At 45.7% G+C, this 71469-nt stretch overlaps 1 protein-coding gene across 1 annotated transcript; it reads left to right on the forward strand.

The window, feature by feature from the left end:
• Positions 1–18665: 18665 nt before the first annotated feature.
• ATP1A1 (ATPase Na+/K+ transporting subunit alpha 1) lies at positions 18666–45059 on the forward strand. The gene is made up of 23 exons (XM_033051992.1): positions 18666–18928; positions 26370–26474; positions 27680–27739; positions 28718–28921; positions 30182–30295; positions 30711–30845; positions 30999–31116; positions 31597–31865; positions 32868–33066; positions 34459–34568; positions 35943–36077; positions 36616–36808; positions 37069–37244; positions 37770–37906; positions 39209–39359; positions 39870–40038; positions 40644–40798; positions 41152–41275; positions 42056–42201; positions 42317–42447; positions 43024–43125; positions 44214–44305; positions 44723–45059. The coding sequence occupies exons 1-23, from the start codon at positions 18917–18919 to the stop codon at positions 44749–44751; spliced, it is 3066 nt and encodes a 1021-aa protein (XP_032907883.1). The 5' UTR covers positions 18666–18916; the 3' UTR covers positions 44752–45059.
• The last annotated feature ends 26410 nt before the right edge of the window (positions 45060–71469 follow it).

Below are 71469 nucleotides of genomic sequence, written 5' to 3' on the forward strand. Positions count from 1 at the left end.
CAGAACAAGTTGGGTGACCACCGTGTGACTGATCACCACCCTGCCATGGGGAAACAAACATTCAGGGCTGGAGCTGGACAAAGTGGGCACTGTTTGCACCAAATGAAGGGGGTGTTACTTTTGAGGGTCTCTGGCCTGGTCCCAAAACTGTTCCAGTGGTGCCAGGTGACATTGATTGCTAACTAAGCGCATCAGTGCTACCAGGCACCTGTGTGAAGCTGTGTTTGCTGCGAAAGAGCCTCTGTGTGACCTCGCATCTTTTCCCATTTGCCAGGAAACATATGGAACCAGCTCCTATTGACAGGCCCTCCGCCATGCTTCCATCTGCTGGCCTTTCTTTTCCAAGCATGTCTGTGAGCTCCTTTCTCCCCTTCCAGCTTTTACCTTGGGACCTCCATTTTTTCCTTCTGTTCAGCTCCAGATTTTCCATCCTACCTTCTACTGCAATCCACCATGTCCCCTGCCTCCTTCCAGCCTTGTCCTTCCTTCTATCACCCTTCCTCTTCTGTTTTTCCCAGGTGAGAGGCTGCTCAAGCTGTCCACCTGCTGACCAAGGGAGAGGAACAGGAATTAAGGAGAGACACAATATGGTCCATGGGCAGCAGGACCTGATGCAGCAGAGCTTCTTTAGCCCCCAGCATTGATGGAGAGGACTGTCAAAGTTATTGTTGTGTTGCCATGGCAAAGGTAGGAGTAAGGAGGCAGGGGATGGGATGGGGGGGAATGGATTTGAAACTTCAACTGCCCCTTTGTGTTTTCACCTCCTCCAGTTTATCTGTGCCCTTTGGAATTTATGATCCTCCACCCTGCCAAGAGCTGTTGTGTTTCAAGCCACAGAGTGCCTTCCAGCAGGTGAAAGACCAGCTAGCCTGCTCTTTAACAACCTTGAAGGGCCTAATGAGCAAAGCCAAATTTTCTCCCAGCAACAGTTTTAGGAAGACTGATTATCTCTCTTTTACAAGTGGGAAGACAGTGTCAATCCATTCTAAATCCCCGTGGTGGAGCTGAGCAATGGATACAGCCCATGATTTATATGCTATTCTAAGGCTGCTAACAATCTCTTTTCCTTTCTCCCTCCCCATGCTCACTGGACATTTGCCCACCTTAGGAAGAATAAGGAGACTGACCCTTGTCATTTGAAGAGGCAGAGAACAGATAAAGCAGAGGAGAACGGGAGCAAATGTAGAAGTCAGACAGAAAACTCCCATCTCAGCAGCAGGAGTTGCCATTTAGGTATTGCTTTTCATTTACCCCAGATGAGGGACTTTAGGAGTCTCTGCTTTATCTGTTTCTTGCCTCATTGCTTTGGTGTGTCGTGAAGGGGAAAGGGGGCAAGATGAAAGTGTGACAGGCAATTGGACAACCACAGCTCCCAGAGCAGCTCTGCCAGTGATGGATTGAGCTGTGAATTATACAAAGAGTAGCCCCTCAGTAAAGCCCCAGTGCTAGCAAGCATGAGAGGCAGCCCTTCACTCCATCACACTCTGTCAGGTCACTGTTCAGGGTCCACCTTTCCCTCTCCTCCAGCAAGTTCACAGTGGGATGTACCCCAGGTCAGCCCTGGCAGCAGACTCCTTCTGAGCACCTGTGGCTTCTTCTGATTAAAGGATCCACAGCTAAGAGGCACTGGGAATTAGAGATAAGCTCCAGCACTGGGAGCGCTTCTGACAGCCCTGTAGCATGGCTGGAGAGACAGATGAATGCAGAGATGTGGATTTCACAAGCCCTGATCAAGGCTTGAGGCACACCGAGCTCTGGAAGACGGAGTTGAGCCCTGAGCACCTGGGGATGTGGCAGGCTGGCCAGAAGTCCTGTGAGGAAGGTGCTGATGCAGAAACCTGCCCACTGAGTGAACTACTAAGTGCCCCAGCTCCTGCAGCAGGTGCACAGTTGCAAGGTATCACATGTTTCTTTGCCAGCTCAGCCAGGGGTGGAAGGACACACACCTCAGTCAAGCAGGATGCCTGGCAGGTATTGCTTTCTCCAAACATCACCAGCCCAATCTGCTTTGCCTGCACACGTGGGGTGGCTTTCACCACATTGATACAAAACGCAGCTGCACCAGTGCTGCTGTGTGCATCCTGATAGCCTTTGCTTCCACAGGTTACCCCAGGCACCCTGCAACACTCCCTTTCTGTATGCAGCCTGAGGGCCCATCAATCCACCCCTCCTCTGCCTGAGTATGTCCTGTACCTTCAGGCTGGAGTAGGAAGCTACAAGACTGTTAACACCCTCCTCCCTGTCCCAAGAGATAAATGTACAGATGCATTCCAGCCAAGCAAAGCCTTCTGGCAGTTGAGATCCACACTGGCTGCTTGACAGGAGTGGCCTCCTGTGTATCCAGATGTGCGAGACTTCCTCGTGGATGCTAAACTTCAGAGGTCAAGCTGCTGCCTGTGAGATTCAGCTCTTGCTGTCATTTTCTTACACATGCCCCTCAGGTACTCAGTTACTATGACAGGGACACATAATATGGAAACTTATTTAATTGGCATTTATTTTTGTATTTATAATTATAAAACATGAAAGGCCTGTTCTTCATAATCTCTGATACACCAGTGCTGACATCCTCTCAGTGGGATTTGCAACAGGATAGGCTAGTGGACTGTATGTTTATTGGATCAATTTCAGCTTGCCTTCTTCATGGCTCTGCCACAGCACCTCTGGTTACCACAGGTAGATGGGCTGAAACCCAGAGCAGTAAGGCACACCATACCTTCTGCTCTCCCTGCTGGTGGGACAGGGATGCCACCTGGAAAGGCTCCTCCACCTCTGCTGTCATAGAGAAGTCATGCAGGCCTTGGTGCTGAGACCTGCAACTCAATCTGTAGACATGACCTTCCCAAGTTTCTAATTCTTGTGCATTATTTATGTCTTCCTCAGGAATTAATGTGGGTCAGGCTCTGATTATGGGCCCAGGTGTGCATTTCAAGTGTAAGTTTTCCAGAGTTCAGAGATGGCTAAAGGCAGGATTTTGACTCAGTCTTTTTCAAAAAAAGACTCCATGAAGTAATGACCCAGTGACAAGTATTCTCTTTGATTTTGTTTCTATTCCCTCACTAGGGAAATTGTTCACTTAGGGTCACAGCAAGTTATATACAGGGGCCAGGATTCAGACTTATGTTTGCACTATATCAGGATAAAGGCTTGGAGAGATGAGCAAAAATTTTAAGAGAAAGCAGCAAGCTGGGCAGAGGGTTCAGAAAACATGACGTCTGAAGAAGATGTGGTGGACTTGGTCATGTTGTCCTCTAGGCACAACTGTAAAAGTTGTGAGGCATTATTCTCCATGTCTATGGATGCAAGGCTGGCCTGACTTGATTTACAATAAAGGTCATTTATGGTAAGCATAGAGGCAATATTTTCAAGTTTTTCAGGATTAGTAGTCTTCCAGTAAGTACCTTCAGACAGTGCTGCTGGGCTACCACCCATCAGTCTTTAAAAACCTGTCTTGACATCTGGGGAGGGTGAGGTATCCTGGATCCTGTCTCAGAGCAACAGGAGGCTTAGATCACCATGAGCTAATCGGTGAGGCAATTGGGCATGGCCCATGGCCTTTTTGGAAGAAGGCTTTTAGGAATGCATTCAATCAGCATCCCCTTCATTCAGTTAGATGGGGCTAGGTGACAAGACCCAGAGATCTCACGGCTAAAGAAGGAAAGGAGAAAGTGTGAAGGACACCTTGTATAGGAGTACATGGTGCAGTGGGGAACTACAGTTTTCCACTTAGGATATAGCTGGATTTTCCTAGGCTCGTGATGAATCCTCATCAAGTAGTACATAGCGTTTGAGACTTAAGTATGGCTAGAAGCAGGGCAGTGCCTGTGAAGGAAAGTTTACAGCTTGACCTCCTTCACATTTAGGACTAAATCCTGCCCTTTGGATCAAACTTTTCTTTCTCTTGCAGACTTTGGGTAGAAATCTAGTCTTGCAATCCGACTGGTGTAAAGGTCTAGTAAGTGTGAGTAACATTGCAGCTACACAGCGCTAAGCAGAAAAATTAGATGCATACTTGGATTACGTTTTTTTATAACACTACAATGTTCCTTCGAGGCATTCCCTTTTATAGAGGCAAACCCAATTCATACTCATTAACTCAGATAGACTGACAGCAAGGAGCTCGGCTTCCCTGTCCCAACCACATCAGACAAACAAAAAATAATCCTGCATTAACAGAGACACAAGCGCTGTGTGCCAACAGGAACCACAGGTGTAACCTGCATCCACTTGCATGGTTGATTTTCAATCCCATCCTTCCCTGACCATTACATTCACTAATGGCATTACATCTGCAAGAGACATTTTGTAATCTACTGCCCTGTTCCTGAGCAGAGAAATGAGGCTCCACATGGCATAACAAGAGAGTGGAAATTTAAAGAGTTAACAGCACAAAATTGAATATCAATCATGGCCAGGTCCCTCTGCAGTCCTGAAGACCTTCAGATGAAAAAAGGGAGCTGACATGTTTTAATTGTATTCTAGATTGCCACACCTGCCTCATGGCACCCTGCCTGGTGGCACCCTCCCCATATCTGATCACACACCCTTTCTTGGCCTGTGATTTTTTTTTTTTCCTTGCCATATTATAGGCTGATTTCAGGATTGCTAAATGTCCACAGAGCATGAAGGCACCTGTGTTTTGCTGTCAAGGACTCTTGGAAGTACTGCTAGAATCTAGCTGACCCCCCACTGCTGCCTGTGTTGGCAATATTAACAAAAAGTTATTTCCAAAACTGAAGTGAAGAGCCAACTCCCTGATTGGAAGAGCAATAAAAAAAACTCCTACCCATACAATTGCTTCTTTTCTTCCCCCCTCACCTCCTTCTTCTCAGGGGGTTATGCCCTTTCATCACCATGTCTGTTCTCTGTCTCCTGGGAGAGGTAAAAACCCCAGCATGACAAATCCCTCTTTCTTAGGATGGAAGCTGTCCCAAAAGCTTCAGCACACTGGTGAAATCCTATACCTCAGAGAACCACCCACCTCACTCATGCTAAAACCATTTCTTGAAAGATCACATAAAACAATTTGTTACGCAACTCTCAGAACACCAAATAACCCCCTTATTTATAGTATATACACTTGCAGCAATAAACCTCCCTTTTGAACTGCATTGGTCAATATGGATTTAAAAGGCTTTTCCTATTTCACTCAACATCTCAATTTATTGCTTAAGTGTTCAGTGCTTTGGCTGGTGAGGAGCTGGTTGCATGACTTCCCTTAGGACTGTGTGACTAGGTTTGCAAAAAAACTTCTCTAATGTAGTTCTCCTGGAGATGGTACTGCTCCAATTTTTTTAATGCCAGCTTCTTGCTCTGTATATTCAGCCTCCATCAGGAAGCCTATGTTTTGAGTTTGGAAGTTGTCCTAGGTTACAATGTAAAGATGTGTCCAAAAGTATGTATTCTATCGCCATCTGTTGAGACCAGGTGGGGCAGTGATCCTTATCTCCATGGCAGATATTCTACTAATGGGCCATCCATTGAAGCCAGGTGGGCATTGTTCTTTATCTTTTCACAACCCGTCCTTCCTCTAGGAAGTTATCTTCTGCTAATGGCCCATTGAGTCCCACTGTATGACTCATGACTTCATCCCATTGGGAGATGCTCCAGCCAGGGGGGAAGAGCCAAGCCTTTCACACTAAGGTAGCCTTTTCTCCATCTGGATTTCAGAGGAAAACCGGACTTCTCCACATCATCACCGGACCTTCAGAGGGAAACTGCACCCTTCTAGAGGACCACTGCTTCAACTGAACCCCATCTGTCACTGCAAGGGGACTGTAGCCACCATTTAATGGGACTGCTACCAACACCCTGACTGATGGGGTGTCAGGTTGTATTCTGAAACTGTCAGTGTTTGGGGTTTGTCCTTTGTAGTACTATATTTCTATTTTAATTTTCCTAGTAAAGAACTGTTATTCCTAATTCCCATATCTTTGCCTGAGAGCCCCTTGATTTCAAAATTCTAATAATTTGGAGGGAGGGGGTTTACATTCTCCATTCTAAAGAGAGGTTCCTACCTTTCTTAGCAGACACCTGTCCTCCAAACTAGGACATTCACCCAGGGGGAGGAGCCAAACATTTCCTACCTAGATAAAAACTGAGATTTGGAACACCAAGGTAGCCCTAATCCACTGGTTTCCAGAGGACAAAAGCCACCACACCCTTCTATGGGATCACTACTTCAACAAGACCACTTCATCTGGACTGCTACCACCACCCTAAATAGTGGGGTGTCAGGTTGTATTCTGACTTTGTCAGTGGTTTTCTTTTGTACTATTGCATGTATTTTATTTTTTCCTATTAAATTATATTTCTGACTTGGAGTGTCTTACTGGTTTTGCTTTCAAACCAGCACAGAAGTATACCTGAAAAATGTTACCCCAAAAGTTAAGGAAGAGGATAAAGGCTATTTCTTCAAGTTGCTAAGCAAGATTAAAGAAGTATCTAACAATTGAAAGTCCCTTCTACAATAGGTCCAGCCTATAAAGGCCAGCAGCTCCCTCCCTGACAGCCAAGAGAGCCAGACAAGCTCAAACTGGGTGACAGATGCTGGGTAGATGCAGTGCCCAAGCCATCACAGTCCTGCCAGTCAGCAGCAACCTGAGCTCCTCCAAGGACCACCACAACTACTCAGTTCGGAGTAGACTAAGCCACAAGGGGAACCCTCTGCCCCATTCTCCAGTCCTGCTGACCAGTGTGGAGGTTTTGGCTTCACCATCAGCCAGCTTCATGGAATCACAGGATATGCTGAGTTGGAAGGGACCCACAAGGATCATGGAGTCTAGCTCCTGGCCCTGCACAAGATCAATCCCCAAGAGTCACACCCTATGCCCAAGAGCATTGTCCAAACATTTCTTCAACTCTGTCAGGTTTGGTGATATAACCACTTCTCTAGAGAGCCTGTTCCAGTGCTCAACCACACTCCGGGTGAAAAACATTTTCCAAATATCCAACCTAAACATCCCCTGACTCAGCTTCAGGCCATTCCCTCGGGCCCTGTCACTGGTCACCACAGAGAAGAGATCAGTGCTCTTTTACTGTAGTGACCAAAGTTGCACACAATATTCCAGGTCAGCCCTTTGTTATTTCAGCTAGAGAACAGCCGACACCCTCTAGATCTTCCCCAGATCTTTCCATCTTTTTATTGCTGTTGACTTCTGCAGGCCAAGGAAATACTTTCTTTTATGCCTTGGTACAACACTTGGCAAATGATTTGCATACTTTTATGGGCTGTGCAAGCCCTTGCCTGGAGATGCAGGAAAATAAGATTGCCTGGGTGTGACATGCATTAGCTCTTCAGAACATACCTCGGGGGAGGCTGTCTGGTGAGCTAGGCAGTACCCTCGGAGAGGTTTGTGAGCACACTGTAAGGGTAATAAGCTTCAAAGAATGAAGGTAAGGCTGGCAGTGTTTATTACTGTTGTCTTCCTACTTATTGGGGCATAAATAAGAGACAGGAAGCTCCCTCTGCTTATGTAGGAGCTGGAGGCTTTCTCATCTGTCCATTGGGATAGACTGGAGATTAGTCAGCCTGTTTTCTTCACCACCTCTTTGCAATATATATCTCTATTTCCATGTATTTACTTCAGTGATATCTTAGTCTTAAAACTTACAGGTGTAAGTATTCCAGAAGAGCTATCCAAGCAAACCTTCCTTGTGAGAGTACTGGTCTTGCTGTCACAAGAGACTTCTCTTGGTCTAATTGATTTCAATAAGTGAAACAAAAATGTTTACATATTGGCAAAAAGCCTTTTAAGTGGATTCAACTGCATTGCACTAAGGTTCTTGTATTATGGAAATTTTGACTTATCTGCCAAAGGATAAAGCGGATCCTTAACAATATTATTATTATGCCGCAAAAAGCCTGTCACAGACATGCCTTAAAATTAATTTCCCCAGATATTCACTGAACACATAATTATCTTCTCCCACTAAAGATTTCCAATTTAAGTGGAAACCAGGCTTGAAACAAGATAATGCACCCAGCAGTCCATCTGATCATTTATATATGTACAAGAAAAAAATCTGAACTCTGACACAGAATAAATTCCTCAGGTTTTTTAGAAGTGAGAAAATTCAGCTTTGAAAATGTTGGTTTGGTTGGGGGTTTGGGTTGTTTGGTTGGGTTTTTTTCTTTTATCTGCAAGAGAGGAATCCACTGGATTTGAGCACTAGATCAGAAGATCTTGAGACTTAAGGGTGGATCTCAGTTATCCAGCCTAGTTCTATCACTAACCATTAATGGGCTTTTTGCATCGTTTCTGGAGGACATGCCCATGCAGACAATAGTATGTGCTGGCAAGCCAAGGTCTAAATGTATCTAAATACCACATAATCATTTAAAAAAACACAGCAGGGGATGGGGAACTGGGCTGCTGTACTGCATGTACTTGGCAGATACCTGTGCACGTGTAGAGCAGTGTCATGGGGGAGCACAGCACGTCCTCCTGCGACATGCTAATCCTCAGAGCTGCTCCCCCGCTCTGCCGTCTCCACTGTAATTGCCTCTTCTGTTAGATGTTAGCGCTATGGCCTTAGGGAATGCTGCTTTTTCAGCAGCCTGTGGGGAAAAAAACAAAGCAGACATCAAGAGAGCGCCTGGAGCAAAGCGCAGGGATAGACATCTCGCACTTCATCAGGGGAAAACCCAAGCTCCAAGTCAGCAGATTTACAGCAATTTCAGGTGCTGTTAACACAACGTTAAGGTCCTGGCACACATATGTGTCTGTCATGGAAGTAAATCTGCACTTGCCCAAAAGCAGCCAGTGCCAGAAGGACATAGAAAAGAAGCATCAGCATTCTGGTAAAGAGCTGATGATATCCCACTAAACAGAGGCTGGACTTTCAGGTTTGCCTGGAACTGTGTGATCCTAATCAGAATATGGGCAGATCTTTCCCATGAAGTTTCCAAAGAGCTGAGCCAAGACAAGTTTTTGTGCAATTCACTGCTTCTAACTTTAGCTTACTGAAAAGTTTAGGTCTTTGAAGAGGGCCATAGTTAGTGGGGAAACATGGGGTCTTACAAAGTGATGTCTCACTCGAGGATCAGTGGTGGACATCAATAGAATGAGTTGCTCTTTGGAGAGGTGCTCTGGAGTGAGTTTGAAAATAGCCCACATTCAACCCTGGCCCCTTTGTGCTGTGTTTCTCTCTCCCTCCTGCACTACGTAGACAATGACATGATGAGGCTTTTAGTGTGGCATTACAACTGGAGAGTCAGCTTGCCAGCTGAGTAAATCCAGGAGTGGCAAATGCAGTGCACCAGAGCAGCTAAGAGAGCACAAGTGAGCTCTCAGAAAGGTGCACCAAATGCACTTCTTACTCATGGCAAATAGGTAGCACCCTGTCCTCAGCCTTGAGCAGACACGGGAACGGATGCATTATAATCCACATGATCTTCCCTGGCAATAATTTGTTCCCATGTGCGTGGTATGTGCCTCTATCAGCTGCCAGCTTGTACTTTTGCTAATTTGATCAAACATAGGACCAATTTTTCCTGATCTGAGTGTAATCCCTGAGACAGAGCTATCAGTGCCTCTGGTCTATGTGCAACTCTTATCTAGGGCAGCCAGAAGAGTGTGACAGCTGCATGATAGTCTGCTTGGTACAATGGGTGGTCCCAGGAAGAAAGGACTTGCCACCCTGTTCCCCTCAGATGCATAGAGGGACCTCCGAGGTGCCTTGATGGGGCAGGCAAGTGCCTGGAGCAGCCTGAAAATTATAACTCACTAGCAAGCATATCAGGCTACATCCTACAAGTGGCCTTGTAGCCATCTCAGCACAGGGCTGTAAATCTCCTTGGCCTACAAAGCCCCTCAAGGCCAGTGAGGGTGGAGGAAGCAATGGAGCAGCATCCTCCCCAGAGCTAGACCTTGGCAACTGCCTCTGGCCTGCCAACACAGACTATGTGACCTGCACGCCCAGAGGAGATAACACAGGTCCTTCTCTGGTTTTAGCCTGAGCCATCACTATTCTGCAGGAACTTTTGGAAAAGTGATGAGCTCCCTACTGCTCTGCTCTGCAGTTGGGCCATGGCTGAGCTCAGCACATGGCCACGAAAGGGTGCTGAGCTGGCAGTGTTCAGCGATGGTCCCAGGAGGGTGTCATACACCAGTGCCCATGTTCCATTCAAATCCTCTTTTTGCAACACACACTGAAGCTGATTAAAGTGTGAGAGCCTCTGTGTCCTTTGGTCTTTACACAGAGTAAAGCAACAATAGAGACAACACTTGCTAGGACTTTGCTCTAATTTTTACAGATCTAGTGAACTTCATCCACAGTACAGGTGAAACTGCAGGAGGCTACTTTTTAAGGTCTCTTGTTTGGATTCTGAACATGTAGACACAAAATTTTTTAAATGACACATTAGTAAAAGCCAGTGACCTTGTCAACTATGCATGTCATTTGAGTTTTCTGTCTCACTTAGCAATTGTCTTCTTCTAATTAATTTTCTTACTTTTTCCATGGGGTAATATTAAATTGTGTTGATAAGCAGCAATTTACTTTTGCCCCAGAACAGTGATTAGTACAAACAGGGAGGTTTTAAAAACGTTGAGGAGAAAGATTTTCTGCAAACAGGACTTGTTACAGAATTAAATTGCTACAGAATTAAAATTCTGTTGCATATAAGAAAGACTTGAAGCAAAAATCTGTAGCTGGTCAGTGTTTTGCTTGCTCATGCCGATTTGAGTTTCTCTGGGCAGTAAGTACTGGGACTATAACACATGCTTGGGCTACAGCCCATCTTCACAGAAAATTTTGCTGCTGAATATACACTTCTTAATAAGGGTAACTGCTCACATCAAGACTATAATGATACTAATGCACTCATGCCATGGACTGCAACCTACTGTTCTGGCAGTTCTCTTGTTTATTTTCCCACTGCAAGAGCTGGAATGAAATGTATTTGTTGGTGAAGCTTATTTTTGCTGGCTTTCCGTCTCAGGCAGTGGAAGATTTCATGGAGCTACCTTGTCCATTTCAAAACCTTTTTCAAATCATCCTTTTCCCCAAGTTACATTGTCCTGAAATAGCCCTGCATTTAAACATCAATCATGCAAATGTGCTTTGTGTTTTCCAGGGTAAAAAACTCTCTCCGCAAACACAGTGTAGGAGAACTACTCTGAACAAGCACCTTCTAACCAACTTGGCTGGCTCTGGCTGGTGTAGGTGACATTCTTGCTGTTTCCTACATTCTTGTGCGTCTCAGCTAAGATGACAACCAATTTATCTGCACATAAATTCCAGGAGCACTTCTGAGTGCCAGGGATTAGAGTCATACTCAGAATGTCCCAAACTCAGACTGGTGTGAGACTTGCATGTTTTACAGCCCCTTCCCTAACTCTGTCTGCAGGACCCCAGGGGGATACTACTTGAGGCTCTGCCTCTATTCCTCAGGAAGACAAGAACATTTCCTTAGCAATTCCAGGTAGGCAAGGACGCTTTTGCTAACAGTGAAAGATTTGGCCATTATAAGAACTATAGCTGACTACCAGCAAACCTGGGGATTCCTGTCTCCCACACTGTGGTGGTAATACCAGTCTATGACAATGCTGCCTTGTGCAGGCAGTGCGGTTTGTGTGGATCTGGTGTAAGAGCACATCTCCAAATAAAGGACTCCACGGGAAAAAAAAAAAAGGGTGATGCTTTGTGCATGTTTACTTTGAGCGGGACTGGTTCTCAAACCTGTTTCAGTGTTTGTCCATAGCACTTGAGCCCACATAGCTGCTAGGAGAGATGGGAAGTACCAGGGCAGCAAAAGGAAAGGCCAAGGGATCGTGGTGGCGAGACAAAGATTTTGCCCTACAAATGCTGATGGATGTTTTGGGGACATCCAGGCAGTCTCAGACTCCTGAACAATGAGATTGCCCTCCCTCTTTCTTATTGAGGCATGTACCTGAGGGATACACCTTTTATCACTTTGGTTTCTTCTTACTACATGGTGCTTTCTAGAGAATTACACTTCAGGCACTACTAAAATATCTGCTCTGTGGTTGCCTTATTACAATACTTTGCAAAAATTTTAATGGGGCCTGGATTCTTATAAAAGTGTACCTGTATAATGACTGACTCAATTTCAGAGTCAAACTTTTCTCACAGCCTGGGGCTGTACAGAAGAACTTCCCTGATTTGGGGAAAGAAAATCCCTGCAACAAATCAGTGTTCAACAAGCAGTGCCTTCCCAAAGCTCAAGCACTGTCATGACAGTTTGATAACCAGCTGAAAAATGTGTCTGGTGAAAGCCCAGAGTGAGAGTCTGGGCCTTAAAAACAGGGTCCTAATCCATAAGGAATTACGGTGTTCAACACTTGTCCAGAGAGTCCATAGAGTGAGGTAAGGTTGCACCATGTTCTCTCTCCTTCCTTGAATAAAAAGTGCCTGCTGTAATGAGAGGCAAGTCCCTGATTCAGCAAAGCACTTAAGTGTTTTGATGAACTGGGGCCAAACTGAACATCTTGTGCAGAACCCAGTCGTCTAATGAACAATATCAAATATTTTATTCATGGATGCAGACTTAAATGAAAATTAAAGACATCTAAGGCCTTAGGTTCCCAAACTCATATTGTTAATTTTTTTATTATCTTAAAGTAATCATTTTTACAGGAAAAGAAGCAGCCACCTCCAGAAAATCCACCCCTGTTATGCTGGGAAGAATATTCTCAGTTCTCCCCCAGCACCCTGTCAATTTGATGGCTTATGTAGCTTGCTTAGAAACTTGTCACATTCAGGCTATTTCAGATCAACAAATTCCAGTCAGTATCCTCTCTTTTCCTACCAGGAACACTGAGCTTTAGTACCATTATTGGCTGCAAAAGGTACAGGCATGTGAGGCACAGCCTCCAGTAGGCTAGATCAGGTATTAGAAAGGTCTTCATATTGTGCCATCACCCTTACTTGGCCATCAGTCCCCAGACAAGGCAATGAGCTCCATGATGACATCAGCCACTGAGGCTGCAGCCAGCAAGGGTCCCTGTCAGGCTGCTCTCCTCACTCCAAACCTCGGGCTGTCCTGTTGAAAGGGTCTCTCCAACTCAGAGAGCACCAGCCTTGGAAAATGAAGCATTATGGCAGGTGAACACAAACCTCAGTCTATGAAAGCTTTCACTGAGCAGTGTTTCAACTGAAATGCTGGATGGAGCAGCATGCTGTGGCTGAAGGCTGCACTACAGGCAGGTGGAGAGAGCAGAGCTTGGACTTTGGCACATCCTGACTTCAGGGTGTTTCTCCTTAGAAACATAATCTTTTTCTAATGAAAATTTTCAGTTGAACATTATCTATGCCTTTCATATATTTGAAAATATTTCCATAGATAGTAAAATGCCAAAGAGAGCTGTTTCTAGTACAGCAACACATGCTTTATTTTTTCTCCTTGTCCACCCTACAGCAACAATCTTCAACACCCTTTTACTTATCAAAACACCCACTTGTCCTCTCAGTTAGGCAAAAAACAGGCAAAGTACAGATTTTTTTTAAAAATCTGGCATTTTTCACAAGCTTATCTATACTTAGATGCAACCACCTCCCCACCATGGAATACAGGCAGATGCAAATGGGAAGAAAATAAGAAAAAAAAAAATTAAAAAGAGTAGACATGCGGACATTTTTGGCTAAAACTTATGCTCTCTTAGATCTATTCCCATACAGCTACTAGTGCTCAAATTATTTCCAAAGCAGGCATAAGTTACAGTAAATTCACAAATACAAGCCGCACGGAGTATAAGCCGCATATCCGGTGTGTTGGCAACATTGATGTCTTTGTCAATAAATAAGCCGCACCCAGAAAATCAGCCGCACTTTAGTTCGCCTCGAACTTTCACAAAGTCGTCATTTAGTAACACAATCGCGGGATCGCTGGGGCTTACTGGCTTACTGCCGACCTCGGAAACATTGTTTCCAAGTGAAAAAAGACATGCCCTTTATTTACAAGCCGAAAAAGACAGGAACAATAGTGTGGTATTTTGCGAGCATTCCCAATGGATCCGCGTTGCCTTTAAACAGCCGCTCAGCCGCGCAGGCAGGCAGCTGAGCTCTGAGCGGAGCCACATCTCCGTGCTGGCACAGGAGCGGCCGCTCTACCCGTCGCAGCCCTGCAGGGCGAGCGGCCGCTCTAGCCCTCTCAGCCCCGCGGGGTGAGTGGCCGTTCTACCCCTCTCCCTGCGGGCTGAGCGGCTCCCCCAGCCCTCTCCCTGCGAGCCGATCGCCCGCTTCATCCCTCTCCCTGCGGGGCGAGAGGCTCCCCCAGCCCTCTCCCTGCGAGCCCAGCCAGCCCCGCAGCCGCACAAGACTGAAAACACTTTAAAAAGTAGAGAGAAATATCACACACTTTTATCGAACTGCCGAGGTAACTCGCCGAGGTAACTCACCCCGATAACAACCCCCGCCCCTCAGTAACGCCGCCATCCACAGGCAGGCAATAAGCTGTTCTCTGATTGGTTCATCGTTGGAACACCGGGAAACCATGGATTTCAAACTGTTTCGGCTTGGGACTGGACTGGTATGATACTAGGTAAGGGCAGATATCACATTTTTGTTCATAAATTAGCCGCACCCAAATATTAGCCGCACTTCCGGGTTTCCACCAAAATTTTTGTCTAATTGATGTGGCTTGTATTCGTGAAATTACTGTACATGGCACTCAGTTTATCTGCTCTGGAATGGCAAAGTGCACACACAGATATACACTGTGGTTCCAGGGAGTCTAGGGATTTCAAAGGTGCTTTATCTCCCAGATAACTCACTGGCAAAGAAGGGTGAATAAATAACAGTGTTGGTAACTAAACTGGAATGATAGGATATGAGTATGGGCTATAAAAAGAAGTCACTTAAATTCATGTTACAGATTTGTTCAGAGCAAGATATTAATCCTTTATTTTCTTTTTTTGATTTGTAGATTCCTAAGCATTTTTCCTGGAGAAGCACAAATCCTTGAAGTGTGTATTTCAGTCTACTAGAAATGGCTTTTTATCCTGTGCTTTTTTTCCTTTTTTTCCTGTGCTTTCACAGCATCATCCCCCTTCAGGTAGTCTTTGGGGATCTGTAAACCAGAAGTAAAACCCCATCTCCTAGGAACCACACTCCCCTAAATCCCACACATTGATCTGCATGACTCTTGAAAGCCTCTTTCCACCTCTTCTCTGGGAAAACACAAGAGATTCACAGTTTCTAAGTTGTAGGGCTGAGGCACTTTGAGCTTAGTACAGAGAAAGGCTAAGCAGCCAGAGTTCCCACTTACAGAAGTGCCAAGTGCACAGGAATTTTGTACAGGCATAGCACTGAGGCACTTGAAATGACGGGAATGGGAATGCTGTGTATTTGTGCCCTTTGCCTCTGCAGTCCGTGACACCATCTCTGTTAAAGGAAGGTGAATCTATTTATATGCAGTGGTAGAGGCTGGAGCCCTCATTTTCACGGAGCATTTGAGGAGCCTTTGTCATGTTTTTGCAAGACTATTTGAATAACTTGGAAGGCTTCAGAAAAATACTAAATATTGTAAAAAACGCAAAATGTTTGTATCCCTCAGCCGGAGGAGGGAAAAAACATGTTGGAAGCTTAGCCAAGCCTGACGGGGTATAGTGGATCTTGATCTTTGCCTTACCCCATAGTTAGATATTGTTTCCCCCACCCCCCTTTTAATGGAGTCACTGCCTTATCTCTTAAAGTGATCTCATTAAAGGCAGGGGACAAGATAGCAGAGGCTATGAGGCCTGTAATTACAGATGGAAGATTGATAGAAATACTGTTTCATACACCTTGTCTTCTCCGTTTCCCCTTTGAAGAGGGGTGGTCTTCAAAAAAGCATGAACCCCTTTTGACCAGTTCTCTGAATCACACTGACAGAGAACTCGTGGAGGAGATGTCACAGAAGGAAAAACAGATGAGAGATGGCATTTTTTCCTATTCTGGGGACTATATACTTCTGGGATCCTAGTTTTCCCAGCAAATGCAGCCCTAGGCTGCAACAGTTGTAAAGGCATAAAGAATATTTGCTTCTCTGTGTCAAGCTACATGTAGTCTACTACTGGAAACAGGAATACATTTGAGTAGCAGGAGCAAAGGGCTTTCAGACCCTTGGACTCTTGACTGGAACCTGCTAAAGCTTTTCTGCATGCCTCACTGTGACTGTTCTCCCATCTGAAAATGGCCATTATAAAACTCCCTGCTGTAGAACAATCCATGGTTCTCAAAGTACAAGGTGTGGCAGGAGGACCTTGTGACGTCCACAGCAGCAGGCATTCACATAATGCCCTGCACTACTTTGCTAAGGTTCATCCTTTCCCTTTCAATGCATCCCATGCTACGTACCCTTAGAATTTGACTGCTGTGCAGCAGCCCACAACCACACCATTGCTGCTGTCTGAGGGGAAAACAATGTACGGTTGCAGATCTGCAAAGTAACGGTTCAAGATTACTCCTGGGATGACCTGGAGTGGGACTAGCAAACCAAAAAGCAGGAATTTTCTGGTATCAAAGCCTGACTGGGATTTCACCTGCTGGCAGGAGTGAACTTCCCTGTATGTTATCTCTCCTTCTCTCAGTCACTCTGCCAAGGTCTCAAAGAGTTTGTAATTGCTTGTAGATACTGAAAACAGAGCTCTCCTGATGTTTCTTAAGCTAATCTCACTGATACGTATTATGGAAAGAGAACACAAACATTTCCAATACAGAACATTACAACCCCTGCCTGGTCTGATGCAATAAAATTTCCCTTGATCTGTATGGATTTATTCTCCATTTAAATCACTGTCAGTAACACTGAGACACTAATCCCAGTTTACAGCACCACAGCTGCATGCTACACTTTTGCATTATGCAGAAATTACAATGCATCAACTACCCCAAGGAAAAGATGGGTCAAACTTACAGTGTGCCACATCAACTACACTGGTTGGGTAGCACTTCAGGGGGCAATATAGTACAGAAGTGGTCTGAAGGTCTTTTTTTAGCGTCCTATTGATGATGCTTCTTCACTGCCACAAAGAAAGCAAGCCAAGTTTGGTACTGTGGATTGCTGTTCAGGAGTAAAATACTGTTAAAGGAGTGAAAACGAAATGAACAGGTGATTTCAGGCATTGGAATTTTGACAGAGCTCCTAATGCCTATCACCTTCTCCCCACCTGCAGGAAAGAGCCAAGCCTTTCTTGGGAAATTTCAGAAGAAAATCTCAAGGGTAAGTAATGAGTGCTATCTGAGTGTTGCCTCAGGGTCAGGTTGGTGCAGCTTGGTAGGGAGACAGCTGTCTAGTTATTTTCTAGATAAACCAAAAGCTTCAGCCTCCCAGTCTGTCAACACAGTGCAAGATCTAGTAATGACCATGAGAGGCTCAACAATGGAGCTTATGCAAACAACTAAAAAGTGTCCCTGAAATGCTGGCCTGTTGTCTAAAATTGCATCTGATCTCATTGCTGGTTTTTGCTTTCGTGTTCATTATGTTCTGTTGCAGAAGCACCTGAGAATTGAGTGATCAAGAAGTTTCTAAGTCCAACTCGAGTCACAATGATGGTGCATCTCCCACACCTGCAAACAGTAGATCCATCAGAAGCTCTAAAAGCAGGTCTAGGGAGCAGTGACAGGGCCAAGCCCCACCATCGATGTGGTACTTCTACACCTCTATGATTGTTTAAATAAACATGATGTTTGCAGTGGCAAATCTTCCTTAAAAAACCATGGTTCCATGGGCAGTTTGATGAGCAACTTTTTGTGCAGGATATTTAAGGCTTGAATTCAGTTCTCCTATGGAAGAGTTTCAAGCCATTCTAAGCAGGGAAGTGCTGTAACTATGTTCCTCCTTCCCAAGAAAGTTCACAGCTGATTTTGGAACGCTCAGCAGGTAAACCCTCCTGAAACACTTTCTCTTTTCCATGTTTATACAGGGCTCTAGGACTTCTACTAAGCTGTAAAGAATAAAAAAAAGACCATCAATTCGTTTTCTTTGCCAGAAAATCTAGACAGAAGTAAAAGCAAAGTCAACAATCTTCTGAAAAAAAACCAAACAAAAAAAACCCAAAAAAAACAACAAACCCAAAACCAAAGTGAACAAACACAGTAATAATTTCTGTATCACTCTTTCCCAGAATTTGAAGGGAAGGATGACCATAGCCAAACTTGGTCCGCTAGCCAGGCTCCCTGAGCAGCAGAGGGCACAGAAAGCTGCCCCCTAATTTTTCTCGAGTCACCAGAAGTAGTTTTCAGCAAGAGCACGCACATCTCCCCCTAGAATGGAAAGCGCTGAGGCTTCGGCAGATTAGCAGGATGTCAGGGACAATGCCCAGCAAAAAGCCAGTGGGTGGAAAGGGAGCACCAGGCGTCTTGAGCCTCTCAGTGAGCAGCGGCAAAACCCGCAGGGAGCCGGCACGTGGGGGCTCTGGGCGGCCACAGGGCCGAGCCCGCACAGGCGCGACGGGCAAGTCGCCCGGGAGGGTCCCAGCCTGGCGGTAGCGCCGCAAACAAGACGGCCGCCATGGAAGCGAGGCGTGGCCGGGGCAGCCGGGGTGAGCCTCAAGATGAGCCCCCCGTCCCAAGATGCACCCGGGAAGGCGGAAGGGCCCGCAGGCGCTACTCCCTCCCAGTCTGGCCGCAGCCGCTACCCCCTCCTCCAGCACCGCCCCCCGTTCACGCCCCTGTGTGACACGGGGGCGTGGTGCCATAACGGGCTGGGCGTGGCAGTGGAGTGAGGCTCTTTATGCGGCGGGAAGCCGTCGGCTGTTAGATCTGCGCGCGGTTGCGGCGTCGGAGAGGAACGGTCCGGGTGGGGGTAGAGGGGGACGAGGCGAAGGCGAGGAGAGGGAGAAAGAAGAGGAAGGCGAGCGTCTGCCGGGGTGCTCCCATTGTTCCGCACCTGCGCCGGCCGGGACACGTGGCGCCTCTGAGCCCCGCTCCTCGCCTCCGCCACTTCATCCACACGCAGTCGCCCGGTACCATGGGCAAGGGGGTGAGTGGTGGGGCCGGGTTGGGGCGGGAAGTGGGAAATTCAAGAAGCCGGACTGTGGCCGGTGCCCCTTTCCCTTCAATGGGGCTGCGTTTTACCTCGGCTCAGGCGGCCACGTCGGGTCTGTTGAGAGGGTGGCCGCGAGGGCGGCCGCGGCCGTTGGCGGGCGGTGCCGGCGCTGCCGGCCCCAGCAACGTGCGAGGGCGGCCGCCGCCGCCAGCGGGAAGGAAGAGTCGGGCCGAGGGCGTGGCAGAGCCTGGAGCAAGCAGCCGGCGTCTCAGACCCCCCGGCTTCTCTTTGAGGTCGTGTCTCCCCGACGAGGGGCCTCCCGCCCGCCCGCAGTCTCTGGGGCTGGTGTTATCTGGTGACCTTGCGGAGCTGGGGGGTGGAGCGCGGCTGCTCCCCGGGCTCCTGGGAGTACTTTAGACTTCTCTTGAGACACAAGGGCGTTGGAGGGGGGGGGGGGGAAGGGGGGGGTGGGCGCAGGAGAAGGGGAGCCGTCACGATATAAGGGCTAATTTGCCTTGGTAGCAGTGAGGGTGTGATGAGAGATGGTGGCATGACGGAGTCGGACACCTCTGGAGTCTCTCGTTCAGTGGGGTGATAAATCCTCGCAGAAGGCTGTGCAACGGTTTCTGCCCTGTATCAGTATTTCTTCTACCTTATAGCCCTTTATAGGGTTATAGCCCATTATAGGGAGAAGTCCTTAATTCGGATCGTATCTTAACTAAAGAAAAGTGTGTGTGAAGGCTGTTGAAAGGAAACAGTGGTGGAATGCTGTTGGGATGTGTTCAAGCAGTTCAAGCAGCCGCGTGCGGAGCAGAAAATACCTCTTGGCTTGCTCTGATTTCGTTTAAAGCCAAAAAACTAGAGATCAGTTTCTTGATTTTGTTGCTTGGATGTTTGTTTTTTCCCTTCGAATGCTTCCCAGTGTATCTCGTGTAGTTGGAGGTTTTAGATTTGTGTTTACTTTTGGTTAAACACATTCCTGTAAAATTCTGATTTCTCTGCTCCTTGAGGAGAGGGTAACCGTGCAGGGCCGTGGCAGCGGTGGTAGCATGTTCCCTACCAACAGGTGTTCTGTTCAAACATTGACTTGACTTTGTATTGTCCTCATCAGTGCAGTACAGCAGCGGCAGTGTTGACATAACTGCATGAGTAGTAGGGAGAGCTACAAGAACATGGCTGAATGGACAGTTGCTCGGAAAAGGGGGTTGAGGAGTGTGTGGGGTGGGGTTTCAGCATTTGTTCTGTGTATGGGGTTTCTTTTCCTAAGGAAATCCTGTTGCTTGGCAGCCCAACCTGTTGTATTTAAGTCCAGTAGGCAACAGGCAGTGTGGATAGTAAAAGTTCATCTGGGAGTTAAGACACTGAGGAGAGATTGGACAGTATTCTGAATCTTGTTTAAATCATTAGAGCAGCCTTTGAGTTGTGTGTGTATGTAGGACTGCAGCGCAAAATGCTTCAGGGACTTACCCTGCCGTTGTGGGACTGATAGAAGATATAAACACTTTCCAAGGTACAAAGCTATCTTGCTTCACTTCAGATTTCATAGGTTGCATGGATAATAAAGCTTCGGCTAATTAGCCTGAAACTGAAGCGCCACCACAAGGGATAGTTCAGAAGGGATAATCCGGCTGCCTCATGCTTTCTGGTAGTAAGTCACCAGATATGCTCGTTCAGCAGTGAGAATGCGTACATATAATTGGGGACCCCTTCAAAGACGGGCATGTGAGATCGAGGCAGTGAAAAAGGTGGGATGTGGATGCAACACTGAATAGTATGTGCTTGCCCTGAGTTAGGGTGCCCAAAAAGGAAACTTCTTTCCCATGAGTGCATGGGATGGAAGAGAAAAAAAGAGCCGAAGTGTGAGAAAACAAGTTTCTTCTCTCTGGCTGTAAGGAGAAGTTGAGTCTGTTTTACTTTAAATGGTAATGGGGCAAAGGGAGGGCAGTCAGCTGTTGCTGTGCAGCCCAAAAAGCAGATTATCCAACGGTGGGGGGGGGGGGGGGGGGGGGGGTGTAACAGAAGAAAGCATTCTGGATTTCATTCCTGTTCAGAGCTGACTGGAAGCTGTTTGTAGACAGAAGCACTTTTCACTCCATCTGCCTTGTTGTGCAGGCATGGCACAGAGTTGGTAGTGTCTGCTTTGGGTCACTTCTGGAGGTGGTCAGCTCTGCCTTAAAGGCCATGAGGAGGAGATGTCTTTAATTCAGATTGTATCTTCTAACTAAAGGAAACTGTGTGTGAAGGCTGTTGGAAACAGTAGTGAAAACTTTGAAGCCAGATGCTGTGATCAAGCACCTGTGTGTAGAGCAGAAACACCACTTGGCTAACTCAGATTTCCTTGAACTCCAGTTTAGGGATTTTTTTCCCCCTGTCAGAAACTAGGAAGGTTTATTGCATAATGGAACCAGTTCAGGGGAAATCATGCAAATCAAAGCAATCCTTATCTGGTGCAATTAAAAAATCTTAATATGTTACCTTCCTGTTCCCCTATCTTCTTCATTCCTTTATTACTATGGATATTTTATGACTGTTCACTTTTTATTACTATGGCTAGAGAATAGTTCTTTTGCCAAAGAAAACCCTGGGCCTAGTCAACACATGTTTATGGAAAAGCAGGTGGTCAGGGGTCTCTGGCAAGTGAGGTGAGCTGTACAACCTACTTTGATCCTGACCTGCTGAAAACTGCAGCTCATCCTTCAGGTCTTTCCGACAAGTAGCTTTCACGAGCTCATCTAGGGGAAGTTGGGGTCCAGTCCACTCATCTTGATGTGTGTATGAACTACTAGAAATGTCTGGGGTTATGGTGACTATTTATTACAGGCAAAGAAGTGAGGAAGGTGACTCTTTGTAGTTGGCACAGCTCCAGAAAACGGGCTTCTCGGCTGTGCAGCGATGACAGTTTGAGAACACTCTCTGCTGTAGGGTCTTCACACAACTCCAGAGCAGTAGGTATGTTTGTCCTAATACCCAGAGACGGCTTAAGGTGTGTGAGTGGTCCTTGTTTTATCCTGATGATTAAAAGCCTGATTAGGTTTACATCTCATGGGAGAAAGAAGAGCTGGTCCTTTCATAATTTGGGAAGCAACAGTCTGTGCATAATTAGCAACTACTAACTGTGGAGTAAAAACTGCCTTGTACTGTCCTAGATGCTGGGAGTCTGATCAATTGATGCAGCTTAAATTTTTGATTCAAGATAGGTGATTGAACATAGCTCTTGTGAGGGGTTAAGAAGGAGCCAAAGAAACTATTCCATCTTTTGCTAGGATTATGTAGGGTCATGGAACAGTTTCCAGTCCAATAGGCGGAGTCAGTTATATGATTCATCTGGTTAATTTATTTACTGTCTCATAAGGCAGCACGACAGTAACTTTTCTGTTTTCTCTGCACAATTGATTATAATGACATAAGCAGTAAAACAGACCAGACCTCCAGAGACTGCATAATTTGTTTTGGCTCTTACTTGATATTTCTTGCTGGGTTAGGTGATCTTAGAACGTGGTACTTCTATGCTTGTCTGCTGATTTGTGCCCCTGCTGTTTCCTGGTCAGTCATGGCTGTATTGAGAAAATCAGCCATGAATGGTTCAATTAGTCCAGAGAGGAAAATCATCAGCTGTATCTGAAAGACAATAGGATTTTCTGGGGGATGTATAAAAACTTCTTATGCTGGTGTGTACAAATGTTGTGCTTATGTCAGTGGAAAAAAAATAAATCTTGCATTAAAAAAAAAAGAAGCTGCATTGGTATATTCTGAGGCCGTTTTGATGAGTCAGTTCTTGGGTTAAGTCAAGGAACAGGGGTGACATTTCTGATGAAACAGACCTTCCTTTGTGTTCAGGCCATGTGATTAAAACTGATAAGATGTGGATGAGGAATACCACAGGCTTTCTTCTCTTTGTACAACAGGAAAAGAAGGGGAGAGCTGGGAAACAGTGCTGAAGTGGGATGTAAACCTCTTTGCCTGGCAGCCCAGCCAGCACAAGCCTTTGTTGAACAGATTGGGCCCTTCTTGCAGGAAGGGAGGCAGTGGCCCCAGAGGTATAGAACAAGGGCAGAACTTGGACTCTGATGTGTGTGTCAAGTTCAGATTTGAATGATGAAGCAGGAAGTTCAGATTCTGCATGAGATGAAATGATCCTGTAACAAGAGCTGAAGCTGATTCTACTGACTTACCTACTTACCATTTTAGTAAGGGTGGGAAGGGAACAGAAGGGAAAGTATTGAAAATATTGTGGGTTGTTTTGTTTTTTTTGAGCAGAGGAATTGCTGAGCTCATCAATAAGATGGACTCCATTAAGACCCAAATGCTTGGGTGCTTAAAGAAACAAGTAACTCTATCTACTCTTTGTTCTGACTGCAGCTGATAGGTGGGTTTTTTTGGTGGGGTTTTTTTTTTAAGTAAATTATGCTTGAACAAAGGCAGTGAGCCTTTTCATGTTTGCCCACTTGTGGATCGTTTCAGCTGCAGCTGAAAAAGCTTAAGCACTCCTATATTCCTGGATTATTCACTGCCCTCAATGAGTTGAGTAACTGTGTTTCTCACAAAAGTTTCAAAGAACCAGGAGGTTTTTAGATCCACCTGCAAGAGCTTGCCAAGCTTTTCTTGGGAAGAAGAGGTGAAGCTGAAAGTGATGGAGTGGTAGTTAGACAAGGCACTAGGTCCTTCACCTTTGTTAGGAATAATTTCTCATCTCAAGCAGTAATCAAGAGGTATGTGTTTTGTGCAGGGCTGTGTTTGGACTTGTCTACCATAGCTCCAGTGGAAGTCAAAGTTGTTTCTCTGAGAGACTGAAAGAGACAGATGCTTCATGGTGGCTTTTTGTGAATTGCCCTGTGGCAGATTCCTGTGATGCTGGACTGTGAGGACCTTGCTGGTTTAAGTACTGTGGTTTTCACTTTTTTAAGAAGGGAAATGGGAATTTAGGTGCAGGGAAGAGAATGTCAGGAATGCTGACAGTCTGTAGTTCTGTGTCCTTTTACTGGATCAGTGGAGATAAATAGCTCAGCTCTGCTCCACTTAGTGAAAACTATTTCCATTGCACAGCTCTGTAATGGCATGCAAAGTTTGTCTTTGCTGAGCAAGGCAAGGGGAGACTTCTGTGCATGTGAAATGTGTGACTATGGCTGCAGAGTGTTGCACACAGAGCTTTCTTAGCACAGTAAAAACCCTTTTCTAGATGCAACAGATGGGTTCTTTCAGAAAAGTAATGATCTTTCTTCTTTTTCGTGCAATTTCACTTTTGGTTTTGGTTTCTGCTTCTCTTGAAATAGATAATAAAAATTTCCTGTGCTAGCTGCTCATCAGGAGAGGTCTTGCATACAAACAATAGTTCCTGTGTCCAGATCACTCTCAGAAATCCTGCTCTCAATGTAAAAAGCAAGCAAGGCAATGCCTTTAAACCTTTTGTTAATCTTGTTAAATATTTTACTCTGGTAGCACTAAGTGCTGTTTCATCTTAAGTTCTTCTCAGGGATCTTAGGTGAAAATCTCATCACATAAAACTCGGGCGTGTAATAGGTCCCACACAGAAGGGAACAGAAGATTGTCTTTGATGTTTATGTGCACTGTCATGGTTTGTCCTTATGAGTGTTTACCCCATTATGTTTATCCCATTATGAGTGGATCTAAATCTTTGCATGATTTCATATAGAATTAATCATAATAAAAGTGAATAAAAAACATACTGAATAAAGAGGCTTTAAGCAAATAATCTGCTTTATGAAGTGTAGGCAGGACTAAGCACAGACTGAATCTGCAAAAGTGTACTGCTGCTTTGTATACCATTCTTGCTGCTCAAACTGCCTTAAGTTGAAAGCAGATTTCTGTTGCGTAAACTGTCCAGCTAGTTTGCCGAACTGAGAATGAAAGTGTTGGAACTTAGCCCTCAGAATCAACCGCCAGAGGTACCACTCTACTTACCTACTTAGCTTCAGTTGATAGGCTTCTCCTCCTCACCAGAGGCTGTGGAAGGCTGGGAGAGGGGAGGAGGATTTAATGCCTTGGAGAAAACATAAGTTTGCTTTCAGGAATTTGTTTCTTCTGCTCTTCATCACTTTTTCAGCATGAACTGGGGCTCATGCATCAAGACTGCCTGAATAGTGTGTAGCTTGCTTTCCTCCTTGCTAGGCTTGCACGTTGTCTGGCTCTAATCTGTGTATTGGGAATAACACTGAGCAGACTTCTTTCACTAGCTCATTTTTATTACTTATTGAAGTGGCATAATTTTCATGGAATTGTGTAGGTAGTAGAATAATTGGGTCCAACCTCTAACCCAGCATTGCTAAGTCCACCACTAAACCATCTCTCCAAGTGCCACATCTACATCTAAATACTACTGGGGCTGGTGACTCAACAGGTTTCCTGGGCATTCTGTTCCAGGGCTTGACAGCCCATGAAGAAATTTTTCCTAATAACCAATCTAAATCTGTCCTGGCACAACTGGAGATAATTTCCTCTTGACCTGTTGCTTCTTGGGAGAATAAACCAGCCCCCACCTGGCTACAGCCTCCTTTCAGGGAGTTGCAGAGAGCAATAAGGTCTTCCCTGAGCCTCCAGTTTTCTCCAGGCTCAACAGCCCCAACTCCTTCAGTTGCTCCTTATCAGACTTGTGTTACAGACTCTTGACCAGCTCTGTTGCCTTTCTCTAGACATGTCTCAGCACCTCAATGTCTTTCTTGCAGTGAGGAGCCCGGAACTGGACGCAGCACTCAAGGTGTAGCCTCACCAGTACCTAGTGCAGAGGGCCAATCACTGCCTTGGTCCTGCTGACCACACTGTTTCTGGCACAGGCTAGGATGCCATTGACCTTCCTAGCCACTTGGGCATGTGTTGGCTCATGTGCAGCCATGGTTGATCAGCACCCCCACGTCCTTTTCCACTGGACAGCTTTCCAGCCACTCTTCCCGCAGCCTGTAACACTGCCTGGGGTTGCTGTGACCCAAGGGCAGGATTCAACGTTTTGCTTTATTAAACCTTGTATTGTTGTGTTGGCCCATCAGTCCAACCTGTCAAGATCCCCTCCTGCCCTCCAGCAGATCAACCCTCCTGCCCAACTTAATATCTGCAAACTGAGGGTGCACTCGATCTACTTGTCTAGATCACTGATAAAGATATTAAACAGGATTTGTCTTAATAGTGGAGAACCCAACTGATGCCAGCTGGATGTAACACTGTTTACACCCACTTTCTTGGTCCAACCCTCTAGTTTTTTTTCTTTTACCCAGCACGTAGTGCACCTGTCCAAACTGCAAGCAGCCTACTGCTCCAACAGAATGCTGTAGGAAACGGTGTTAAAGACTTTACTAAAGTTTAGGTACACAGTTTTAATAAACTGTAGTAATTTTGTCTGCCTGGCAGTCTTGGGTGTATAGTTCATGTCTACTGCTGTAAAATTGATTGTAAGATGTTTCTAATAATGCTGTATCTTCCCTTGCAGGCTGGAAGAGACAAGTATGAGCCCACTGCTACATCAGAGCATGGTGGAAAGAAGAAGGGGAAGAAGGAGAGGGACATGGATGAGCTTAAAAAGGAAGTTGTGATGGTAAGAGTGTATGGCAGAAAGAGCAGCTTTAGGAATGTTTGCTGTGCCCAAACCCTGTGTCTAATATGACTAAAAGAGAAGCAAGCTGGTGTGCTGACAGCATGGTGTGACTGAAGGCACTGATGTCCCTCTTCCTCCCCTCTGTCCCCAGGTCAGATGTACTGTAAGTGTTTCAACATCAAGATGAGCACACAGTAGACCCTGGCAACATCACTTCTCAAAAGGCACAGAACTAGAGTCTGTTTGCCTGCATTACCCATAGCACAGTATAGATGTATTTCCTCAGCCAGGCTAGCGCTTTCTGCATAGCAACATTACAGGCTTTATTGTGCTGTCATGTGAGTGGGACTGCTGTTTTCATTCCAACTGAGGAGTTGAGGCTGTACAGCTCCATTTACTGCTGGCCTCTGCTCAGACTGACCTCAGTATTATTCCTTCTAATTATACTTGAGGCTGTGGGGAGTGTCTCCCTTCTCCATATGTGAAAGCCGGATGATGTATATGTCCATGAACATCATCAGGCTTAGATCTGCTGTCCTTGAAAGTGAGGCAGATTTTGTTTGTGTTTTGTGGGTTTGAGACTGGGATTCAACATTTTTGACCCCTCTGTTAGGAAGAGGGGATTCTAAAGATTGCTCAAAGATTGCATTCTGTGTTCAGTAGTGATGTGTACGTAAAGTATCTGCTCCTCCATTGCAGCCTTTTAAGTGAGGCACTGCTCTGAACCAACTTGATCTAACTGAAAAATAGCCTGGCTGTGGAAAGAAGCCTCTTTGGGGAAAGAAACGCTTCCTCCAAAGTAGTGCTTAATATAACAACACTGCTTAAAAGTATGTGAAATTACAGGTTTAATCTTCTGTATATTCCTACCCTTCTTCCCAACTCCTTTTCTTTCCATTCTTCTCTCAACTTCCCAAATGCACCCACCCACTCAGGTTTCACAGAATCTGCTGGAGGTGTAAGGACTGCACTGAAAGTCAAACTTTTTCAAAAAAGCTTTCAAGTACTCAGATAGTCACAAGAATGCTAAAGATGACGCTGTGTTGAATTCCAGAGTGAGTTTGAGATTTCTCTTCACAGAGAAGATGAACTGGAGTCCTGCTTATCTCACCAACTGTTACAGATAGGAAGCCGGGGGTGGGGGCTGGAATTGCTGGGATCTTTTCTCAGATAATTTTCTCTTCCAACTATTTCTTCTCTTTCAGGATGACCACAAGCTGAGCCTAGATGAACTTCATCGTAAATACGGAACAGACTTGAGTCGGGTAGGTAGACATTGCATTCCTTCCCTCTTTGCCCTGATCTGAAAAGAAACAGCAACAGCTCAGACCATTTCATAAAGGGAGATCTGGGTGGTCTGATTTTGGTTTTTTTTTTTTTTTTGTGTGTTTAATCTCCCCTCTTCCAGTTAAGTTTCTAAGGCTTGGGGAGAAATGTTGAATTCACAAATACTTCTCTTATCCTCCCACTGTACAACTTGACTGCAGTACTTGGCGACTTTGCTTCTAACAAAGTCACTGTTGCCTTCCTCTGAGTTGTTCAAGGTCAAGTTGATTCTTGGTATTATTTTTTCTCCGGAGGGGCATATAATGATGACAGATGTTTCTTATGTTGTAAATGTAGTCTAGAGACCGAACACATGCCCAGAGATGGGTAGTAGCAGTTAAAATTTTGCCTTCCTGCAGTAAGAGGTGTGCAGATATCCTAGGCTACTTTAGAGTCCAGTGCAGAAGCACTGCAGTGGTTTTACACTTTTGCTGTTGTTTGCTTTGCTTAATGCATTTCTTGCATGATTGCATATAGCATCAAGTCTGCTGTTTATAATAGTACAGAGATTTGCATTTTTATGTCCAGGACCTTGGCTTCTGAAAGCTGAACTTTCTGGAATATTGTTCCAACATTTATTACTTTTATGGCTTCCAGCTTTCACTTGTTCCATAAGTTGATACAGGTAGATGTGCTGTGCTGTTCCTCAGAGCTCAACGTCTGTGGCTGTTGCCTTCTTGTCCTGCCTTTCCTTCTTCAGTGTTTGTAGGCCCACGGCCTGCAGACTTCTCAAGTAGCATTCAACATCTTGTAGCTCCTGTTCTGGCATTCAGTTCTCTTATCCTGCACTTGTGTCGTGGAACCCCGTCAGCTTTGCACATCTCCATTGCCTTGTTGCTGTGGTAGAACCTGAACAAATTCAGACCTACCTTCTGCAGTTGGTCTTGCCACAATGCCTAAAAAACCCTCTCTTGTAGGGTTTGACTTCTGCACGTGCAGCTGAGATCCTGGCTCGTGATGGCCCAAATGCCCTCACTCCCCCACCCACCACTCCTGAATGGGTAAAGTTCTGTCGACAGCTGTTCGGAGGATTCTCGCTCCTGCTGTGGATTGGTGCTGTTTTGTGCTTTCTGGCTTATGGCATACAGAGCTTGATGGAGGAGGAGGCCAACAATGATAATGTAAGTAAAAATGTCTGGTTTACCTCAGAGGCAGGCCAAGCAGCCTGTTGGGCTCAAGGCAGATTACAGTAATTTCATGAATACGAGCCACAGCAATTTGACAAAAATTTTGGTGGAAACCCGGAAGTGTGGCTAATAGTCGGGGGCGGCTAATCTGTGAATAATTTTCTGACATTTACAACCCCAGACGTGCCAGCCAGGGCGCCGAGCCAAGCACCTGCCAGTAAAAGCCGGCATTCGGCGATTGTTACAGTGTTACTGTGTTGCCCTGGCTCCCTGCAGGCAGCACGGGGGGTGGGGAGAGAGGCGGGAGAGCTCTCTTCTTCCCTCCTCTGCCGCAGCCCAGGGGAGGACGGGGGAGGGGCGCGTCGCCATTGCCGCGGTTCGGGGAGGACGGGGTGGGGGGGAGCGCGCCGCCATTGCCGCGGCTCCGGGAGCCGACAGGAGCCCCGCGCAACCATTGCCGCGGCCTGGGGAGGGGGGGGGGGGAAGTGTGCGCCGCCATTGCCACGGCCCGGGGAGGAGGCGGGGTGCTTTGTCCGCGCCCGGCGCCACGGGCGCAGGAAAGCTCCGTCCCTGCCCAGCGCCGGCGCCACGGGCGCGGGAAAACTCCGTCCCCGCCCGCCGCTGCTGCCGTAGGAGCAGGGGAAGCTCCGTCCCTGCCTGCCACCGCAGGGCAGCGCCGACCCGGGGTGACCGAGCCCAGTGGCAGCGGCGGCCGGCCCCGAGCGGCAGCACCAGGCTGGGCCACCTGGCCCCGTCAGCAGCCCCTAGTGGGCCGAGCCTGCACAGCCTTAGCTCAGTCAGTAAACCCCGCCCTCCCGCAGGTTTGTTACTAATTGCACGCGGGTCCTCGCTGCGAACGACAGAGCGGCTTACATTCGGGTGCGGCTTATTTATGGACAAAAACCGAAATATTTGCCAACACCCAGAGATGCGGCTTATACTCAGTGCGACTTGTATTCGTGAATTTACTGTAACTTCCTTTAAGCATTCGGTCCAGAAGCTTTTCTCATAAGCACAGGAAATTCAGTGTGTGAGCTTAACATGTTTTGGAGTGCTTCCACATAATGAAATGAACTTCCTTTGTGTTGTGTTAACAACAGTAACTTGTGGACAACCTTTGTGTGCAAAGTGTACAGAGACTGCAAGTACCTTCATGCTTGTGATGGGGCACTTAAATGCCAGGCAATTTATTTGGACAAACTGGAAACCTTTCAGGCAGATTGTCCTCTGACTCATTTTCTCTTCTGTTTGTAGCTGTACCTGGGTATTGTGTTGGCAGCAGTGGTTATCATTACTGGCTGTTTCTCTTATTACCAAGAAGCAAAAAGTTCCAAGATCATGGAGTCTTTCAAAAACTTGGTGCCTCAGGTATGGAATAATTAATTTCCTGGAGACCTGACAAGTCATAGCTTGTTCAAAGGTATTAATAGTTTTAAACATCTCCAATTGCAAGGACCTGGCTGTTAATGTGGGTTACTGGCTCTTAATTTTGAGGGATGTACAAGACTGCTCCAAGTGACTATGTTAATAGACCAAGGTAGTTCCTGAAAATATGTGGGTTCCACCAGCTTATTAACAATCATATCTATCACACTGTCACCTTGGTAACAAGGAGCTTTAATATCAAGAAAAAACCCTTTTTTTTCTTAAATGATATCTATATCAGATATAAACATCTTAGTACAAGTCTTTTAGAAGCATAACATAACTATTTTAAGATTCTTAAACTTTTGAACTCTTTTCCTAAGAGTGCTTTTTACATTGTTTCTTCACTGTCTTTTAGCAAGCACTTGTAGTCAGAAATGGTGAGAAGATGAGCATAAACGCTGAAGGTGTTGTAGTTGGAGATCTAGTGGAGGTAAAAGGAGGAGACAGAATTCCAGCTGACCTTCGGATCATATCTGCACATGGCTGCAAGGTACAGTAGTGACAGGCTGTTGGGAAACTTCATTCTGAAGGAGAATGAGTTAGTTTTCTATGCTGTGAATGGGGGCTGGAGTAGAGAAGTATGGGGAAGTATCTAGCAGGCCTCTGTCTGCTCATTTATGACAAAGTACTGTCTTTCATGTAGGTAGATAACTCCTCGCTTACTGGTGAATCAGAGCCTCAAACCAGGTCTCCAGACTTCTCCCATGAGAACCCACTGGAGACCAGGAACATTGCCTTCTTTTCCACCAATTGTGTGGAAGGTATGTGTGTCTCCTACTTCCCTGAAGTATGAATGATGATACTGATCTGTATAGGTAAGCAGTGTGCATACACCATGAGTCTACTTTTACCATGCATGAGCAGGGTGGAAGTTTCCATCAAAATCCTTGCCCATTCCAACTGCAGTACTGTAGAATGGGCAGACTCCACAGCACTACTGGGTTTTTTGTTCTTGCTTCTTTTAGAGGAGCAGCTATGTGGTGTGTCTTCTAGCCTTCCTGTTTTACTACAAGTAAAAAGTGTTGAAGTGCCAATAACATAATGTGAACCATGAGGTGGAGCTGTATGAAGTACTACGTCTGCTACAGGAATGTCAGACATCTCTGGCAGGACTTAGGTTACAGCTCTGAATATGGGGGTAGACAGTCTTTGTGCTGAAGTCCACCCCAAACATCTCTTCCACACCTACAGGATATTAAGCTGTGGTTGATTTTGGTTTCTGAAACCCATCTCTCTTCTAGGCACTGCCCGTGGCATTGTCATTAGCACTGGGGATCGCACTGTAATGGGCCGTATTGCCAGTTTGGCTTCTGGACTGGAAGGGGGGAAAACTCCAATTGCCATGGAGATCGAGCACTTTATCCACCTCATCACTGGAGTGGCTGTGTTCCTGGGTGTCTCCTTCTTCATCCTTTCTCTCATCCTTGAGTACACATGGCTGGAGGCTGTTATCTTCCTCATTGGGATCATTGTTGCCAATGTCCCTGAAGGGCTGCTTGCAACGGTTACGGTGAGTGAAATCGGAAAAAAGATTGAATTTACTACATATGTGGTCCTTAAGGAAGTGTGGAGTGCCTTATCTCAGTGTGCATTCAGAGAGGTGAACACTAAAGTAATGGAAGGTGGGTGTGTAGGATTGGGCTTTATAAGTTCAGTGTATTTTAACTAATTGCCTGAATCAACATCAAGTTCTACAGCAATTTATCTCATAAAGATGGATCCCTAAGTTAGATCTGTACAGAGGCTTTGTATCATATAGCTGAAGTGAGCAAGAGTAGGAGTTTTAGTTCTGCCTTTTTGTGTGGCAGGAAGGGGTTTTTCCTGCTACAACCATCAGGTTTTCTATGCCACGTGCACACCAACCCTTCCAACCCTTAAGGGCTGGCAGAGCATCCAGCAGGCTTCACTCTAGCCCCAGCTTTTGGTCTGGGATCTGTCAGATGTTTTTGTCAGTTTGGTTTCCCGAAGAGGTGGTGAGAGTATCTAGGTGTTCTTACGTGTATAGAGAGTGGTGGTGAACAGGAGAAGGTGCTTCCATGCTGCCTTAGGAATGAACAGCAACCAAGCCAGGGAGTGAACACTTGGCATCTGGAACCAGATAAGAGCCTCTAGGAAGAAAGTGAGCTGGAGTGGCTCACTTCCTACCTGAGCAACTTGCAAGCCCTATCACCAGAGCTAATTTGCGCCATCTCATGTGTGGCTTGCCTTCACCTATTTTGAGAACTCGTATGATTAGGAGGTGCCAACTTTAAAATGTTAGTCTGAGGCATGTTATTTCCGTCCTAATGCACTGAGAAACAGGAGGCTGAAGCCTTTTCTAGAGGTTTTGTAATAAGGAAAATATTTAAACAGCTGAAGTGTTGCTATTTATTTTGCTCTGGCACGGTGAGCGAGGAGTTAGAGAATCAGTGCAGGGCATGGAAGCTGGTTGTCATTCCATGTGCACATTGAGTTGGATAGCAGTGTCATTGCTGCACAAGTGCACCTAACCTGACATCTTTCTTATCCACAGGTATGTCTGACACTAACAGCCAAGCGTATGGCTCGTAAGAACTGCTTGGTGAAAAACCTCGAGGCCGTAGAGACCCTGGGTTCCACATCCACCATCTGTTCTGACAAAACAGGCACCCTGACACAGAATCGCATGACGGTTGCCCACATGTGGTTTGACAATCAGATTCATGAGGCTGATACTACAGAGAACCAGAGTGGTAAGACTGCCTCTCTGTCCTTGAGGCATTTCATTTAAAAATGGCTTTTTCTGGGCCTTCCTGGACACTGGTACTTCTAAGAACCTGTGTTTGTAACTCTCCAGTCCAAGTGATGTTCACAATGCGAGGACTTCAAATGTGCAGTCTAGAATGAGCATAAAAAATTGAAGTTACATAGAAAACTTTGCACTGTACCATGGTTGTTTAATCCTTAAACTCTGTATAGCCTGCCTTTTGCGCAGAATTGCTCCATCGGAATTTGAGCCTCTTAAATGTTCAGCCCCATATGTTTGTCCTGTACATAGAAATATTTGCAAAGTACCTGATTATTTTTGCTAAAATATATCTTGATGAAGTTGCTCAATCTTAAGTCTATTGACAGTATGGACAGCAGAAGTGTTGGCCCTGATAATTACCTGAGGCTGGACATAGAGGGAAAGCTCCCATGTGGAGCTAGATGGTTGCCTTTGGACAGGGGTTTTCCTGCAACACCCAAGTTGTGTTTGCATAGTACCAGCAATGAATGTAAGACTTGTTGATAAGTTGATAAGAATCTGAAATCTCAGTGTACTGTGCGACTGAGAGAAATGCTTATCTCTCCAGAACTGTTCAATACAACCAAACTCAGGAGTTTCCTTGCTGTTGTCTACCTTGTGAAATGCTGTGCTTGCAACACATTATTAGCATAAACATTTTTCCAGTGATGCTGCTGCACCCTGCCCTGAACCAGCCGCAAACATTGTGCTTGTCTGCACTGCTTTAAAAAGCAACTTAATTTAACACTAGTGCAAAGCAATGAGCTCTAAATAGATTTTTTTTTTGTAAACCCTAGGCCTGGCAATGGTTGGCTTGATTGCAGGGTAAATAAACCTAGATGATTTCACTTCATGGAAAGTATGTTAGGTTATCAGTTAACTGTCTATTCAATTAATCTCCATTAAAGCCAACTTAAGAGCCAGAAAGAGAGAGTAGCTTTATTTAAGCATTGTTCTTTTGGGAGCTATTTCATTCAGTTCCTGGGTTGATGGATAAAGTGAGACTACCTGGAGGTAGAACCCAGCATCCCTTACTCAAGCCCTCTGTATGAGTGTTACCTGTTCAGAATTCTTTGGCTTTGTCAGTGTGTCCCTCTCTTGCTACTGGATATGACCATTACTGAAATTTTGAAAGCAGAAGTGTTCTCTTGCACACCTGCTGTTCCACCCTCTGGTCCTAAAATAATCAACTGCTCATCAAGTATCTGGAAAGGGAGGAGAAAAGAAAGAGATGTAGCGATGCTCTGAGTGTTTTCTGTTCTTGACGTAAAGGTTTCCTGCTCTTAAACTTGTGGAATTTTGAGCTTATGTGACTTTTTTGAGGGGTGACTTTTTGACATTCTTCCTCTGCTTTCAGGTGCTTCCTTTGACAAGAGCTCAGCCACTTGGACTGCTTTGTCCAGAATTGCAGGTCTCTGTAACCGTGCTGTGTTTCAGGCCGGCCAGGAAAATGTACCAATTCTCAAGGTGAGTTCCCAAAACAGAAGTGTTCATCTTGTTGCTCACCACTATCCTCTCAAAAAAGTAATGAGACTACATCTTGTGGGTCACATGAACCTGAAAAGTAGAGGTAGCTGCCACCCTTTAATCTTTTCTGCAGTCTAGCGCTCTTAAAGGAAGTGTGCTGCAGGCAGGGGAGATGGGATTGAAGAGACATTTTTCCCACAGCAGAATCCTTGCCATCTGCTGCCATGTACACTCAGTTTGGGAGGCCAGATATTTCAGACAGGGCTAGGAAAGACTAGAGTGCTTTCCTGGGCATTTCCCAGTATCTGTCTGTTCCAGGAATTGGTATCTCTGGCATTTGTACATTTTAAAGCTACAAACACCTGGTGCTGGGAGAAGTAAACATCAGAGCCGGGGGAGCAGTGATTGTGGGAGACTGGCTAGAGGCAGTCTGCTCTCACTGGCAAGTCTCCTTAAGCTTTCATTGGTACAGTGCTGATGCAGATGCTGGCATAGCACCAGTTCACATTATCCCTTCTGAACTGTGACCCATCCAGGGCTGAAATTAACCATCCAGTGCTTATAATCTGTCCAGTATTAGTCATGTTGCTTAGTGAACTTATTCCCAAGGATGTTCTGATGCAGTGGTAATAGAGGTGATAGAAAAAGCTATTTCTCCCCAGCACTCCGACTGTATCTTAAGTCTACAAAATGTATCCTGAAGTTAAAGAGCTGGCATTCTTCCATTTTTGAGGAAGTCTTGGGAGAGGGGAGTTTCGAGAAGTTTTTAGATATCATAGTACAGAAATGGAAAAAAAAAGTTTCTCACAGACAAAGAGACCAAAAGGTTGAGGAATACTTGGTTTCAATTGCAGCAAAGGAAACTCCACCAGGACATTGAGCATATACAGATCTGTTAGGCTGAGAATCCCCATCTCTACCAGTCCCAAACTTTATGGGGAAGGGAGACATTAACAGATCAAATTTCTCCGAGAGGCTTGATAAGCTGGTGTTTCACTGGAGTGGGAAAGCACATGAAAATGTTCGTGTCATCAATCTTCCTCTCACATTAGCTGCTCTCAGAGTTTACCCTCCAGCCTCACTTGGTCTGACTGTACCTGGTTATGTGACTTTCTCTAACCCTTTAAAAGAGTTTCTTGATTTTGCCTTAAGAAGACTGCTGCTCTCTCAAGATGGCTTTCTGAAATGCAGTCATACTAGTGGTTTTCTTAAATGCAGTATTTGTTGGTACTAGATAATAATTATTTATTCTTTGCTTTCATAAAATCTTATGTACAAACTGTGACTGGACTGTGATGAATTCACTCTTAAAATCTATTTTAAATATCCAAACTTCTGTGGTTGTGTGTTTTGATAGTTGTCTTTTTTCCTCAGCGAGCAGTGGCAGGAGATGCCTCTGAGTCTGCACTTCTGAAATGCATTGAATTGTGCTGTGGTTCTGTCAAGGAGATGAGAGAAAGGTATCCTAAAGTGGTGGAAATACCATTTAACTCTACCAACAAGTACCAGGTAAGGAGGTCTCCTCTTGAAAGGAGAGCTGCTGTGTGAAGTACTTGTGTAAATTTGCACACAGTGTGCCTCAAAACTTTTTCTGGCACCCAAATCTTGTCCAGCCATTACTTTTTTGAAGACTGCACTACAAATCTAAGTTAAGAGACCATAGTTACTCTGTGTAGGAGCTGCAGTGACACTAAGGTGTTATCTGCTAGCAAAGGATCAGACATGCTCTCAACCTGTGTAGCACTAGTGCACAGAATGTGGAGTAATTCAAATCTGGGAATAGGAATGAACTGCTGGGAAGTGACCTTAACAGGTGGCACTTGGACACAGAGAAGTCATTACAACACCTGCAGTTATATATTGATGCTCAAGAATGCACAGATTCCTTAGTTTGTAAACCTCTTTAAAGCATGGGTAAATGAAAACTAAAGCCAAAGATCAGAGAACTTATAGCCCTGAGCTGCTATAGTTGCAAGCCATTGATGTTGATTACTTGTGTCCTTCACAGTACATGTTTATAGAACAGATTCGTTTCTTCCACTCTTAGCTGTCTATCCACAAAAACGCAAATCCATCAGAATCCCGTTACTTGCTGGTGATGAAGGGAGCTCCAGAGAGGATCTTGGATCGCTGCAGCACCATTCTTATTCATGGCAAAGAGCAACCACTGGATGAAGAAATGAAAGATGCTTTTCAGAATGCCTACCTTGAGTTGGGAGGCCTTGGGGAGAGAGTGTTAGGTAAGAAAAACCAGCCTTATTATATTGGAAAAGATTTGTACTTTATTCCACTGCACATGAACCAGGCTGTGTCTGGGCACCTAGCAATAGCTGGTAGCTATCAGAATAGGAGTGTGACTCCTGTCTCAACAGCCCTGGCTAAACCTCTGACGAAGCTGCCCTGTTATTCTTGCATAACTGTTTGCAGAAGCAGTAAATGTGCACTCTCTCTGCCTCCTGATGTGTAGGAACAGAGTAAATGTGGGTTTGATGTGTTACAGGATTCTGCCACTTGGCTTTGCCTGATGATCAGTTCCCTGATGGCTTCCAGTTTGATACAGATGACCTGAACTTCCCTGTAGACAAGCTCTGCTTTGTAGGACTGATGTCTATGATTGATCCACCTCGTGCTGCTGTGCCAGATGCTGTTGGCAAATGCAGAAGTGCTGGGATCAAGGTAATTTATTCCTGGCTTGAAAATCACCTTACTTCATACCTGTGGAATAAAGGACTTCCTTGACCTTCTGTATTGCTGTAATGTGAATGGATGAAGTAATTGATCAGAATTTAACTACAACTACTTCGGGTTTAAGTTCTAAGTTAAATATAAATGGCTGTGTGTTCATGAAGTGAAAAGTGAGTGAAACTCCAAATGCTTAGGGCACTGGCAGGTGCTGAGAGCATGGTGTCCCAAAGCACATGATTTGGCTAAGGGTGAGTTCTGTATGTGCCGCAGTACTGACTAAAATGAGAGGGAACCACAGGCTGGAAACAGAACTGGCTCCATTAGCTCAACATTAATAATTTATCTTCCACCTCAATCCCTTGCATACTAGTAGCAGGTTATTTGCCTCTGTGTTAGGGCTCAGGATTAGAACAAAAGACATGTGGTTTTTTTCAGCGTAAGGGACCCTGCATTTTGGCAGTGCTGCTCTGCAGTGCAGGCAAGGCTTTCATGCCAGTCTGTTTGTTTGTATTTCAGGTTATCATGGTTACTGGAGACCATCCGATCACAGCCAAAGCCATTGCTAAGGGTGTCGGCATCATTTCCGAGGGCAATGAAACAGTAGAAGATATTGCTGCTCGACTCAACATTCCTGTCAGCCAGGTCAACCCTAGGTAATGTCTGCTGGGAAAGGCCTGAGCTGTTAAAAGAATTAAGCATTTGCCTCTCTCCTTGCCTTGGATAGTCTCAAGCATCTCCCCACTGGACATGAGGAGCTTGCTATTTGCTTAGCTTAGCATATCTTCATTCTTCAGTGTGTATCATGAGTTACGTGGAGAATGCACAAGACTGTCTTAAATGTGCGTGTCTTGTGTGTGGGAAGAGTAAGATTGTAGGAGGACAAAGGGAGCAGGACTTAAGCCAGGTAGAGCAGTTGACACTAGTGCATAGCTACAAGCAGAATAAATGTGAAAAGGAAACTCCTTCCTCTTATGGGTTAATGCTTGCTTTCATAGCCTGGCTAGGACTGAGGCATCCTCAGAAAATGTACTTTTGGCATAGGCAGGCTGTTTGCAGAATGGCTGGGCTGTCTGCATTGCTTAGCTTGACCCAGCCTGTGTTTGGGCTGGAGGACAGCCATGTAGCTTATGAGCTGTGAATAGACACCCTGCAAAATGAAATTGTTTGAGGCTTTTTTTTTTGTTGGGTATTCTGAGGTTTTTTTGGTTTCAGGTTTTTTTTTTTTTTAGGTTTTGAGGGTACCTTCAAAACCCAACAGTGCAGGCTGGGGTTGGCTGGGCTGTATGACTGAGCAGGTTAGTAGCTGGCTCTGAGGGTGGGAAAGGAATTTCCCCGTCTAAACTGAGTGATGTCAAGAGCTGCATGGTTAGTGTCCTAGACCTATAAGGGATGGTATGCTGGGCTGGAGAGATGGTATTTTGCTGCAGCATGTAGGGTACAAAACCAGTCTAAATATAACATTGTGTGCTTTTGTGGCCAAAAGGTGTAAATTAGTTGGAACTGGCATGGTGTGAACACTCTGTGAAGAACCATGTGTCATCAGTCACATGGTCATCAGTCTATTTCAAAAAGGATTGCCTGCAGAAGACAACAGCATCTCTTGAAACCTTGGAAGCTAACTATCTGAGCTAGAGGTTCCTTTTTTCAGAGAGGCCAAGATTTGTGGAAACAACTAGAATTTGCCTTGATGCACTTCAGAAAGCTATGGAAAGAGTTTATCTGGTCATGATATTTTTTTGTCTGTTGCTTGGTTCTATTTTGTTGTCTTTTTCTTGGTGTTCCCCCATTGCCTCTCAAATTTTGAGCATCAAACCTCTGTGCAGAGGCTACCTGGGTAGGTGTTTGTCATAGCAGAAGTTGATCTTTACCAAGAGCACTGAAGGGCCTTATTTTTATGGGGCAAGTACAGCTAATGAGAAACTTATGAAGTAAAACGTGCTTTCTCTTGTTTGCAGGGATGCCAAAGCTTGTGTGGTTCATGGCTCAGATTTGAAGGACATGACTAGTGAGCAATTGGATGACATCCTGCTTCACCATACGGAAATTGTCTTTGCCAGGACATCTCCTCAGCAAAAGCTTATCATTGTGGAAGGCTGTCAGCGACAGGTAAAGACAGGGAGAATAAGGATGTCCTATTAGAGAAATTCCCAGACATATATATGTAAACTACTAGGTAGTTCTGCTATTGAAGTGGTAGGGCTAAGTCTCTTCATTGTAAAGGGCCAGATTAAACCTGTGAGCAACCTTCAGCTGCTGTCGGGCTTCTCTACAATAAATAAATACAAGAGTCTGACAGGAAAACATCTTCAGCTTGTACTGAGGCTTTCTTCTGATCCCAGGATGTTTATTAATAAACTTAGTTCCTAAATGCTCTGGATGTGCTTGGGAGAGGAGGATACAACATGTTCATGCATTGCCCAGTGTCTCCTTTGGAGAGAGCAGCATGGCTCACTTGATGAGCCTGATCAGAACAGGGGAGAGCAAGGAGGAAGTGAGGTCTCTTTACAACAGTAAAATAGTTTTTTGTGCTTCATCTGAAAGGTAGGAGAAAGCTTTTTCTACCCAAAACATCTTACATGATGATTTCAGTCTTGCTGTTCCTCCCTTTGTGACTAGGGTGCCATTGTAGCAGTCACAGGTGATGGTGTGAATGATTCCCCAGCCCTGAAGAAGGCTGACATTGGTGTTGCTATGGGTATTGCTGGCTCAGATGTCTCCAAGCAGGCGGCTGACATGATTCTGTTGGATGATAACTTTGCCTCCATTGTCACTGGGGTTGAAGAAGGTGAGTCTAACTTGTGTGCAGAGGTGGTAAAGTAACATGTTTTGGCATCCCCTCTGAAATAGAGGCATCTGGGGGGCTCTCCTTCGAGTTGGCCTCTATGACAAAAGAATTTTTAAGGAGAGCAACACTTTTCCTCCTCCCTTCAAAGTTTTATTCCTTTCCCTGGGTGTTCAGCGTGACCCTTTGGGATGGATAAGAGTAAGAAGCGGCTGAGTAACAAAAGCTACTTTGTGCTGTTGCCTAACATGGGACCTTACAGTCCTCTTTGCCAACTGAGTGTGACACATTTTCCTCCCTGATGGGGAAGCAGCTCTCAAACAGGAGCACAACAGAGGGGTCCCTCCAAGGGGCTCTTGATGATGTCCAGAAACTAGGGCTTAGTATCATACTGCTGTGTACAGTGGGCCCTGATTGCTGTGACCGGAAGTGTCACTCTCCACAGCTGTTGCTGTGCATGGAGCAATCTCACCCTTACATACAAGAGAGCCCTTCATTTGCTGCACTAGCATTTGCCATTTGGTCTTAGCATTGAGGCTGCCTGTGAGCTGCTTGGCTGCCCTCTGCTGATAAATGAGAGTTACCCTGTTCTCTCTTCCTTGCCCCAGGGCGTCTGATCTTTGATAACCTGAAGAAGTCTATTGCCTACACATTGACCAGTAACATTCCTGAAATCACGCCATTCCTGATCTTCATCATTGCAAATATACCCCTTCCTCTGGGAACAGTCACCATCCTCTGCATTGACTTGGGCACTGACATGGTGAATGTGATTTCTTTGCCTAAAGAAAAGAATGTGGATGTTCTTTGGTACCCTAAAGATGGGACTTATGGAAGGAAAATGCTTAAATACAGTTTGCTCTAAGGTTCTGATTTAAAGTAAGCGACCATCTGATACTCTTTTTATTGACATTAATTTTATGGCTCTTGAGTCTGAAGATCTTCCAGCTCCCTGTAAGGACAAACTGCGGAAAGGGAGGGGGGGTAAGATATTTCTGAAATAGAATATCACAGATAGGGCTTTTGGGGAGTGCTGTTTCTCACAGTGAATGCATGGGACTGGAAAGACTCTATACAGTGGAGAATTGAAACTAACAGCAGTCCTGCCACTCTCAGGTCCCTGCTATCTCCCTGGCATATGAGCAAGCAGAGAGTGACATCATGAAGAGGCAGCCCAGAAATCCCAAAACAGACAAGCTGGTGAATGAACGGCTGATCAGCATGGCCTATGGGCAGATTGGTAAGCTGCTGTGTTCTTTGGCACCAATTTGAACTTAGTAGTAGCAGGGGTTGTGCACAATCTTGAGTCAGAGCTGCTCTGCTTATTTTGGTAGGGTTGAGGTTTAGTGTGTGTAAACCAGAACCTCAGGCTGTAAAGAACTTGCTGTGATTCTTCCCCCATGGCTTATACTGGTGGCTTGTGCAGCTTGATCCTTTGGATCACTTTCACGGTAATTTTGTTTAGTTGCACAGCACTGTAAAGGAACTGGCTGACAACCAGTTCTCCTCTGGTTCAGACTTGTTCAGCAAGAACATAGATCCCATTGTTAGTTTAATTAGAAGTAAAGGATTCTCTCCAGCGTATCCCTAAACACAACAGCATTAGGAGCCTTGATTAAAGGCAGCTAAAGTGATGTGCCCAGTTCACAGAATGGGAGCTCATGCTTAATTGCTGCAGACCTTGGGGACCTTCTTGACTGCATTTTGCAAGGGTTGGGTATGGGCAAGGCATAATGAGAATTCAAAGGGAGTTTTATCTTGTGTCCTTGAGTTTGGTGCCATCACAGCACAGGGCAGAACAGAAGTAACTGTACACAGCTGGGGACAGAAGCTGCTCAGCACAAGGTTGCAGCTGAGTTTGGTGTTAGTATGAACTACTTCTACAGCTGCTGCTTGGGACACTGAGCCCCACAAGGAGTAATTTTTAAGGTGGTTAGGGTTTCCTGTAAACTCTTGTTGTCTGTTACAATTGCTCTGCAAGTAGCTTCATCAGTTTTATCGTCCTTTCTTACTGGTTTAGGTATGATCCAGGCCCTTGGAGGCTTCTTCACCTATTTTGTAATCATGGCGGAGAATGGGTTCTGGCCTTCTGGCTTGCTAGGGATCAGAGTTCAGTGGGATGACCGATGGATTAATGATGTGGAAGACAGCTATGGGCAGCAATGGGTAAGTTTTGAGGCACAGCTCAGAGGCTGCCAACCAAAGTATTAACACCTGCTGAACTTGGTGAGCACCAGAGACCAAAGGCAGCATATCTGAATGTATGCTCTCTGCTTCCTAGACCTACGAACAGAGGAAAATAGTGGAGTTCACTTGCCACACAGCCTTCTTTGTCAGCATCGTAGTCGTGCAGTGGGCAGACTTGATCATTTGTAAGACCCGAAGAAACTCTGTCTTCCAGCAGGGGATGAAGTAAGTTAGCTTGTCCATGGAGGATTTAGAATTGGACTGTGTACTCTCCAGCACAAAGCATTCTAGTCCTTCATCCTACCAGTGTCTGGGTGTTTTGGTAAAAAATCTTGACCAGGCTGCCTTGGTAGTGGGTAGAAGACTGGATGCTCTCTTCCTTGTAGCACTTGCTTGTAAGACTTGCAGTTGTCAGTCTGAGACAAAAGTGATAGCTTTTGTTGGCATTGTCTGTGGGAGCTAGCCCACTTCAAAGGACATTGACACTCCAGCACCCAACCTTGATCTCTTGATCTTGTACATCAAGAGATCTCATGGCATGAACCCCAGCCACCTCCTGAATTTGTGATGAAAGCAATTGCTGGTTGACTTGATTGTGAATTGTTTCTCCAGAGACTTAAAATACCATCATGACAACTGTGCTGTCACCTTGGCTGGATGGTCTGGTAGTCCCCACCTGATGAACTTCTGGGCTGGACTGGAATGCCCGTTTCCATTCACTCTCGTGTAGCAGCTAGGTGTTTTTTAGGATGTCATCTCTGAAAGTACTTTGTCTCTTGACTTCTTTCCTGTTTCTTCTAGGAACAAGATCTTAATATTTGGTCTCTTTGAGGAGACTGCTCTGGCTGCCTTCCTGTCCTACTGCCCTGGGATGGATGTTGCTCTAAGGATGTATCCTCTGAAGTAAGTTGCATCTGCTTTTTGTATGACAGATTATACCACAGAACAATAGTGCTTGGGTGGGGAGATGGATAGAAGTAGTTAAAACTAGGTTTGATGCTCCACTAGTTACAAGAGTTCAGGCTAGAGGGTGTCAGTGATCCTTGCTGTCCTGTGGCTCTTCACTGTGTATGGAGTGTTTATGAGGAGCCTCCTGTTCAGTGTCTCACTAAAAATCAGCGCTACAACTTCAGTACCAGTGTGCTCTAGTGCAGCTGCCTCTTGCACTTGTTTGCATGGAGTATTTTTATGGGTAGCATACTGCACCTCCAAAGAAAGCCAGTTGTATTGCTGCAAATCATAGGCCAGATGACTATTGAGTATTAAAGAACTGCTGATGATGTCTTGTGCCTTTTTCCTACATTCCTTGGGAAGAGAACAAGTAGTAAAATCTTCTAAATGCTGCTACGTAGATGCATATGACCAGTTGCTGCACAGTAACTTTCCTAATGGTTGGGAGGATGCCAACATCTTAAATGTTGCTCAACAGCATTGCAACACGTCATGGCAAGGCTTAGTCTTAAGCCAGAAGACTGTTATGTGTCATGAAATCTTGGTGGAAAAAAAAAAAATCCTAGTACATTTTGCATTCCATTCAAAGCATTGCCTGGAGTTGGGTGCTGAAGTGTGAGCATTTCCTAACAAGAAAGCTGGCCTCTGCCCACTGCCTGCAGCAGCTGAGTGTTAGTATGTGTAAATCATGAAGGTAATGATACAGTTCAAGTGAGCAAGGCTCTGGGCACAAAGGTTGTGTACTTAGAGGAAATACTGCTTGATTAGTAGGTGGCGAGGTGCTGGTACAGAGATGAGCAAAGGTGCCATGGCACAACTTGTGTTGGAATTACTGTCCAAAAGTGGATTAATCTATGTCAGCAGAAAACCTGGTACTAATTCTTAGCTTGGAGAATTCTTAACTGAACCCCAACCAGACTGAACTGACAAGCTGGGTCATGCCAGCCTTCTTGCACTTGAGTGTGCCATCAAGTCAGAGCTGTGCCAGCTAAAGAGCATCTCCACAGCCTGTGTTCTGACTGTGTTCCTCTCCCAAACAGGCCAACTTGGTGGTTCTGTGCTTTCCCATACTCCCTCCTCATATTTGTGTATGATGAAGTCAGAAAGCTCATTATCAGACGCAACCCTGGCGGTAAGAATATGCTGCTCATCTGTGTTTCCTTCCCCAACTTTTCATGCTGCCGAGTTGTCCAGAAGTCCCAGCAAAGGTTAAGGCCCCATAAGCACAATTTGGGGGCTCTATTTTGCTGTGTTTTCCCCTTCTTCAACATTAATTGTGCAGTTAGCTCAAATTAAGGACTTCTTGCTGTCCCTACATTCTCTCCCATTATGTAAAAATACAGATGCACTGAAGTAGATGGAAAAGACTGCTTGGATAGTTCTAGAAAGCTGGAGACCATCAATTTGGCAAGATTTTCCCATTGTGACAGGTCACTTGCTAGCTCAGCTGCAACAGTGCAAGTTTTCAAGAGCCTAAAAGGAACTCTCATGAACCTTGTGTTTGGTTTGCCTTGAGACTAACTCTGCTTTCTCCCTCCTTTTCCTTTAGGGTGGGTGGAAAGAGAGACCTACTACTAAAAAGTACCTATAAACATTCCACACACAGCCCATGCCACCTCTCCACCATCTCCCCTGTGTGCATACTTTGTCTTTGCAAGAGAACTGTGCCTGAGCAGGAGTCAGCTGAAACTAAAGGAAACATGAGGAAACGTGGACTGGAAGAGAAAGCAAGGGGGAGGCTGGGGTAGGGGGAGTGTCTGACCATCAGTCCAGGAGGGATGACAGTTTGAGTAGTTTTGTGTACCTTTATGTTTTTGTAAGAGGAAACTGAAGATTTTATATGTGGATTTTTACAAATAAAGATGGATTGTAAGAGGATGCCCCCACATGGTCTTAGGTGGATGTTTTTCTCAAGGCAAAAACTGCTTCAGGGCAGCTTCCTCACTCTGGCTTAGGGTGTGGTCATGAGTGCAAGGGTTAGCCCCCAACTTCCTGTTTTTTTAATAGGGAAGTAGAGCTGCTTGACCCACATACAACAGCATGTGTAAAAACCCTGGTGCACCTTACTCTAGCACAGTGCTTAATATGACAGACTGTTTGCCAGCGCTTGCATCTCACAGCCTAAAGCTCAGGAAGCTTTCTGGTCTCTGACTGTGCATCTTGGCTTCTTTGAGCAAATGGAGCTCAAGTAGAGTGAAGAGCTGACCTGCCTTGAGGGGCTCTTTGCTGGGTTCTAAATGAGAACAGGCTTCCACTGACTGGAACTTGGATCCAAGCAGCCTTGTTCTCAAAACTGACACTGATTTTCCTGCTTGCTTAGCCAAGCAAGGGATAGTGTTTCCTGGTGTCCTCTGTGCATGGCATTTGCTCCATCCTGATACTGGCTCATGCCTTCTGTGGAATGTGGGCAGGGGCTGATGATGGATTCTGCATCCTCCACTTTTGTGGATGGTATTGCTGGTGTCTGGTATCCAAGCTGTCTCTGTGAGCTGAAGAGAGTCATGCTGCTTCCCTCTGAGTATCTAACCTTTTTCTCTATGCTTTGATTTACTGTTAATGCCTATATGGCTCATTTTTATGAGAAGTCCGTGAGAGAGCTGGCATTTTGCATGTGGTCAGTCACCTTGAAGTTGTAACTATTCATTGCTCCTAGTGCTGTTATGCTAAAGTAAGCTGGAAATGCTTCAAGCCTTGTTCCTGACAGTCTGTGCCCCTCTTAGATATGTGTCTACCTCTGCAAGGGATCACTAAACCACAACACTGAAAGGCTCTGCAATTAAAACTCCTGTGTTGTCATCCCTCCTTCCTCATAACTCTGGTTTTTAAGGTGGTGTTTTAAAGCTGAGTTACTTCATGTACTAAGCAATATAAACTCAGCACTAGCCAGGGGAAAAAATGAGAAATTGAAGGTGGCAACTGTTTCACTTTGTCTTGGACACTCTACTGTGGAAGCCCCAGTTAGAGATGATTAAAAATAATAATCTTCCAGTTGTTGCTAATAAAGTTGATGCAGCTGAGCATGAGGTGATCCCAGGTGGGAAGGGGAGATGATGAGTTACACTAAAGGAGCAAGAAATAAAGATGGGATGTATGTTACTCGATCTGAGGATAACTGAAATCACAGTCCACCCAGGTGTGACACTTCATTGACTCTGGCATTGAACTTCTTTAATCATTTTGGTCAGTTCCTGAGACTCACAGCAGTGAAGTTGCAAAATCAATGTTGGTTGTCAAATGCTGGAAGGAAAAAAAAAAAAAGCTGTTCTTGTCCCTGACATTTCAGCTTTAAATAGCCTTAGTAAGAAGCCCACTGCTAAGACTCAAAGGTGTAGGTGAGGAGGGGACTCCTGAAGGTCCAGCTGTCATTCCAAACATTGAGGCCAGAGCTGAACCCCTGCCCTGTGGCTCCCAGGACTCCTTGTTGGGCTGTCCTTGTGCTGCATTGTGGTTGAGGCTCCTTTCCAGACATCTCCAACTCCATCTTGTAGGAACATCTCACCTGAACATCTCACACCAGTCCAGGAGCATTTCTTGCACTTCATGCTGTGACTCATCAGTTTAGTTGCCATCTTCCAAAAGAAAACTACTCTGCAGCCAAGTCTGGACAAGCACTGATTCATGTTAAAGGAAAGTTTCACCCCCCTGTGATCTGACATCCTTACCTGCGTAAGGGGCTGAGGGAGCTGTGACTGGGGTGAATGGGGCTTTAATGTTTGGGGAAAGGCAGCAAGTAACCAGGACCAGGATGGTCGAGAAGGCAATGCCTATCTTGGCTATAACCGCATGTTCGGGTGTCGGCAACATTTCGTTCTTTGTACCTATATAAGCCGCACTGTATTGTAAGCCCCACTTTCGTTTGCAGCAAAGTAACCAATTTGTAACAATCACACGATCGCTGGTTTTACTGGCAGGTGGTCAATTCACGAGGTCCGCTCCGCCTGCGGGGCTGGTGGGGACTGAGCCCCTGCCTCCCGCCCCCGCCCCGTGGGGCCAGCGGGGACTGATCCCCCGCCTCCCCCCCTGCCACGCAATAAAGTAACCAATTTGTAACAATCGCGCAATAGCGGCTTTTACTGGCAGGTGCTCAATTCATGAGCTCGGCTCGGCATCACAGCTCGCACTTCCGGGTTGGGAAGTTTCCAATATATGTTCATATATTGGCTGCTCCTGAGTATAAGCCACACTTCTGGGTTGGGACTGAAACTTTAGTCAAAATGGTGCAGCTAATAGTGAAATTACTGTAATTCGAGACAGCATTTACAACAGCTTCCCTTTAGCATGATGACCTCTCATCATATGGCTGAGCTGACCTTGATTTTTTCCCACCCTCAAAAGGCAGGATGGACTTGTGATGGCAACACCATCTCCTTTAGCGTAAAGTGACATGGAAGATTTTGCATGAGATGCCCATGACTCGCCACCCAGCAAAGAAACCTGAAATAGCATCAGTGCCTGACACTTTATGTCTGTGCCAGAATCATGTATATCCTTTGCTGGAGGTGGGGGCCTGAGGCAGAAGGAGGAGGGCAGGGCATAAGGTCAGCTGGGAATAGTACCCACCAGCATGTGGGAGCCTCAGCAGCCCTCTACAGAGCAGTTACCTCGCTCAGTGCTGGACTCTTGCAGAGGTGGCTTTTTTTCCCCAGTAATCCTTTGTTTTCACAAGATCTGCCAATTAGAAAGAACAAAAGCACGAGTCTCTCCTGGGGATCTGCTCCTCAACACCATTCCTCTAGGGGTAAAGCACCTTTCTGTCAGACACAGGCAGCTCTGAGCCCTTCCACAGTGCTCACTTGCCCCTGACTCCATAGCCTTGGAAACAGGAGAGCAAAACATCCCCCTCCAACCTATTAGGCCTCTGAACCAGCTGATTAGCCAAAGCAGAAAGCAGATTAACCCCAATTAGGTGAAAATGTATAAACAATTAAATTCAGTAAAGCTCTGTGGATAGGCTTCCCAGGAGTCTGGCTTTGAACATGCATCCCAGGGACCTGCTATAGCTTACACTCATAGCTTCTTACTCTATCATCTCCTAAATTGTGCCAATGCTTGGAGCCCCTTCTGTGCTCTCCCACAGCTCACTGCTGCAGGCTTGCTCAGATCCTGCCTGCACTTTCTTCAGATGTTTCTTTGTTCCTTCACCTCTCCTCTCCTCCAGTCTCCGCAGCCCTCCTTCTCTTTCCCCATCATGCCATGTGCTACCCCAAGGGCCTCTGGACTCCTGGGTTTTGCTGATGAAAAATATGGCAGAATGTCTGTATCTGTGGAAAGTTTTTATTCCCTATATGGAAGGATAGAAATCCCTCTCATCACACTCATCTTTGCTCCCATGAGATCATCTCTCTCCCTACTTCTTTCATCTGGCTTTCCAAGCACAGTAACATCTTCACTTGCATGAACCTTAAAAGCCCTCTGTCTCTGCAGAAGGCTGGGAAAAAATATGGCTGATTTGCCCAGCTCTGATAACAGCAGCTGTAGAATCTTGCATTTATGTGCTTCCTTTCACTTTAGGAGGCCCCACATTTTCCTGTACAGTACACAAAACTTTCCCTCTGCCTCTGGAAGGCTTATGCTGCTTTTTGGCAAACAGCCAGTTCAAACAGCCCAGAGGGGAGATCTGATCAGGAAGGAGATACTGAAAAACCGTCCCATTAAATGCCACCAGAACTTTCCAACTATAGCTGGAAAACAGCTGTGCTTCCTAAGCATGCCTGGGAAGGCTGGTGCCACCTCACAGAGGTTTGCCTAGCCAGCACCACCATGTCCTGTGTGCTTGCTTAACAGGATCCCTGATGCACTGAAATAAGCTAGAAAATCAGGGATGGTTAGAAAGTCATCAGCCATGGGGAATGGGAAACCTCTCCACAGGCACAGCAGCTCAACTTTTCCCTTTACTGTGGCAGAGGACACTGAACAGCGAGCAGAAGAAAACCCCACAGCTATCTTTTAAGTGTTAAAGGGTAAAAAAAAGGGATTCTTGACAGCATGTCACATTCATGGACTGGGATCCACAGCTGACAGGAATCAGGGCTAAAAATAGACACCAGTGCTAATGGGCTCGGAGCAGCCTTTGGCAAGCAAGTCCCAAGGTGAATTATGAAACCTAACACACATTCTGTCCCTAACAAGTGTGGTTTCTATTGAGGCTTATTTACTTTGGTATTCATACCTGCTGGACATAGGATACGAGTGTTGGGTATCACAGGTAAATGGAACTGGGCATGATGGGAGCACAGCCAAGAAGTCAACAGGAGCACTGTTGCAGAGGATGCAGCTCCACACAGCTCAGCACTGGCCAAAGTTCTGGTGGTGACCCTTGCCCAGATAAACTCACCCAGCTCAGTTGTGACTCCCCTTGATGACTTGGTTTTCACAAAAACTCCTGAAACCCTTCATTCATACAATGCCGGCCAGTCTATCCACATGTATCTTTGGTGATAGGTATTCTGCGGCAATGATCTGACAGTTTTCATCCAACCAATGCCCTCCTGCATTACCCATCCCTATAAATCCGGTCTGGCTGAGGCATGGTGGCAGGGCTCTTTTCTGTTGAATAAGCATTGTGTGATGGCATCGTCCCATGTATGACAGAATGAGTAGCACCTGATCCAGAGAAAAAAGAGATCAGCACAGACATTGTCTCAAGCTATTGTCTCAAAAACTCAAAAATATTTTGAACCAACAGGTTTATACTTATCTGTCCTGTGTATGGCATGGCTGGGATGTTGATCTGATCTGATGGGCTTTGATCTGATAGCAGGAGTTTTATCACATCATCAACCTACAACCTGAAATGGCTGAGAATATCTTTCTACAGCTCCATGCTGTGCCAGCAGACAAAGCTGGGCCCACAGGCAGAGGAGAAGGGAAAGGGAGTGCTCAGCAGACAGCTGGGCTTTTTCTTTCCAGTTAGGGTATTTTCTGCTGTTTTTTTAAAATTGTATCTACAGCTAATCATCCAGGGACGTTTCTCTGTTCCTTTTAAATGTTTTTTCCCCTTTACAAAGTACTTTCTAAAAGCAAGTCTGTACAACAACCAGTCTGAAAACATGGTTGTCCCCAGCCTATCCTTATCACATGTGCTTGCCTGATGCTCTTACTTCTCTGATCTTCCAGGTTTTTTTTAGGAAGCAATTAATCCCCAGAGAGATTAAAATAGAAATGAAGGGAGTTTTTCCTTGGAGCAAATATTTCCAAGTGACCTTCCTTCTCCTCCACAGTGAAAATTGACCATCTTGGACAAACCACTCCCAAAGCAACAGATACCACTTGAAGGCTTCTGGAAAAGCCTTCTAATTCCCATAGGCCAGGGGTCAGGAACAGCTCAGCTGAACTGCTGGCAGTCAGAGCAAGCTACTGGGAACAGTGTGATCACCTGGAAATAATGAAGGTATGCTAGCAAACAAAGAAAATTTAATACTGGGATGACTACTCTCAGGATCTGCTGGGGAAGATCTATTTTGGTCACAGACAGAGCAGTCAAGGCAGAGTCTTCACTACCTCTTCTAGTAGCAGTCAGATAGCTACAGTTTGCCTGAGTCTTCCTCTTTTTCATTCTGGATTTCAGTGTTGTTTTTGTAATCAGCTGCCTGAACTCATCCACATCTTTAAACTCCCACAGGTCATTACTGGAATCAAAGAACTTGCACTGATGTCACCCTTTTCATGCCATGGGTGAGATCCCCAAATTACAACCAAATTTGTGAAAAGCTCCCAGAACCCCCTCCTGCTCTCAGCATCTTAACCTTGAGTTACCCCCCACGTGAAGCTCTCCACTCAGTGCTGCATGCATGGGGTTGCTGGATTCTCAGCTGACATCCATGAATCCCCCTCCCAAGAACACACACACGGTATGTAACAACCATGTCAGGATTTTCTGTTTGTGTTGTCCTTAAGGACTGTTCTGTATTCACTCATATCAGTGAAATATTAACATCTGAACACTCAGGCAAGATCTAGCTGTTCAAATACATGCCCACAGATGTCTTACAGCTACAGTTGTATAAATACAGCTACATAAATACTCTTTTGCCTGACCACCTTTCAGGCTTGAATAGGCTTGTCTTTATGTCTAGTGAAAGCTCAGCAATGCTCTTGCTCCCCAGAGTGTCACTGGGACTCGAGTCCCAGCAGCTCAGCATCCCAGCTGTGCCTTAAGGGAGATCAGGGAACTGGCTCTGGATACTCTCCAGCAGCATTCTGGCAAGGGTACAGCAGTCCCCAGGGACAGGGATTGCATTGTATGTCCAACAACACAGGAAGAGACGTATCCTACCCAGGGTTTCACAGGAATTAACTGAATTGCCAGCAGATCTGAGTAGCAGTTTAGGACATGCCTTGTTGGCCCGTAAGTATGTGATGGTTCACAAGGGGTGGGGGAAGCAAAGCCTCCCAAGCCAGTCTTGAGAAAGACACCCTGCTACAGTCAAGCTTGAGAAAGGACAGAGTATAGAAAAGCCTTTTCTTTCACAGCTTCATTACTATCAAATCTTGAGGAGCAAAAGGGAGGTCAGTCCCTCTTTGAATTTCAGGCTAACATTAGTGACTCTACCTTAAGGTGGGCCTGTCCTACCTCACTGAAGAACAAAAGTGCCTTCAGATTCCATATGTGTGTTACTGTTAGAAAAACAGCTCTTCACAGATCTGTGGGATGAGCTTCTGCACCCACAGAGTGTGCTAGTGACACAGCTCTCCAGTCCTGCAGAGGTGAGGGGTAGATGTGATGGAAGGAGATGTGACAAGGGCAGAAGAAAAGCCCTTGAGCTTCTGTACAGTGTGTCCCACCTCAGCCCATTGGTTCGCCTTGAAGCTATTCTTTCTCCTGGTGCCTGTTCCTGACATCTCCTGTGTACCCTGGACAGTCATGGTGTAGGCTGAGGCTGTTCAGCTGTCCACAGTTTGTATCTCTTTTCTTGCCAAAATAAGTGAGGAAAGGGATTTTTGCTTCGCCCCACTGTGATGCACTTGGGAGCAGATAGATTTTGCCATAAATGGAAAAGCTATGTCACCCTCTGCATAGGAGTATAGAGCTAGCCAATTAGAGGTATTCCTCTGTATTCACATCATTCCCAGCTTCCCAGACCTCTCATCAAAAGCAAAGGCCATGCATTAGGATACATAGGGGTTAGGGGGTGAGAGGTAGGAGCAGAGGGGGTTCTTAGAAGAAGATCAAATCTCAAAACATTGTATTTACATTCATTAGGGAGCAGTAAAGAAGCTAGGCAAGCAGAGCAATTAGAGATAAGGGTGAGCAACACACTGTTCCCAGGCCAGTGTCCTGCCTGCTGTTAAAAGTGGGGGTGCAGTGCGATGCATTCTTGACATTTTGTTCTCTCAATTGATGCCAGGTCAGTTCTTATCAGATATCTCCACGGCCAATGACTTTTCACCGTGGATAACACAACTGAGCTGCATAGGAAATAATCATAAACCTCTGTCCAGGCAGCTGAGCAGAATGTTCGCTTCCTGGCTTGTGGCTTTATCTTTTCCATTCTTCATCACTTAATCTCTTTTCTACCTTGCACATTCAAGGCTCTGACCCACCCTGAGTTAAATGAAGTTAATGAACTTCAGATCTTTCCTCCGCTTGTTGGATCCAGTCTGACCTTCTCTTCCACAACAACAAAAACTTGTCTTTATCTTGAACACACTCTTTGGTGGTTCCCTGCTGGTCAAATAAACTTTAAATTGCAGGGACAGTATAGTCAGCATGCACACTTGGAGCTGAAGCAGAAGGGCACAGCCAGAGCAAGGCAGCCATCAGCGGCGACCAGCATGGCAACAGGAGAGGCCATGTTTTCCTTCCAACTCCCAACTCTCCACAGCAAGAGAATGCCCCCATACACCCTCTCTACTGAGGAAAGCCATGATCAAGGATACTCCCAGCTTGATAGTTTGCATGAGAAAAAATTTCACAGTCTTGGTAGTGCTGAACGAGGTAGAGGTGCATCTGCTGCCCACCACCACCATTTCAGACTCAAAGTGGAGATCATCTTGCAGCCAGCAGAGCTGTCTCTGACAGGAATCTGACCTTAAGCATGCTGGCCTGACCTCCCAGCAGAAGTGGCACCTGAAGTTCCCTCTCAGGCAGATTTCGGCCAAGGCTCAAGGATGCTTTTGCTGCTTTTCTTCCTTTATGCTGAATTTCATGAAGCTGGGTTTGGTGTCACCACACTGTGCAAGAGAGGCACCCTCCTTGTTCTGCTGTGTCCAACTCTCTGCTAAAGCAATATTTGGGGAGCTCAGTTATGTGTGCCAAAGCCAGGGGAGCTGAGGATGCAATCCAACTGCTTCCCTTTAGATTTTACACTCCAGGATAAGGAAGATTTCCAGTAAGCACTCACACCCTGGTGATAACGGTGACAAAAGCACACTCCTGCCTAGGTTAACATGTGATGGTACTGTTAAGTCAAGCAAGGTGCTTCTCTGCCCTCCACACGTGCATACCACAATTTGAGACTTTTACAGAACTCCCTGGGATGAGTCCTACAGATGTGGTAACAAGGACCATGTTAATTTTGGCCAGGCAGTGCTGACTTCAATTTACCCTGGGCTGCTCTGCCTTTGGCTATGCGCCCCAGGGGCGCCCCATTTGCAGTGCCCTCACTCCCAGGGCACACAACACACCTCCTCTAGGGCTGTCATGGATTCTGGGGCTTTTCAGAGCCTCAGAGTGTTTGAAAGAGATTTCTGTGTGCCATACATACATGCATACATATGCAAACATACACATTTATATGGATATACATCTGTATAGACATCTCTGTAATCTGTGTCTATTTATACACATGACCTCACACCGTCATAGTTGCCCTCCACTGGAAAGCTTCTTGACACTGTGATAGCAGGGTTTCTGGGAGATGAGCTGTGTAGCAAGCTTCTGAGCCAGTTTAGGCCCTTTTTGAGGTCTTTTTCAGAATAAGCAGGATAATTTCCCATTCCTCCATTTTGCTGGCAATGATAGGCATCAGCAGCCATCAAAACTGAATCTCTTCTGTGCTGTGTGCTCTACCACAGCCCTGCTGAACCGGAGTCAGTCTCATGCACTATCACATTATGGCATCAGCTGTATCCAGCCACGTCCAGATTTTTGTGGCTTGTGTGGCCTGTGCTGGGTCCACAGGTCTTTATGCAGTCATCCTTTGTCCACACAATCTGCCCTGCAGGTCTTAGTTCCCTTTCTTGCAGTGCTATCGATTCCAAGCTCTGCAAACAGTTTCAGGACACTATTGTCCCAGACACAGGCATGTTTTTGGGATGCAGAGTGCTGCTCGGCACAGCCAGGGTTAGTTCTGGCTCTCCAGCAGTCCTTGTTTTCAGTTCCAGCCATGGGCTGGTTTCCTCCAAGGGAGCTGGCTATGCTCCTCTTTTCCTTTCTCCTTCCCTAAAACTACCAAACTTATCAAGCACATCAGAGCCAGCCAGTGTAAGAAATAGGACTGTTTCTCGAGATCTTTTTATTTAATCGCACTTTGTGCAAGCACTGAGTGAAAGTCTTTGATCTTCCTCTGTGGCTTCCCAGAGCTCTTCTGGACTTTAAGACACCTCCAACCTTCTGCTCTGATGTTTTCTTGGAATGTCTGGCACTGTGTGACCATCAGACATTATTCAATAATTCAGTTAATAATTAGCAGGACAGAGGCCTGCCTGTGGTCAATAAGGAGGTACCTTTCTGTTTATTATGTGCAAACTCTGCCCCTTCTCTGTTCCAAGAAATCCTTTCCAGCACCTCTAACTGATAGGAACTTTTCCAAACAAAAGCACGCAAGCACAGGAGTGCCAGTTCCCAGCTCCTTACAACAGCAGGACTAGATTTAGCAGATCTACCCTAATAGATCTACCCTAATAATTCTACCCTAGCTGGCACAAACAAAGATTCTTTTTTCCCTGGCTGCAGTCTGGACACTGGTTTACCCTTGAATTCATGAACAAGAGACATCCTTGAGAAGTTTCCCAGCTCAAGCTGTACACATCGCAGCTCATCTTTTTATCTGTGGCCAATCTCTAGAACTTCAGAGAGTCAGCCAGAACTGCCCTGATTTTACACAAATATGCTCCAAAGGTAAGCAGTAAAGCAAGTGGCTTGCAAACAGAGATAAAATCTAGGCCACCAGCATGCCTTCCTCAGGACCATGCAGCCACTAGGCACATCTGTGAGGGAGAGGAAACTTCAGAGAGTGGTCATAACACCTGGAGAGCAGCTCAAGAGAAAAGGGAAGCTGTAGCTCAGCACTTGCTTCTGCGCACCAAGCATGCACTGTTACAAGTGCCACAAAGACACTGGGAGTCACATGACCCTGTGACCTGTCCCCTCTCCCTCACTCCACCAGCTGCCTGGGGCCCTGCCAGTGGGAGCCACAGGATCAGGAGTACGTTTTTCAGTAGACAGGGGAAGGCACCCTTTTGCCCAGCATGGATGGGTGGGGTAAGGGCAGGGACAGCTCACCAGCTATCTCCTGCACCGGGTGCTCCTAGCTAGCTCTTGTTCTAGGGGTTATATAATGGCAACACCAGCCAGCAACCAAGCACCACTCCTCAGCCTGGCTTCCTTGCTTGTGTTCCCTGCCAAGACCAGCCCCCAGCAGGGACTGGCTGTGGCCTCTCTCCCAGCCCCAGAGGAAACTTAGTGGAAGACCCTGATCCAGTGTCTACCCAAGTTCCTTGCAGCCTGAAAGAGCAAGGTGCACTGTCCCATTCATTTGGGTGGACATGACTCAGCTGATGCACATCAGTGGTGGTTTCAGTGGTTAACATTGTTTGTTTCTCTGAGAGCTGTGTTGGCAAAAATATTTGATTTTTCCAACAATATAAATATGCAGCTGTTTCCTCCAAAATAGGAGGTGAGTAGAAGGGAGAGGAATGAAAATGTGTGTGTGCATTTGTGGTGCTTGTGCTAAAGAGAAAAAGGGAGATGAGATGAGATGAGATGAGATTGAGATGAGATGAGATGAGATGAGATGAGATGAGATGAGATGAGATGAGATGAGATGATGAGATGAGATGAGGCTTAGTGCAAAATACGGGAATCAGAAGAAAAACAGCACAAAGCAAACGTTGCATCAATTGAACGGGACTTGAATTGGTATCTTCGCTGCTGTTTGACTAAGTTATGGTATCACTAAATCCCATTCTCCTCACAGGAAAAGAAACCCTACAACTGTGCATTGTCAGTGTGACGGAAGAAATAGCATCAGCTGATGCTGGTTGGGTCAGTATTACTCTTGGGCTCACAGACCAGTCTTTGTTCCCGGCAAAGTGACAAAGGGCTCTCTTCTTTCCTTCACCTCCCACAAGTTGCTCATAGGCGTGTTGGAACAGTGCATGTTTTAAGACTATATCAGCTATGGTAGACATGCCTTGGCCAGCTCCCATCAGGACCTCAGCCACCCCAGCCCAATGGGAGAAGTCCCTCTTGTGCACCAGAGCCCACCATGGAGGGTACAGCTAAAGGCTGATTTCCTTATCACTTGGTGGAACTGTGTGCTCCCAGAAGTCTGTTGGTACTAAACATGACCACAAGCCCTGAGCCAGCAGGTCCACAGAATACCAGGAAAATATAGAGAGCTCCTTTCTCACCTCTCTGGTACCCTTAGCACTCCTAAACTTGTCTCTGGGCACTCTGGTCTCCCATCTTTCTTGGCAGATGAGCACTGGGGAAAGGAAGCTGGTTTTGGTGAGTCTTAGCTGGTGATCATCAGGGTGACCTCCTTCTCCCTCCACATGGCAGAAGAGTCTTTAGAAAGTGTGGCCAGTGCCTGAAAAAGGGCAAGTTCTGGCTGTTGATGTAACCCCAGCCTGTGGTACATGCTTTTTCTAGAAGTGCGAGCCAGTGATTTTTGGCAAGTGACTGTGCCCAACATCTGGCAGAAGGAAGACACAATGCATTGTGCTGGGTGGCAGAGCTCTCCTAGACAAGGAACTCAACTGGAAAACACACTTCCCACATTCAGCCACCCTCTGACTGGTGGGCTCTCTGCCACTCCCCTGCCAGGGTGCAAAGGTTTCCCCTCCCAGCATCTGCTTGTTTCAAAGGGAAAGCATGCACAGTGGTGCAAGATCTGAAGACCTGAGATGTGATCTTGCACTTGCAAGAATATTTGATGTGATCCCAGCATTCCCCATCTGTGCACTCTGAACAGTTCTAGACTGAGCTATTAGAGCAACAGGATTATTCAGTCACATTTCTAGTGCCCTTTAACTGGTCAGCATAAGGATTTCACCTTCATTACCTTTCTCATGTCCTTGGTACACAGGGTTGAACCTGCACAGAGATATACAGAGATACAAAAGTGGACCCATGCCCTATACACGTAGGTCCTGACGTACAAAAAGACATATTCAGAGGCAGATACACAGACACCCACTTGCAAAGTGATTTTGTGATCTTGCATGGACAAGCAGAATAGTACATGGAAATAATGACACAGGCAGACATATTCTAGTGCTCTACAAAAAAAGTGCCATTTTTCCCTAAGGGAACCTGGAAAAAGCAGTATAGTACATTAGTTTAGAAGCTGATGTATTTCAGTGCCTCCCTTTTAGAAAACAGGGAAATGATTTTCAACATCTGAGAGCATCAAACAGCAGTGTATAGAGAAGTCAACTACAACTTCCGCTGTAGTTTTGGTTGAAGAAAAGGCCTCAGCAGGAGCACCACATGCTGGCTACTATGTCTGCACATGGGTCACTCCACTGGGAGATGCCTCCAGTCAAGTGATTTCAAATCTTTTTTTGGAAGTTGTGTTTCAAGGTCAAGTTTGTACAAGCTAGCACAAACACAAGGAGCAGTTCCTTTAACAAAAGAACATTTCTGAGTGGAAGCTGAACAGGTGGAGTTGACCACATCAGTCACAACAAGGGGCTTGTGTCCAATGTTCTCCTGAATCCTTATGTTTCCTGGGAGCTTATTTTTCCCCTTAGGGCTCTGTCTGATGCCAGGCAACACAACTCTGTTTTGAGGCCTCCACAGGCAGCCCAGAAATACAGCTCAGACTCTCCTCTGGGTTTGGATCCTGAAGTGCTGTTGGGATAGGAGTGAGTCAGGTGACTCTGTGTATAAGTAGTGTAAGTTCAGGAGAAAAATGAAAAAGGAAGATAAAGGATGTTTAGGGGTGCAAGACATCCTGCTAAACCCATATGTGCTTATTTCCCTTATCTCATGTAATACTGTCTGGAGGAGCTGTGGTAACAACCCCACCAGTATCAGGGAGTGCACAGTGGTGAAAGCTGCGCCAAATATGTACATTTTTGGGAAAGTCAGCACAGAAACTTCTTCTGTATGCTAACAGGAGCCACCTATGCATTCAAATCCCAGGAGCAATGAGACCAGGGACTGTGCTTCATAGCTCATGTGAAGCTGGGCAAGAAACCATGATCTTGAATCTGTGATGTTTGGAGAGGAGGCGGGGATTGACTTGCAGCAGGAATTACAAATTGCTTACAGCTTGGCTTAGCTAACATTTCCTACAACAGGGCAGAGGGAAGGGCTTAAGCTCATTTGAGATTGTTCAAAAGAGAGAGAGAACTTGTCTCCAGAATTGTTTTTTATGGCATATGTCTGAGAACAGTTTACTATGTGACTAGAGGGAAGCTTCGTTGTTATTGTGGTTCAAATGACCTCTTAGTATCTAGCCTCTATTTTAAGCAGGTGATGCATGTATGTTCTCATGCCAGTACTCTTCAGCCTTTTAGCTGAAATAGCAGTTCCCTTGCATTGGGATTTACCCATTTGATGTATTAATAGGCAGCAATCATATGCCCTCTTAACATTCCTTTTGCTAGGCTAAAAAAAGCAAAGACTGTGTATCTAGAATTCTACCATCACCTCTCCTTTTGTCCGAATCACTCTAGTGCCATTCTTTCCACTTATTAGAAATTTCTCTCTCCTTTTCCAACTCTTTTGGAAGGTGTTTTTCCGTTTCTCCATATCAGCAATACCTCTTTATTTTGTCTTTTCTGCTAACGTTTACATTTTATCTCCAAGGTCATCAATGAAGAGATGAAATTAGCTGGTGACAAAACCAGCCCCCAAGGAATTTCACTAGCAACTGCCCACAACTTTATGCTTCAGGATCTCTTCATTAAGCAATTTGTTACCCTCTTTTGAGTTCAAGTATGTATCCCTGCACTCCCCTGCTTTCACAATTTCCCAGTCACTCTCTGTGAAACCCAGACATCTTTCATATACCACATAATCAGTGTTTTAAAAATTAATTCTTCTCCTATCCAAATATAAAAATAATAATAAACATTCTACCTTTCATACAGCCACATCAAATTTTCTCTCATTGTCTGTGCACTTTCATATCTTTAATTATTCCTATTTTGTTCCAGGATAAAAAGAAAAGCTGTTCTAAGGTCTTGGGTCTGTAAGTAACTACCTCCCTTTTTTTGTTCCTTAATTACAGTAATTTCATTATTATAAGCCGCACCTGATTATAAACTGCACTTCCAGGTGTTGACAACTTTTCCTTCTTTGGTCATAAATAAACTGCACTGGATTATAAACTGAACTTTCGTTAGCAGCAAGGATCCGCGTGCAACAAAGTAACGAATTAGTAACAACCGCATGATTGCGGGGTTTACTGGCAGGTGCTCAATTTGCAAACATTTTTCACGGATCGGCATAGCCTTTAAACACAGCCTGAAAACTAAAAAAAATACAGAGAAAAATCACTCACTTTTACTAAACCTGCCAGCTCCGTTCTCGCCCAGGTGAGGGGAGGTGCGGCCCAGGAAGGCGAGGGCAGCAGGGCCGGGTGGGCTGGGGACCTGCGTCTCCAGGCTGTCAGAGGCGGTGGGGGCCGCAGGTGGGAAAGTTTCCTGGCGAGTGGCAGAGCCCCTCTGAGTGCCGTGCCGGCCCACCCTGGTGCTGGGGTGGCCCTGGCGCTGGGCAGGCCCCGCTGCTCGCCGGCCAAGCCAGTGCCCTGCCCCAGGCGCTGTGCGGCAGCGGGCGGGAGCACGGAGTTTGGGCCCACTGGTGTCGGGGGCTGCAAGCCTGGCAGAGCCACCCAGAGGGGCCCTATGGGAGGAGGTGCTGCCGCCCAGCCACTGTCCTGCACACTGCGCAGCAGTGGCCGGGAATGTGAAGCCCAGGCCCACCCGTGTCCACGGCCGCACCGTGTGCATGGGGTGAGCGCAGTGCCGCGCTGAGGGCTGGGAGCCCAGCGGAGCCACAGCGGGCAGGGCGGCGGGGCCTCAGCATGCCCACAGCGCCACATGGCCCTGGGCGCGGGCCAGGTGGGGACACGGCGGGCGATACAAGGGATGGTGGGTTCGGCAGGGCTCTGTGGCTGCCAGGGCTCTGCGGCTCTCATGGCTCGCACTTCCGGGTTGGCAAAATTCATAACTTCATTCATATATTGGCCACTCCTGTGTGTAAGCTGCATTTCTGGGTTTGGACCAAAATTTTAGTCAAAAGGGTGCGGCTTATATTTGTGAAATTACTGTAAATTTAGGTAAAATTGTTGATACTACGCAACTGTCTGGTCCTCATCCAACCTCCGTCTGCACAGGATGATTGCATATCAGTGCTGTTGGATATACCACTTGATCTGTCTCCAGGAACCTTCTAATCTGAACAAACCTTGCAAATTTTGCCTTGTCCTCTGATGAGATCATTTGTGTTTCCAGAAACTTTTAACCATCAACTTGTAATCCCCTTCTTCTGCACCATCTTTCCAGTAGAATGAAGCAAAACTTCTTGTTTCTGAAGCATGCCTACACTGCACAAAGATCTGATGCCTTGCCTGTTCTTTTTACCTCTATAAAGGACTTCATTCAGCAACTTCACTTTCTGCTGACTGATGTGTCCTTTTCTCTAAATTTTGTGACCTCTGCAATGTAGATTTCTTTGCTGACCACTCCCATTATTCACTGAGGAATTTTTTTCCCTAGTCAGCCACATTTTCTATACAGTTTCCTCCTGCTCTTTGTTTGGGAAAGTTAGCTATTGCCATATATGCCTGAATGCTTTCCACATACAAATATTTAAGAATTTTAACTTCACTACAGTCTTACAACTTCTATGACCATTAACGTTTGGAGGCTGAAAAATCTTAGCTGTGGCCCCACAATATTTACTCTTTCATTTAATTGAAACAGAATCAGCCTAGGCATAGCCAAGGTTAAAAGTTATCTTCTGCCACATTGTTCTGCAATGTCTCACTGCCTGTCACGACGAGGTCAAACACAACAGTAGCTGTGGTTAGTTTGCTGCCTCTTTAGTGAAGGAACAGCTTATGTTAGTAGCAATTTTTCCTCCATATATGAAGTTAAAATTTGTAATAATGGCAATCCCTTGTTCTGCATATCAAGAGACAATCATCAATATTCAGACACAACCTTGCATAACAGCAGCATAACTACAGCTGTGTTTCCTCAAGGTGATTTGAACCCAAACAAAATCTGTTTTTACTACCTCTGCTCCTGCTTTTGCCTTCACACTCAGCACTGTCATGCTTAGGCAATAATACATATGCTCCACTGGCCTTTGCTCTTCTGAGCAGCACAGATCTTTCAGTCTCAGAGGTCTAACCATGCCAGCTATCCATCCAGCCCCTGAAAGTCCTGGTGTATACAGTCTGCATATTGCTCATGAGGTCCTTGTCTAAGCACTCAGGCACATCCATTGTTTCTCCCATATACACTAGTTATATAATCTTGGATAGAGCATTGATTTCCTGCTCAAATTTCCTCTCATATATTCTTTTAGTCATCATTGTATCTTAATATCTGTGATCTTCCTTCAACTAAACATCAAAATCCGGGATGGAAATCACATAAGTCCCAAATAATAAGCCCAGACAAAATCCCACGCCCTCTTCCTTATGTCTTAGTCTAAAGCTGGTCTTGGACGTCTCGCTCCGGACAGGCTGTGTTCTTCCACATGGACATTCGAGCTGCCAAGGAGGGTCCTCTTTCTCTGGATGACTTTAAAGATAAAACACTGGCAGGAGTTCCCAAAGAATCTGTAATGTCTGGGCCATGTATTTGCCCTTCTTCTCTTAGAACATGGTTCACTGAGGTATGTAAAGTGCCTTGAGTAGTATCTGCAGTCATCCTTCTTCTATTTCAGTGGGAATCTAGCTCCCTCATTTGTCTCAACATGAAAATAATAATTGGGTAATTCTCTTTTCTTGACAAAAGCCTTTTCAATTCCAGATCCCCTGTGTAACAAGATTTGTCTGAAAGTCTTCCTACTCACATAGACCTATTTTCCCTGGTGCTCCTGCTGGTCTCTATATCATCATTTTGTCTTTTCTCCTTGCCCTTTGAAGTGCTTCCTGCAGCCTCTTCTTCTTTCCAGGTTTATGGACTCATATTTCCTGGCATCTGACCTCAAGCCATCCTTATCTCTTATTTTCATTTTCTTCTAGCTTCAGTTTTTCTCCCCTTCTTGTTGCTATTCCACAAGCTTTTTCTTAAACTTCAAAAGAAGCAGTTGAAGGAAAGAACTTGCATGTGCCTGATAAACTCTGCTGTTTGCTCAGAAAGTATTGTAAGGATGACTGAAGTGTATTCCTCTCTACACTGAAAACCCGAAATTCCAAAAAGAGTTTTAAGATTTCGGCAGCACAGAAGCTGTAATCCTAATTTAGATTTACCTGGATCCCACTCTGAAGCGGCCTGCTAATTTAAAGCAGCAAAACAGGCTGTAGCAGCACAAGGCCAGAACATACAACAGCCTTTACTTCAAAGCAGCAATTACAAGTTTGAATTGAGAATCTCATTTCTCCAGGAGGCGGGCAGCTACTACTGCTTGCATCATACATCACAGGGACAAAGGTTAAATAACCTGCTTCTTGTTGTTGACAGAAGCCAGCTCCAGACACCTCTGTTGCCTGACCCTTGCCACCAGATGAGAGCTGCCAGGAAGGTGAGGAGCTCAATCAGTGTGCCTCCACTGTAGATATCTCAGCCTAGCTGTGCTGCCTTAGACAACATAGGTGGAGACAGAAATTATGGACATACCTTCAGCACTGTTATCCAAGGGTTTGAGCCTTCCGTCTGAACCACAGTCCTGCCCACAGCTTGGGGACAGCACTGTTGGGCACAACACCATTGGTTAGCATTCCTTAGGTGGAACATGTGTGTTTCCTCCACAAAGTTTCTATCCCAGATAGATGAGGTTGTGTTTTCCAAGGTGAGTGACATGATGCTCCCTCTTGCTGGGCTGAGGAGCAAGTTGTCACAGCACATCAAAGGACATTGTTGTCACGGGACCATCTCCCCTCTATTCCCATTGGCCTTGCTCAAGGTCATGCTGCATGGAAGCAACAGGAATAGAGCTTGTGAATTCCAGTGCCTTATTCCACTTGACTCAAAGCCAGGCTCAGCTGGGAAAAAGCAGTCAGTATCTGTGCAAGCACAGTGGTGATGCCTGGGTGCTGTTGTGCAGCTCAGGAACCTGTTCTGAAACCCCTGCCATGCACACAATAGGCAGTGAAAGGTGCCAGCTCTGGAAGATGTTGACCTGGGGACACGCTGTTCTGGAAGCTCTTGGGGGCCCATCCAGCTGCTCCCTTGCCCATGGGACTGCGAGTTCCTCCCTGGGAAAGCAGCAACACCCTGCTGACTGCACTCCAGCCCTAGACAGGAAAACACTGCTTTTACAGACAATGCCCAGATGGGTTGATTAATGCAGCAATGTTCAGTAATGCATGGTCCCATGGGTGAGTGGTGTGCACACCTGCACTCCAGGATGCTTTTGTACTTCTCTTTCACTATGTTTGGTGCATTAGGGATGCTTCTTCCTAGAGAGGCAATGTAGTAACAGAGTGTTCCCCCCCATTACCCACCAAGCAGCTTCAGCTCTGCCCCAGAGGCAGTATGTGGGGTTGTTTACCCTCAGTGAGAACTATCAAATCTGATAGCATGGACCTTGGAGAGCCTGAAGGATTTGGGCACCCAACCACTAGGGAGTAAAATGAGCTGCTTTCACTTCAGTGGAAAACGTCACACATCACAGGCTACTGCCAGCTGATGAGAAATGAATTTGGACAATTAATCAATACACAATCTCCTCCACTAATCATATTGATGGAAGATGAGTTCCATCCCCCAGGAATGGCAAAGGCCATTGAGCTAAGCCATTTAGCAGCATTTATTTATACTGTTGGTGATTCAATAATTCGAGTCTTGCCCAATAGCATCAGGCCCCTGAGGGCTGGGTAATATCATCCAGCTGGAAAAAGAAATCCAACACAACAGGTATTACTAAGCAGAAAGATAGCCTTTTAGTGGAAATAAATACTTTCAAGGGAAAATACATTCTTTTTCTCTACATTTCAACCACACAGGTATCTATAAAAGAAATTATGAAATATTCTGTGTAAATGGTGATAAAAGTATTTTCTAGAGGGAATACTTAAAAGAGTTGTCAAGGTCTCAGGACATATATTACTCTCATTTGCATGAGAATGCCTTTCTGTAGGAGCCTACCTATTGTATTAAAATAGAATTTGTCCCTCACTCATTCATCCTAAAACCTTTCCTCTGGCAGGCACAACCCATTTTGTAAGAACGCTCGCCCCATAGGTAAAGTGAGTTCACACTTGTGTAACTAAAGCCTATGTTGAAACACATACACATCAAGGGACACAGATGATGTCATGGCACAGCTCTTTTCTGTGACACAGATAGTTTCCTGGCTTTCCAATACAAATCCTGCTTTTTCTGAGCAGCAGCAAAGCAGGTGATAAAACTGTCAATTGGAAGTTGCAGATTGTCTCTGCCTGGTGTGTGGTGCTTAGGCTGTCCTTGCAAAAGCTAACAGCCCTTCCACTGCACTACGCAAACTGCAGAGAAAGGCACTGGTGCTCCCAAAGAAGCTTTTTACTTACACAGTTGCCTGGTGGTACTTATTTACAGAGTACTACTGACAGCCACCAAATCTGCTTATATAGCTCTGGAGTGGGTTCAAACTCTCTGTTCCCAGACAAGTGATTAATGATGTATGGAGAGAAGTTGGGACTGAGGACAAAACCAAGCTTTCAAAACAAGAGCCTCTGATCTCAAACTGAACAAACATTTCCCCTTGCCTGTGTCAGCTAGTTTGATTTCTAACAAAAGAACAGATTGCTTGGGAAACCACAGCCACGCCAATTAATTACTTTCCTGCTAGCCAGAGAAAGTTCTCTCAAGCATCCTGTCTGGTTCTCTCAAACCAGGTTGAAGGCAGAGTTCCCTCTGCAAGCAACTAGTGCAAATGAAGTTCAGGGGTGGGTTTACCACCTCAGACCTTATAAGGAACAAAACAAAACTCTTCAGAGCCCCACCTCATTATTAACTCCTCCTTCCAAATAGCCATAGGGACAACTTGTGCTCAGAAGATGGACCTAAACCTGCCTGCAGCAGATCCAAACATGAAGACATCAAGGGAGCACCTTTTGAAAGGACTACAGAACCAGAACAGCATTTTCTCACAGTTTGAAAGCATCTCTAAACACGAAAGAATAAAATGCATTGGCAAAGAGGTGCTCCATGCAAACTGGTCTGTGGCAGCAGCACAGAGAGCGATAGCAGCAGCCCAAGGCACAGTGTCTGGATGGCATGGTCAGACAAGGCCAGCCTTCCCCTGTGTTCACAGAATGTGTAAAATTTGCTGGGTAATTATTAACTGCTCTGAAAGTCCATGGCTTTTGGCCTACATGCACAGAACACACATGCAAGTATAGACGCATATAAATGCACGCATGCATTTGCCATTGTTCACATACTCCTGCTATGGAAAGTGCATCCAGCCCAAAGCCTTGCCTCAGGCTCTGCCAATAACTGATGGCATCTTGCTGAAAAGTGCTCTAAGCACAGGTTTAACCCTGTATGAGCCTCTTCCAGCTGAGCCCACAGAGAACACTGCTATTGTGAGGGCCACAGTCTTCCTGCCATGTCAGCACACACAAAGGCTGACGTTTCATAAGCTGACTGCCCTCGGGAGGACAAAGTCCCATTGAGTGGGCATTGGCACTGCCTTCCCTTGTAGATAGAAAGGGATCAGCTGAACTCGAGTTTGGCAGCCTCCCACAGTATGGCGCAAGGCTAGCCAAGCATATGAGGTAGAACCATTATCAGTGCTCTGCTCCTGACAAAGTGAAGACATTTTCTTTCATCTCAAACTAATATTTGTCCCTCTTCTTTCCAAGTAGAGGAAAAAAGACACCACTGTGCCAGGTCGCCTGCTGTGATACATATCTCCTAATCTCTGGTATGGTTACAGGGAGGCTGCAGGCATGGGAAAATGCTTGAACATCCAAATCCAGGATAACATCCTGAAATCAAGGTGTAAAGTAGAAACAATAAATAAAGGTTCTTTGGGAAGAAGGGAAGACAAAATTACTTAATTCCATGGTTTTCTTACCACAATGGCTAAGGAAGTTAAGGTTTACAGAGGGCAAGTTTGGCTGTGTGACTCTGGAGGTGTGAGCAGGTCAAAGGGATATGTCAGGAATGCAGATACCCAGCACCACACAAGTGACAAAGCCCAACTCACAGCAAAGAGGTTACAGGGCAGGCTGGACAGGTGTGTGCAGCCCGCGGGGTCATGGAAGAGGAAGGTGAGCACTGCTGTGCTGTGTGACACATGGCAGGGAGTGGGACAGGTCCTCATCACATGCCTCACAACTACTATGGCTGGGCATCAACAGGCCTGCAAAACACAGCTAGCCAGCCTTAGAGCATGCACATTTCTTGACTCCTCAGTCTATTCCAGGCACTCCTTCTGCATCCAGGGGACAAGGGTCACTGCAGTCTTTTCACAGGGTGCCAGTGAAGCAGTAGGGAAAGAGCCAAGGTAAACACTTGAAGAAAAGCAAGAGTAAGTACAAACACAACTGACTGAGCCCAGCAGGAGCAGGCATGTGCTCTGTGGTCACCCTTTAGACAACACTCAGAAAAGTAGTATTGTAAGCCAGTGGCTGCCTCCTAGGAGGCAGAAGTCTTGGCTGCCATGGCCAGCCCTGCCAGTCCCTTTGCTTTTTGGTTTTGCCTGGGCTGTATGACTTGTATGTTTCTCTTTCCCTGCTATTACAGCATGTGGCAAAGCAGAGGTACTCCTTCCAAAACCTTTGCTTTCTTTGAGAGGGCAGCAAAGGACCAACTCAGCTTGGCACTGGCCAGCAAAGATAGGGAATGCAAAATGCCTACGAAAAGTACAGAGGTTGCTTGCAGAAGTGCTTGGAGCACAGATCCTCAGGAATTAAATCCCCAGGGAAACAGTCACTGTTGTCCATCTATTATTTACTTCCAGTCACAGCGTTCTCCCTCTCCAGAACCACTATGCTGAGTGATGAGAGGCAGAGATTTGGGCATCTGTCTCACATGGCACCTGGACATTAACTGGACACAAGCCAAACATCTAAGGTACACCTGAGTCCCATTGGCCTGACCCACCCCCTGCCAGTATCTCAGCTCCTACCCCTCAGCCAGGCCCTACTGCAGCTGGTGGTCTCCCATCTGCTGGGGTCTCAGCCCATGCACCTTTTTTACCATAGCACATGCTCTTCATGGGCCTCCCATGTCTGCCAGGCTGAGCAGCCACAGAGGAGAGACCCTTCCCCCTCTGTGTAAGAGAAAAGGCTTCATAAAGGCTTCACAGCAGAGAAACTAGACCAGCTTTCTTCTGTTCCCCCCCGCCAGAGGGGAGATGATCTGCTATTTCAGCTAAGGGGACCCTTCCCTGAGTGGCTGGTGTCTGGGGATCTCACCTGTAAGTCCTCATTTTTTCCTGTGTGTCAGTCAAGTGAAACTAATCACAAATGCTTTTTAAAGTACTGGATGCTATCTCACCAGAGACTGACTTTCTCCTTAATTGTGTTGCTGGTTGACAGCCTACCAGGGCCTCTGCACCTCATCCAGGAGTGATTTTATCTAGATGTTCGAGGAAAGCTCAGTGGAAATTGTGCTAGCCTTGAAATGCCAAAAGTAGCTTGTAAATATTTCCTTCCTGACCCTAAAATATTGCTAGTAGAAATGTGTTTTTTGAAAGGAAATGGCTCCTAGGCTAACAGCTGGGGAGATTATTCAAGGAAATCAGTGCCCTGGGGCTCGGTATAATTTTCATCTGTCTTTCCAAAACCCCCCACCTTTATGGAGACCAAATGCATCACTCTTCCAGTGAGGTGAAGTGAGAGTAGCTCTCCAGCAGAGGAAAATGAGCTCATCCTGAAAAGGTTTCTTTGATTGCACAGAATAGTTTTTCTACTGTGCAGCAGATTTATGTGAGGAACAGCAGTGGCACAGGGCATAATGACTCCATTTTGTTTAATAATTAGCTCACATAGTCTCCGGGTGCCATGCATTCCAGCAGACGCTGCAAGGCAGTGATGCTGTACCAGTGAGAGAGCAAAGCAGCAGGTGGGCAATAAGGAAAACCCCATTTTTCCTCATGTCGTGCCCTGAGTGGTTCTGGGGTCTTCTTACCTGAAGTGTGCTGTCTCAACAGCTCTTAGAACTCTGCAGGCTCAGAGTATTGGACCAAAACAACTGATACTGTGGTGATTTTTTTTCAGTGGGGAATAGAGACTAATTATTTCAAAGACCAAAGCCAAACTATGCAGCAAAAGTGAACGGTAGCCAAAATTCATCTCACGGCATTTTCCAGCTGCCATCAAGAAGCTCTTTCAACCCATCAATCACTGCTTGGTTTGCAAATGACCAGGAAATGCTTTACAATGAAAAGATACGTGCTTCAGGAGAATTTGCTGGAAACTTTTCACCAAACTTCTTTCAAATTTATTGCCGGTTCCTTAGAACCAGATAATTTTTGGAGAAAAGATGTTTTCAGAGAACTTGTCAGCTTGAAATACTACCCTTTTCTAGGTATTCTAACATTTTTTTTAGACATTTAGACATTTTTTAAAGGAAAAAAAAATCCCTAAAGCTATACAATACTTAGTTGCTAAAAACCAGAAGGCTAGATATAGTAAAATAATTCTAAAAAGACCTTTTTAACGTTACTGAAATAAAATGTTTCAAAAAGGGCTTCCTTTCCCCTAGCAAAATATCAATTATTTGAAAGGTTAGCAATTTTAACTTTTTCTCCAAATATAAGATAGACCTCTTTCCACAATATCTCAAACTTTTGGGAAAGGAGAAATCTAAGCTCAGCTTCTCTTTTAGAAAAGCAGAAAACAATAAAGTAGAATGGAATTTGGCTGGAAAAAAACCCCAAAAATCTCAACCAGAATCCTTTCTTTGAGTGAAAACAACCCTAAGGTTATCAGAGACACTTGCAGTCAAAGCTGACGCAGCTGTAGTTTCAGCAGCACTTGCCTTCCTGATCAAATGCCTGAGATGGTATAAAGTCCACATTGCCTGGGACCTGAATTCTGTTCCTATATCTCCGTCTATTTTAATGTATATCCCATACTCAGCTCTTTCAGCTCCTCACAGTCAGGAATGTGGATCTTCCTGGAAACCACCTGCTCAGGGAGACAGCTGGGCTTTTACTGAGGGTCGGATCTAGGCCACAGCCCCCTCCGGACACAATAAATTTTCCTCCTCACAGGGTATGACAACCTCAGCACTCAGTGCAGACAAGCAAATGAGGGGGGCACTTTGGTTTACACAATTATGGCTTCTTACCATCCCTCAGGCATCAGATCACAGTTCAGGAACAATCTGACACCCATATTCTCTCCACCTGTCCGACATGAGTTTCCTGTGCAGGCCTTGTCTGCCCTCTGCACTCATCAGGCTGTGAGTCCTGCTGATAGCTAGTGCCAGGTGACTGCCGCTCCATGTTCTGTGGAGGCTGTCAGCCAAACTTTGTCACCCTGCCTCTCCAGTGGCCTGAAATGACCTTCAAGAAATTGGCTGCAAGGTGAAAGTATACTAGCAGGTTGAAGCTGGTCACTTAACATCCAAGGATTAGAGCAAATGAGCAAACAAGGTTTGATGAAATTTGATTTGTCTGCAAGACATCCTTGTCTAAAACTCACATCTGCAAGGTTAAAAGCAGAAGCTAAGAAGAGCCAAGGGCCAAGGTAATGCAAATTAAGAGAACTAGAGGACTCTCGACTAAGCTGCCCAGGACAAGGATGAGATTTGGTGAGAAGTGGGAGAATATTATTGCAGACCATGTCTGACTGGGTACTAAAGTGTGGATGCCATTCAGTGCCCTATCTTCTCTCCTACAGTCAATCCCATGGAAATTCTGTATGATGGCATCATCCTTGGATCAAAGAGGGAGAGAAAAAGTCCAAAACCCTTCAGTAATGGACAGGTTCCAGAAGAGATAATTGAAAATCCTCCCCCAGCTGAACGTCCTAGTAATGTTCTAGTGGTTCCTGAGAGCCCTAACACAGATTTTATCTGCCCTATGACTGCTGAATTGTAGCATGTTCTTTTACTTACCCTCTGAGTAACTCAAGAACAGACTGGCTGGGGGGATGAACAACTGCACATTGGCACCCCAAGACCATCAGAGGGTTCAAAACCTTCAGAGAAGGGTTGAGGGAAGAGGAAAGTGTGGAGGATCTCAACAGACCTCAACTTCCTACTTTTTTGCTTAGCAGCGCCACATGCCTCCTGAAATTCCAAGTCTGTATATTGGTGCCCAAGCTCAGGGCATAGATAGGAATTACAGCTAAAGATCTCCCTCTTCAGCCCTTGAAAATGCAAAAGGTAGCTCCACAATTTCTTCCAGGGCCATCCAGCTCAGTGATGTGTGACTAACACCTTCATTGACCAAAGACCAACCACTTCCCTCACGTGATCTTACATAACTGTTCATCTATTCTGTTAATGAATGAAACTTGAGAAAATTTCCATTGCCTAAGGCCCTTAGGGGAAAATGCACAAGCACCGTCTTCACCTTTTGTGTGCTGATGTGGGATTTTCCTATGGATTAACTGAGTACAGTAGTATTATTTTTTGATTGCTGTCATTGGTGACTGAAATGGTAAGCTAACTGTTGGGTGCCAAGTGGGCGGGGGAAAAAAAAAAGTCTCTCCCTCAGCCAGAGGAAACAGGAGACTCCCCCTGCCAGGAGGAGCAACAGGGACATCTTTGGGTCACCAGCGTGGTTAGGGACTGCACCAGGCAAAAGTTGCTCTGTTTACTCAGCCCTAATTGGAGCCAAAACACCTCCCAGCTTCTCCTCACTCCCAGCACAGATCTAACAGCACCAACGTGCTGGTGTCCTGGGGGCCAGACCCAGTCGTGGGGCTGGCAGTCAGTTCTCTCTGGCCTGCTGTGGTCAGGATAGAGCAGTCTGATGCTAGGCAGCAGCATCAGAGAGTGATGATATGTTCCTCTTGGGTATATTGACATGTCAGAGGTACCCACTCCAGCATTTAC

Source organism: Catharus ustulatus, chromosome 2, assembly GCF_009819885.2.
Source record: "Catharus ustulatus isolate bCatUst1 chromosome 2, bCatUst1.pri.v2, whole genome shotgun sequence".
In the NCBI taxonomy this organism is placed as follows: domain Eukaryota; kingdom Metazoa; phylum Chordata; class Aves; order Passeriformes; family Turdidae; genus Catharus; species Catharus ustulatus.

Coding starts and splice junctions, on each gene's coding strand:
- ATP1A1 (XM_033051992.1), top strand. Junction 30,846..30,998: donor TATCTGCACATGGCTGCAAG/GTACAGTAGTGA, acceptor TCTTTCATGTAG/GTAGATAACTCCTCGCTTAC. Junction 37,245..37,769: donor GCAGAAGTGCTGGGATCAAG/GTAATTTATTCC, acceptor TTTGTATTTCAG/GTTATCATGGTTACTGGAGA.